Source organism: Wyeomyia smithii, chromosome 1 (genome assembly GCF_029784165.1).
Source record: "Wyeomyia smithii strain HCP4-BCI-WySm-NY-G18 chromosome 1, ASM2978416v1, whole genome shotgun sequence".
Taxonomy (NCBI): domain Eukaryota; kingdom Metazoa; phylum Arthropoda; class Insecta; order Diptera; family Culicidae; genus Wyeomyia; species Wyeomyia smithii.
The window spans coordinates 9999225-10071313 of NC_073694.1; the positions used below are offsets into that span (position 1 = coordinate 9999225).

A 72089-nucleotide genomic window follows, 5' to 3' on the forward strand; every position below is an offset into this window, starting at 1 on the left:
AAGACAGACAGGGAACACCCACTCTTGTGGTGAAAAAGGTAACTAAACTCATTGCACAGTGGTACAGTAAGGCAATTTAGGCGGACATAGGTTTTTCGTTGCGATTTTGGTTTGCGGTTTAAAGCCATAGTTTTTGTAAAAAGTTGTTTTTTATACATAGTCCTCTATTCATGTGCGAATGAAAATTAGGGTGGTCCTAAAATCAACGAAATAAAACATTCTTTGGCAAACTTGTAGACCAACTAATTCTAAGTAACTTTGTAAAAAAACTTTTTTGTAGACATGAAATTTGGTTTCCAAAAACAGTCTTTTCGCTCTATTTTTTCAATTCAAATTAAAAAACAAAGTTTTCTTCGGTAACTTTAATCAAAAATACGCCAATTTTGACGAAAAAACATTGTCGATATATTGTACAGATGAAGAGTTTTCACTATTTCTATTTTAAAAATAGGCCCTTTTGATGTATTGATGTCTCCGTTTAGGGCAAACATAAATAATATTTTTTGGTATCATTTGATAGAACAAATATTGTATAAATATTGTAAAGAAATACCGAAAGTTGCTTAAAATTAGTTGATCTACAACTGTGCCGATGAATGTATTCATTTATTTATGCAAATAAAAAGTTAGTTTTTTCATTTAGTCGATTTCAGGACCACCCTAATTTTCATTTGCACATAAAAAATAGACTAAATATAAGAAACAAGTTCTTAGAAAAAAATTTTACTCTAAAATCACAAAATCGCATCGAAAAACTCGTGTCCGCCTACATAGCCTTACTGTATCACTGTGCATTGTTGTTGAATTTCTGTGAGCGTGTGACATTCTCACACACGAAACTGAATTTACTCAATTTTAGATTTAGATGACTCAATTACATACTTTCACAGAAAAAAATATGTTGCAGATTTCGTGCGTATATTTTTTGTATGTGAAACTAACGCCATTCCGGGAGTTAAATATTGATAATATAATAGATGTAGCTTATCGAGGCACGAAGAAGAAATATTCAAATAATCAGGCCACGACGTGTAAATGGTAAACTAATCCCAAGTTGCTATATACGTGGTTCCCTGTGTAACTTCACTAGCTCAGATCCATCACGGGAAGCAACTACGAAATGTGCGGCCGTCGAGCTCAAGCTCAATAATCAGGCCACGAAGTGTACAATTAAATGAATATTTCAATTACCTCGTGAAAAAGATAAAACGAGAAACCGCACAATGGTTGTCAATAGTCGTATATGGTTGTTGTGCAACTTTTAGCTTAAATAACACTTGAATGTTCTATCAATTTAACAATTTAAGTATGGATACATATCATGTTGTAATTGGTTTAAAAGCTTTATTATATTATATATAAAAGATATTCAACAAAACAAACATAATTAGTGATAACAACTGTTATGCAAAAACTATTATTTAATGTTTAGTTTTCTTCGTTTTGAAAGTATTTTTTGTTTTTTTTTTATCCCTCCGAATTTTTTGCTCTCGAGTTCTAATCTTCGTATTCATCACTTGCAGCTTTGCTTTAACCAGCATATTTATGTATTTACTAGCTGACCCGGCAAACTTCGTCCCGCCTATTTTTGTGTTTAATTCAATAATTTTCAACATTCCAAATTCATTGATTTCTTGCGATTTGTTTATATCGTTTGAAATTATTGGTTTTATCGGAATGACAACATCCTTGACTTTTGCTTTTAGTACATCACCTCTATTCCGAAAACACTCATGTTAGGTGGTATTCAGTTATTTTCGTTGTTTTCCAGAAACTGAAAGTGGTCATCTTCGAATTCATTATGGTGTCCAGGGTCAATGCTTGGCTTCTATACATTATTTCGATTACGGAAATATTCATTTGCAGTAGTATTCGGCTGTTTCCCAGAAGTTGCCATCTTACAATTCAAAATGGTGTCTGAGGTTAATTTTTAGCTCCATGCATCATTCTGGTTAAAGAAAAACTCATATTGGGTGGTATTTGGTCCCTTTAGGCTATTTTTTTTGGAGACAATTTCTGGCCCCTGAGCGTCATTCTGGTTTAAGAAACACCAATAATAGGTGTTATTTAGTCATTTTTGGCTTTTCTACAGAAACTGGAAGTCACCATCTTAGAATTCAAAATGTTGTCTGTGGTCGATTCTAGCTCCTGTGTATCATTCTGGTATCGAAACATCTCATATTGGATGGAAATCGGCCGGTTGAAAAAATACCCATATTGGGTGTTATTTGGTTATTTCAGCAGTTTCCCATTTACCGAAAGTCGTCATTTTACAATTCATAATGTTATCTGAGGTCGATTTGTAGCTTCAGTGCATCATAACAATCCCGGAAATACCCATAATGAGTGTTATTTGGTCTTTTGCCACTGTTGTTTAGGAACCGGAAGTCGCCATATTGGATTTCAAAATGGCATTTGGAGACAATTTCTGGCCTCTGAGCATCATTCTGGTTAAAGAAACACCCATATTTGGTTGTTTTTGGGTCATTTTCGGCAGTTTTCCAGTCACCAAAAGTCGCCATTTTACTACTCAAAATGTTGTCTGAGGTCGATTTGTAGTTTCAGTGCATCATCACGATTTCGGAAATACCCATATTGGATGGTATTTGGTCATATCTCGCTGTTTCTCAGAAACCGGAAGTCGCCATCTTGGATTTCAAAATGGTATTCAGAGACAATTTCTGGCCTCTGAGCGTCATTCTAGTTAAAGAAACATCCATATTGGTGGTATTTGGTCATTTTCCTCTTTTTTCCAATCACTGGAAGTTGCCATCTTACAATTCAAAATTTTGTCTGATTTTTCAAAAACCGGAAGTCGCCATCTTGGATTTCAAACTGGCATTTCGAGACAATTTCTGGCCTCTGAGCGTCATTCTAGTTAAAAAAAAACATATTAGGTGGTATTTGGTCATTTTCGGCAGTTTCCCAGTCACCGGAAGTCGCCATTTTACAACTCAAAATATTGTCGGAGGTCGACAAACGTACAAACCGTGGAACACCACCCATGGACAGTGATGGAAACGAAACGAATATGATGCAATCATCGTTTAATCTCCACATGTACACATCATGAAGTGTTACAGTCCGCAACTAAACTTGAATCCTCTCAACACATAATGAAATGATGATATGGTGCGTAGGTTTCTGGGAGAAAATAAACACATGACTAGACTACATCTGCTCTGAGAAGCGATTCGCTCGTTGTGTTTGTCTCTCCATATGCCGGTCGTTAGGGGAACAAAGAATAGCAGCAGAAGAATATCATGTCGCCTGAGCAGCAGCAGAGGTGTGGTGCGGTGAGAAGGAAAGTGTGGGGGAAGGGACTACTTCGGCAGCGGTTGACTTGAGCGAGAGTAGGAGAGCATACATTGTCATTTTCTTTCTTTTTCTGACAAAAAATCTTATTCATGGGTAATAACATAACAAGATCTGATCGCTCTGTGTAACAGAGACGAATAACTTCATATACCGAGTTGTGCACATTGAGAACCATATGTTGTGGTGTACGCTAACGACAAGCAATATATCGTAAAAAGGAAAGCAAAGAGAGTGAACCAACACCGATACTTTGTTATTCGCATACTGACGACGATGTCAACGCATCTTAGGCTTCCTTTATATGTATTCAAAATCGCTAGAGGTGATTTTTTTCCATCGCTGCCCATGGATTGCCTTATGCATAGGCGAACTTTATTATTATAAAATATTCGGCCGAGTCCACTTCACAATAAAATGTGAATTTTTTTCAGTGTACCCATTAGGGTAATATTATTGTCAAAAGTTGCTCTATGTCGCATGTCGTGTAGAACAAAATCAGAAGTGGCGCACCTAGCGGTCGAAAAGGTGACTAACGCTTCTGTCATTTTCAATTTGTCTTCATAATTTCACGTAAGTGAACTATATTGGTATTTAATATATTTGCTTTGCTTTTACAGAGTACACGAAATAGTTTTTGTTAGAATTTTTTTTTCTGAGAGTTTGCAGTTTGTAGGATCTGAAATTCAGTTTTTTAAATATTTTTTTAAACAAAAGTTCAGATAATTTTCTACAAGTTATCCATTGACAACCATTCTCTATCTCTCGTCATTATTTAGATATGTTGATTTATAAGAAAGAGGTTTAAATACCTCAAACCTTTCTAAAATGTTAGTCCAGATAAATTAAAAAAAAATGTTTGCAAAGTTGCTTCTTTTACTAACTTTTACTAACACCCATAAAGTTTCATTGAGTTCTGCTAGGGTGTCCAAGGAAAATGGTACATAACAAAAGAAAATACAGCCAAAAACAACACCCATACTTAATCAATTCATATCTCGATGGTTCTTCGACAGATTTTTAACCTTTGGATACCAATGAACACGGAATGAATTCTAGTTTATTGGAAACATATAAACCTAAAAGAAACCAAATGTCAGAAGAAGTTCCAAGCGTTCCAAGAATGCACATTTTGACAAACACTTCTAAAATCCGGAATATTTCCGGTGTCCGTTGGTTCCGTCAAATTCCTTAATAGTTTTTGGAAACAAGAATAGTTTTCCAGTAAAATGAAATCGGTTTCATCAAAATTGTTTCATTTTTCGCGAAGTTCTGGCTATATAAAAATTGACAAAATTTTGCCTGTCCTAATCATTTTGTCTACCCCCTGTATGTCTATGTTCTCCAGATACTTTTTCACTGTTTTACCGCATGCACCAACCCCCCGGCCAAGTGCACGCAGCGATTTAGCCAATTTCCCCTCGGTCTTCCTCTTCAGCATTCTTTGAAGCTTCTTGTCGCTCAGGGTCGTCCGGAACCGGGCTGTCTTTCGATGCTCTGATCGTTGTCCAATAGTGTCAAGATGTTGTAGATGTCGGAACGGGCATACCCGGCGTCCACAAAGTGCCGCACGATGTCCGTTTTAGATGAGGCGGGGTACCGTTCTTCAAACGCGCACACTTCTGAACGGAGTAGCTTCATTTTTTTCGCCATCACAGTTAGAGTTTGACTGATAGAGCTGTCAATTTTTTTTGTTAACTCATGGGTTACTATGATTGATGATGCATGAGTAGTTTCGTCAGTGCGCGTAAAGATAAACCCATGAAATATCGGCTTATTTTGTCAATTTTTACTATCGCAAACATTAAATGAAAATGTCAGATAATTTTATTCAGTATTCTGAACAACTTTTCATAAGGCACCAAACGCCTAAAATGTAAGGAAAAGTGAGTAAAGACTTTTGAGAGCCTTTTTTTCAAAACGGCCCCACTGTGCTGGTGGACTGGTCTGGATTTTCCACGACTACGCCCAGAATTTATTGTCGAAGCACTTCTTGCTGAAAGATTGTAATGAAATTTTGCACTCTGAACTAGTTTTGCCCAACATTTCATCAATTTTCACTCATGCAATGAATAGTTATACGCAAGAGAAAACTTTGCATTTTTTATATAGAGTTACGTCTTATGTAGGCTGTCCCAAAAAAAAATCGATGTTGACAAAGTCAAGGTGCTCAACCGCAAATTGAAAGATATATAGTATTTTTGTTGAACATTTCGTCTTTCTAAAAACATGTTTTCAGGTTAACCAAACGTGATTTATGAACAAATGACTTTTTCAAGCTACAAAACAAAAATGCTACTAAAGCTTAATATCTTCATGGCACAGTGTTTTATTATGCCATTTATGTGCGATTGAATAAATAGTGATTCTATGATTTCTATGAGGAGGCACTGAAAATCACAATTTTCGGCGAGATGAGACTACCTAGGCGCGGAGCGAAGGCGAAAGCAGAGAAAAAAAAATCACAAATTTCGTTCCAACTTTTTTCCCAGATTTTTTCGAATTTTCAAATCTTCTATTAAGTTAACAGCCATTAAAAAATGCATTTGTTTTTGAACATTGTTATTTCTTAACTCCCAAAATAAAAAAGGTTTATGAGATATTTGTAAAAATGCTTAGTTTTCCATTACATACAAAAAGTCCAATATCTCAGCCCCCCGATAGGATATCAAGGATCTTTTTTTATCTAAATTTTCGTCATGAATACCGCTTTGCAAAAAAAAAATTAATTTCAGACCGGATTTTATATGTTTTCTGGAGGGTTTTATCTATAAATAATGGAAAAACTTAACTTTGTTGCGATGTTTAATGAGCTCTATGAGTCAAATAACTGAATGCGATATTGAACTAGACCATGTAAAATATTCACAAATAACCCTACAAAAATAGAAAAATATATGGAACAATGTGGGAATCGAACAGAACTGCAAAAAGTGCAAAAGGAGTGAAGCATAAAAAGTCATTTTTTTATAAATCACGTTGGGGCAACCTGAAAACATTTTTTTAGAAAGTCGAAATGCTCTACAAAATTGCTATAAATAACATTATCTTTCAATTTAGCGCTGAGCATCTTGACTTTTTCAACATCGAACTTTTTCGAGACACCCAGTCTTATGGTAACATTCTAGGGTAACTCAGTTTTTAGAGGTATTTTTTATTCTTGCAGTGATAGATTAGAAAATTAGCTAAGCGTTCACCAAAACGTGGAAAAGGGTGAATTTATGCTAACTATTTTATTTTGCTATATTTTGAACGCAAATTTCAACCGAACAGAGCTAGAAACCAGGCCAAACACCTACATTAAAACATTCCGGTTCAGAATACAATATAATTCAGATTCGGGATTCCGGTTTCTGTAAAACTACCAAAAACTACCAAATACCTCCCAATATGGTTATTTCCGTATAGAAGATGTTTCACAGAGGCCGTAAATCGACCACAGTTTCCATTTTGAATCTTCTTAGGTCACCACTTTTCAGGGTTATTTTATTAGTATTGGATAAAAGTTACTGATATAAACATACTAATTCAAGATAGTTTGTCGCAATCTTGGCGTTAGATAGATTCGAAGGAGAATTTTTACTAAAATTTACATTGATTAATTACAATCGAGTTTATTTCCTAGTCTATCGCAAGAAATACATGGACATGAGACAGGCTGTTGTAATCCTATGTTAACCTGGCGGTCGTGATATATACACAACCTCTTAACTTTTTCAAGTACAGTCTTTATTAGTACATAAATTTTCATGCTGATTGGTTCAGCGATTTCCGAGCCTATGAAAGTCAGATAGCCAGAACTCCATTTTAATATGTTTAGATTCACTTTGTTGGTGTTTATATTCGTTTTGATCCTTTGGATGTACAATTTCAACCGGCTTCTCAACGCGGAAAAAAACAACATGTATTGCTGACGTTTATCATACGCACACTATGACTAGCAAATTCGTGTGTTTTCGTTGTGGAAGTTTTGTCTCATAATTAAATTGGCTTCCTATCTTATTTAACTTTTCCTTAACTTTGTTTGTGTGTAAACTCGACCTAACCCAAGACGAACAAAACGAAAAAAGAATCATGTGAATCCGTCATCCCGTTTCCAAAGCATGCGGTCACAACAGTACTTTCATATTTATTTACTTTCTCTCTCATAAAAATTTAATGTTAAATAAGACCTAAAACACTAAACATTTTTGCAACAATCTAAAAATAGTTGGCTCAACCTACTCTTTGGAACATTCAAATTGGAAATATGCCACACATGATTGAATAAATCGTTGAAGACTTGTGATGGCAGCATAAGCGGCAATATTCTTTCCGTTATGGGCCTAAGTTCTTCGAAGCTTTGCTTATTGTAAATTTGATATGCTGCTTAAACGTTAGCTTAGGGTCAAGTATTATTCCAAGGTTCTTCAGGATAGGAACAACAACGCCAGAAACTTTGTATTCGAACTATATTGTATGCTTTCTACGGCAAAATGAAGTCATCGAACACTTCATTGGATTAAATGCCATTTACGCCATTCGTTAAAAGCATCGATTTGCTGCTGGAGATCTCTACGGAAAATCTTCAAGTCATCAGCGAACGATAATCTCGGTCCATCGAATGCATGACTGACGTCATTAAAATAGAGCAGAAAGATTAGCGGTCCAATGTGACTGCCCTGCGGTATGCCTGAAGTGGCCGTAAATGGAGCAGACTAACCTTTGGCGATGTTTACGCTGAGCTGACGATTGGTTTAAATGCGATTCAAACCATCTTTGAAGTGAAACGTCGAAACTCACGGGTTTTTGCCGCAAAAGCGATTAAAAAATAACAAAAAACTAATTGTTTTGGAGACTGTGATGCAATAGTTCCATATTGGTAAAATGTCCGATTTTCGGGACTGTATCGTCATAACCACATTGAGTTAGACTTTGAAATTTTTACACATTATCCTCTGATTGTAAGCCTAACGATTGCTGTGAATTAAGGAATTTTTGAGGCAGGCAGATGACTAGAGCTCCTTCAATTAAATTGGAATTAGATTGGTTCGCATTCGATTTGAATTGGATTCGGATAACACTAAATTTGGATTATATCTTGGCTTGATTAGATTCATTCTCGATATGGATTGGACATGGAGTAGATTTAGATTTGATTGTATTTGGCTTGAATATAGATTGCAAATGGATTGAATTGGGACTAGATTTCAGTTTGGATTGGATTGAATGTTGATAAGATTTGGATTGCACTTGGATTGGATTTGAACTAGATTTGAATTGGATTTGAACTAGATTTGGATTGAATTCGGATTATATTTGTCCCGGACTGGATTTAGATTGGGTTTCGGAATTGGTTCAGATTTGAGCAGCATCAGATTGATTGAATTAGTTTCGATAACATTACTGAACATTCGAGATTACAAAGCCTCTTTTCAATTTCCTTAGGGGAAGTTGGTGTTACTTTATCCTAACATCGAAAGCAATTTGCGCGATACTTTTAAATACGCACATGCCGGCTCTTGTGTTTGGAAATATGAAACCTAAAACAAGTGAAGACATTTCCGTCTCGGGAAAAACCTCATCGTAATGTTGCGAAATTTGCCTTTTGCGGTATCAGGTTCGGCTGCAGGTCCAGTAGGCCACGAGCATCCCCGAGCTGCGATACCCTGCTGGCATCACCACCGGCACCGTCCGCGTACGCGTGTGTCTCTGTGTGTAGATCGGCTGTGGCTGGTACCGAAAAAAAAAAACAAAACAACACCCGCGGGGAGAAAGCGCTCGGGTTTCGATCACTATGATTAAAACCTATCACCAGCGATGAAAAAAAATATAATAAAAATATAAATATTCACCGGTAAATGAACGACTCAGAGCCAACTGTTTGACTGTGTTTTTTTCACTTCTCTCTATCGAGATTTCGTTCGATTAGTGTTGTTTGTTTGTGCCACACTGTTTTCATTGGTCGCCCGCCATTCTGAGAATTGTTTACAAACCTCTGAACTCGTTTTTTAGGGCGCTGACCATAACACATATTTTCTGACAGTGTATGCTAGTATTGTTGTTGTTGTTTTTTGCTGATTGACACCCACTTTCTGGGTCCTGTTAGGCGATTCTCACGTAGGAGAAGCGAGGAAGAAACAGCAAGGGTTGGCCGCTGCCTGGCTAACGGACCTTTTTTGCTCTGTTTTCTCGTTTTCTAGTAGCCCAGAGGGTTTCTCCGTGTTACATAAACATGACTGTTTGGACACACGTTGGCTTGCTGCTGCTGCTGTTGCTGCCTAACGGGGCAACTACAAATAGTTTCAAACTATTCCGTGCGTCATTTTGGCGCCAATTCGAGAAAAAAATAGATACCGCAATAGGTTGACCTAGAACGCGATGGCGTGACGGAGAGTCAGTTTGTGCTAGTTTTACTGCTCTCCTGTTACAAGACCTGGTCCGATTCTTCAGACTCAATTGGAAAGAATCATCAGCGATCAAGGCGACACTGAATTCCGTCGGTATCGGAGATAAATTTAAACGACGATATTGATATTGAAAATTGGTGACCCAAATTCTGGTGTCTGCTCTTCTGCTCGAACGAATGGAGATGACCTTCGGTCATCAGGACTCGATTTGCGGCTCCGTTGCGTAATAAACGATTTCAATCGATTTGACCATCATTACCGTTTTATACTCGAGTTTGTACTTGAGACGTTCTGTTTTTACACACGTCTGGCTGTTTCTGCAGGATGCAAACGACGCAGATGCAAGAGAACAGTGTTAACCAATTTCGATGTTTTTTTGGCAATTGAATTGCCGATAATAAACCCAGTGGACTTTATTGGGCGACAATTGAGGAGTGCCCTAATTTTGACACTTTGTCTTCGAATTTGGGAAAACAAAGTCTATACCAATCGGCTTAGCGATGGTGAAATCGAGTTGACTAGCTTGGCACCAATTTCAGGTAAAATGTAGTTTACGCTGGAATTTCAATAAAATATCATTCGATAAGCACAGGAGCGCGCGCGGTCACTCTGGCGTACAAATCAACCTAAACACGCACACACTCACACGAGACGTGTGCGTCCACGATGAAACACTGAGTCACAGCGTCACTCCTAACGGTACCGTGCTTTGTTTTCGTCCCGTTTCGTTCCAAGAAAAGGAGGCAAACAACCGTAATGTTCAAGTTTCTCAGGCCTGTTGTGATATTTTTTTTTGTCCGCAAACCTCCCACCGCACTCTGCATATGATACTCGGGCTTTTAAGCTGCGCTTACTCAGATCGATACACGCTGATTTACATAATGTTGCATAATGATCGAAAACCAATCCAAGCAAGCAAGCAGGTAAGCAGGCGGCAAGCCGCTTGTTTGCTACCGCTTCGAACCGGCCCGGATCACAGGAAGTAGGCCAGAAGTTGGTGGCGATCATTGTCACGTGCTGATCACGTGCCTGACGTATGTGGGCAAGCCGTTGTGGAGCCTTTCCGCGTTGACTTTAGGTTGTCTCCAGCACGCCCTGGGTGTTGGAAGTTCTTAGAAGTTTCTGGAACGCGCGTGCAGCTGTTGATTTAAATGATGCATTGAAAAATATGCTGCAGTTTACCACTGGGCTTGAAATGTTTGTAATTTAGCAAAACTGGTTTATAAACACAGTCTAATCTGGTTAAAGGTCACCGATAGAAACCAGATCCGCAACGCTTTGTGTGCAACGCTCAACAGGGCTCACTCACGCAGCATGCCTTGCTTCGCGATCGAATGAAAGCTTCAAGAAGTACTCCCCCTTCCCCGAAGTATGTACGCATAGTTCGGTGCGTGAATGAATGGATGCCGGGCCTGCGTTGTTTTGAGAACTGACCTCAGCCAGTCGGTACCGGCAAACCAACAACAAAGAGACAAACAAAAACACAAAACATTGAACTTGAGGAAAGCCCAAGCCTGAACGGGTCTTGGGGTATTTGTTGTTGTGCCCTGCGTCGGAATGCGTAGCGTGCGTACGCACGCAAGTGCGTCTTTCTCCTTTCCTACCGACGGGGTTGGCAACTCGCTGAGATTTTTGGCTTGTTTGCTTGCCCAGCGAAAGTTCCACACGATTTCCGTGGAAGTTTCCATTCCGTTCGATTCCAAACGGACACTCGCACGAAGAAAGTTCTGAAAACAAACCGAACCCGCGATTGGTGACCGGTTTGCTCGATCTTCGTGGGAGGGGGGTGGGGGAAGAAACCACGGCACGGATGGTGGGTGCCCACGGACGAAAGTAAGAGGCAGTCGAAGTTGAAAAGAAAAGTACCGTAAGATTTGAATAATTCGCACGTTCTTCTGTTTGGCTTCGCTTTTCGAAGCACCGCATCCCCGTCGTCGTCGTCGTCGTCGTCCGTGAGAGGCGTTACACGTGAATGTGTGAGTGGGGAACAGCGAACCGAAAAGAAAACACATTCAGGCACAAGGAGATTGGCGTGCACGATCTTTTTTTTATGCGAAATTTGATGACCCACGGGCCGAATTGGAGCCGATCCGCGGCGGAGTGCTTTGTTGTGTGACCAAAACAGAGCAGAGAAAGGATAGAAGCTTAAGCGTGTTGGATTGATGCACGCACTTAATAATGTTTTTTTTTATCTTGTTGTTTCATTATGTGTAATGGTTTTAGACAGTTGTCATAATTCCAGTATTGTCATGAACATTTTTGGATTTGCAGAGAACCTCAAACAAGTATCTCATGTAAAATCACCCGCTGAGTCCGAATATGAAGCTTATCATTTCTAAGCAGAACAGCCGAAAATTTAAGACTATTTCCATCAGCAGACTGTGATACCCAAGAATTTTTCACAAGCAAAAATATTTTGACGTCGTTTGAGTCATGGACACTTGGAATTTAAAAAGAATGTAACTCCCTCGAATCTTTGCTGCTACTCATTCAGCTTCAATCTACTTCGAATCCTTTTTATGTGTGCCATTCATCCCAAATAATAAATTTACATATTTTACACAGTTCCTTCTGGAACATCGTGAAAATCGATGTCTCTATTCTTATTGATTACACAATGAATTTTTGTTTCATAGGTAAATTTTTGATCAATAGTCAAGAGCTTTTCATTATTATCAACAAAACTTTGGAGCTGATTAACATTCAAATACTTTTCTCTTATTATATTTCTATTAGATTGTTTTTTGACATACCGGTGCTGGTAAACCATATTGGGAAAGAAATGAGTGCTTGAATGTCAATCGTTGCTATACCGACGTGGTTGCATAAGTATATCCTCACTTAAACTTTCCTTATGGTTTTCCCAGATAGCTTTTGCGCGTGGAAGAAAGCAAGTGGTCAAAATCATTGTGAACGGAGTTCGTAACTGTTGTGGATGGCATGTTTCAGATGCTTTTAGTCAGTTTATTTCTTGATGTACTCCAAGTAAAATATGAGCATGAGCATGACCATGAGCATGATTGACCGCCCGCGGTTGCTACTCCGTTATTGCCAGATCAGCTGTAATTACACAAAGAACCAACAGATGATGTTTGGGACCAACATGCATCCTCAATGTGTAAAAACAGGTGACCTAAATCTTTAAAGTAGGCAATACCAGCGCCGGCCGCATCCGAATGCAGGTCAAAGAAGGAGTTTGTATAGGAATATGTTGACGTGATACTCGCTTTATTGGAAGCCGAGAACACCTCTGCACTTCCACGAGAAACCACTGGGATGTTGGATAAAGGGGAAGGTATACAGCAGGGTTCGTTTTGGTAAACGATGCGCTAATGTCGGGTTCTTCAGAACGCCGCGTCTACAAGTTTATTACATCCGCCACGATATTCATAATGTGATTCGAACTTATTTAGTTTGACAATGTTACACCGCAACAATAAAACGTACGCGAGGATACAGGATTTTTGACTAAACCGAGACAACTTAAAATTACCGTATATCTCCTCGTAAGGCGATGCTCTTTATACCTAAAACTATTGCGCGTTGTTGATCCATCTGTAGATAATACGACCTCATGGAAGGTACCGACGCGGGGGTTGAAATGATATTTATCGACTGAACGAAATCTTCTTCGATTTCCGATGTAATAATTTATATGCAACGCGCGAGCAGTCTCCGACTTAACGTTGATGAAGATGAGAAAGATATGATGAAATATCTGGGTTCACTTCGCGAAATCACCACACGCCGGAAGTCCATATATCAGCAAAACTCGCCCGGGCTGAATACGCGTTTACACCGAAGCGTTACGAACAACCGCTTTAATCCCCCCGGCCGACACATACGCGCAGGAACTCGGCGTTTACGTCGATTATCTCTTAACAATGTACGCCTAATACCCCTTATAAATATGAAAATTGGCAATGTTCCATGCATCCAAAGCCTTAACAATTTAATAAAAGCAAAAATACATATAAGCCAGAATATATTTTTAAATTTATTGACAAAGTGCCGAACTAGTCATAAATATAACAAATTATGTAAAACAACTGGTCAAAAGCTAGAACAATCAAAAAATCAAAGCATATGATTTCTGAGAAACACATACTCCAAACTCCACAAACCACACTAACACTTTGTGGACAAAAATAAAACTTGTTACTGAAACCCTGCGGAAAAAAATACCGCGCACACAATTTCAACGATAAAATCAAAATCTCTCTGTATCTGTTTTCTCACATCTTGATGTACTCCAAGTAAAATATCTATATAAAAACATTGGAAAATAGCAGCGTTTTTAGTGAATTCGTCATTCTCACACAAACGGAAAAAGGCAGTCATTGTCGTGTAATGTGAATGTGGCATTCGTTGAATTTGTATTTTTTGTAGTATTTCGTTGAATTTGTATATTTTAGTTTTCGCAGGTATGACGGACGGATATCCGTTACGTCCGTTCGTTTGAGTCTCTTGAAGCAATGCCCTGTGAAAATCTCTTAGTGCATTTCTCATCTTTCATACAAGGTGAACTTGGTCCAATTGCTTCACATATCCCATGAATCATGTTTTTCTCCACGATTTCGAACAATATGGGATCCCTGTGAAGATTTTGTATCTCAACAGATATTACATTATCGATTTGTGTTGCCACAATTTTCAAGGTTACATAGTATAAATTAACCAACCCATCCTTATTCACGCTTATATGATAGTACAAAACACACCTGTGTAAAGTATCAACCAGATCAAAAATAATTTGATTGAAATGCTTACCCTATGTTGCGTGGAATTGCACAGGTTTTTCAGTTGATCCACCAAGGAAATTGCAGCGACAAAAGTACCGGGCAAATCCGCCTGCATCAACTAGCTTGGAGTATTGGAAGATCGGTGAAGATAGTGCACCTGCCTACGTGTTGTCCTTGCTGTATCCCGCTAACGTAATACGCATACGAGTTCAAGCGCAAAACCGAAGCTTTCGTAATTTTTTACGAAGTTGCCAATTTTGTTGGAGAGGTGGAAGTTTGGTATCAACATTGCAGCAGTATGAGAGCAGACCGTAAGAACTTGGAAGAGCTGGATCTTAGAGACTTGCCAGTAGGAAGCCCGTTCTTTCTTTCCTGCGACTGAGAAAGCAATTAAAATTGCACTTGCTCTACCATGTGAAACATGCACGATCGAACGCTCGTTCAGCACATTACGTCGAGTGAAAACCTGGCTGAGGCCAACAATGGTTGAACAGCGGTTGAGTGCTCTCTGCTTGCTGAGTGTTGTTGAGAGTGAGTGTGAAATGAGACACTTGAAATGGTCCGGTGTTAGATTCTGGAACTGAAAATCTTCACAGGCTCGATTGACGTTGCCACCGTAGCTGATAATATCTTCAGATTCGCATTTCACTATCTACAGACACAAGAACCGCTTCAGGAACGTTGACGTTTGATGCCCGAAGATTTTATTGAGAATATTGACTGTTTCCTCAAACTTCACGTCCTTGGGAAGCTTTGGCAGGATGAAGTTGATATAGCGGCTGTGCGAACGGGTGTCCAGCTTTCGGAGAAGTAGACGTACCTTCGTCGCATCATTCAGCTGGCCTGCATCGTTCTCGAAGAGGTCCTGGTAGCGGTTAAACCAGCGTCCGAACGTTACTCCGTTTTCTTGGTCGAAGAAAACTCGGTGAGGGGGACTCCAAAATCCGCTGATACTAAGGTAGCTGCTGCTGGGCCACCATCTGCTGAAAAATTTGGGCCATCTTGAGAACCATATCTTGAATTCCCGGTTGCGGCTGCTGATTAACTCTATCTTCTGCCATGTTCGTGGATTCTTGAGATCCTCGTCGCCAAAATGTAATGTTCAAAGGTTTAAATGAACTTAAGAGTTTTTACTAAAGAACATCTATTTATATTCGAGGTTGGACAAAGAATAATCAGATTTTCCACTCTGATGTCAAGGACAACTTTTCACTGGTTGCCTTGATGTAACCACCACTGAACACTAGAATTTATTTCTATTTTTCAAAATACCATTTTTTACCTCTAAAATTTTTAAGAACTTGCCCCCCCCCCTGTTTTAAGTTCTGGCTACGCCTATGGTGTAGACGATAGATGGCTCCCCTAGTAGCGCCTGCAGTTCGTGGTTCTTCCGTCTTCTCCACGCTCCGTTCTCCATGTGCATTACCACCGTAGATGGTACGCAACACCTTTCGCTCAAAGACGGAAAGGGCAAGGTGGTCCTTCACGAACATAGTCCAAGTCTCATGGCCGTAGAAGACTACCGGTCTGATCCGTGTCCTATAGATGGTCAACTTAGTGCGGCTGCGACTTCTACGGAGCTTCCTCCGGAAACCAGAGTATACACGATTTCTGCTGCACCGATGAATTTCTCTGCTGGTATCGTTGTCGGCAATTACCAGTGAGCTCAAGTACACGAACTCGTCGACTACCTCGATTTCATCACCACCAACTTGAACTCGAGGTTGGAGTCTTCTCGTAAACCCCTTTCTTTCATGTACTTCGTCTTCGATGCACTGATGACTAGTCCAATCCGTTTGGCTCTGTCCTTTAGTTCAATGTACGTATCCGCTATCTTCACAAAGGCCACAATGTCGATATCGTCTTGGAATATAGTGCGACTCGTGTTAATTCCCGCTCTTCTTATGACACCTTCCAGAACAATATAAAACAGTAGGCACGAGAGACCGAGGCACGAGTTTCGAAGAGGCTCGAGAATACCCTCGATACTTGAACTACACAAATCACTCGATCCATCGTCGTTTTGACCAACCGAGTTAGTTTGTCTGGAAGCCCGTAGTCGTGCATATTTTGCCGAAGCTGATCTCGATCGATTGTGTCGCGTGCCGATTGGAAATCAATGAAAAGATGGTGTGTGGGTCCGTTGGATTCGCGGCACTGCTGCGAAACTTGCCGATTCGCGAATATCGGATCCGTGATGACGAGGACACCTATGAATCCCGCCTGGAAGCGCCCCACGTACTGCTTCGCAAATAATGATGCACATATCAGCTTGCGGAATGTTGCCTTTGCGGTTTAACGGTATATGTAACTTCCGAGTATCGTTAGCTAGACGCAGCTCTTCCATACCTACGCGATCTCGGTCCTCTTGCTGGCGCTTCTTTCTTCGAGGGACTGAGTTTTGACTGAGCCCGTCGGCATCATTCCAAGTTTGCTCTCGTACGATGTGACAGTATTCTCGCTCGGGCGGCGTTCTAAGTCTGGTAGCGGCGTTCGACTTCAGCGGGTGTTATACACCATCGAGAGCTTTAAGCACATGCACACAGCTACTAGGTAATGATCCAAACGTGGTCGATTTGATTCTCTGTCTGTAGGTAGTGTGATCTCCAGGTCCTTCTGTGCTACATGAAGAACGCTTCTTTCCCGTCGTTGGGTCTCCCTTCATGTGGACAGTGCACGTAGTTGAAGAACCGGCTCTCTTTTCTCGACTTGCAAATTCTCACGTTGATCGGCTACCGCCCTATCACGCGTTGACGTAGGGTATAACTGCCTTTAATGGACCACTTAGTAGCGTAGCTGCAAATTTTGCAAAAAAAAAGTGTAAATATCTAAACTGAATCAAGTATTTCATTATGTATAAACATGAAGTAACAGGTTTATCATCTTTTCTGCATGAAAAACAACTAGATAATACCTCTATTTTCTTATAATAGAAGAAATAAATCATCGTTTCAGTTTCATTTAATGGGCCACCGTTTCCTTATTTGGACCACAACAATTTCCTAATTTGGGCCAGGTCTGAATAATACATCTCTTTAACCGTAGCTACTGCTGATGAAACTAACTTTGGCTTACGCACTGAGAGTTCTGGATCTGGATCGTACCATCCGAGTTATCCAGCGAACAATTGAATCCTCTTCCGCGGCAGTCAATGCAGTTTGTTTACCTTTTCGTGGTTTTCCTGACCACTTGCTGCTTGCACTGAACATTGGAGCGCCTGCAAGCTTCTCTAGTCAAAACACCACTTTTTATTGCTTGAAAACACTCAGTAACAGCTGCTTCAGTATATTTTTTACCAATTTCCTGCGTTTTTCCCATTTTAGCAGCAATTGCATACAATAACACGATCATAACAAATTTATGGTAACTATGATAACTATGATTCGCGGCGTTATTTCGATGATAGCTCTTGTTCGAAATGAAGCATGTCGGAATAAGGAAAACAGTATTGTTTCCACCCTTAATTTACTCTCCAAATACTCAACCTCTAGTGGCGCTGCAAAATCTAACTTTTCAGTCTCACACTTTAGAGAAACAGTGTCTTCAGTAAAGTTATAGATAAAGTTCTAACAAAAATCTTTGCCGAAAACACTTTTCTTCTAACTCTTCTCGTTTTGGGTATATAACGTTTTATATTAGACACGTCTTTAAAATTAGTTTTTTTTTTCAAATATCCAAAAAACTGTAATATTTAGAAGGTAACAATGTTCGGGGTATATTTGTATATCATTAAAATACATAACTTTGTAGAAGACACAAATAAGATAGCTTCCACACAAACCGAGTTATTGCCAAAACATGTTGAAAAAACATCATTTTTTGTACATCCCAAGAATACAAAAAAGCAAAAACTAGCGGTCGAAACCTGCATAGGATGAAATATTATAATAATGACTTTACGAAATTACTTTGAACATTTGTACCTTTCAGTATCTTCATTGCTTAAGTTTTGTTTCGAAAACAGCCTTACTCAACTTTGTCGATGACAATACACATTAAAACGTTGGCCAGATTACTGATCACTGCACCTTTTCCTAATTAAAAATGTTATATCATCTATTGCATTGTTCTAATAACTAAATTATATTTTTATATTTTAATTTCACTTGAATAAATGTACAAAAATTATATAGTTTAAAAGTCATCTCAATAATATCTAGCATGTATTTTGCATCACCGCAGAGCTCATTAGGTGGCTTGTCTCGAGCAACTCGCAAACTGCTGATAACTGGATCTGATGATCCCAGAAGGCGGTGTAGTAAATCTTCATTTACGGCTGTTCTAGAAAACTTTCTAGTGTGGTATAATCGGTATCTATGAAGGTAATAATTATCTTTCGTTTTCAAATATTTCAGTGAGTTCATCATACCTCTTGATGTCTTTATTTCGGCTTTCCTGTGCCTCCTCGGATAGCTGGCCAATAGGGACAAGGAAATGTTCTATAACTCTAGAGCCGTGTATCAACACCTAATGCACGGTTATTGGTATATAGTACCATTGATATAGTGTTACAAGCAGTTTCGCCGTCTCTAAACAATACTTCTCAAACTTTTCTACATCCACTTGCATCCCCGATACCATTACCGAGAGTATCGCTGCGCATCGTTTTATTGCTACTTTGTCGAGGCCAGTAATTTTAGCAGCTTTTTTTGGATTTAGAAAAAATCGTCTGGCTGTATTACTATCATTGGAGTTTCCTGTTAAAAAAATGTGTGACATTGCTGAAACAAGTCGTAGATAATTCAGTGATTTACCTGCTCCACCAGGACGAGGTTAATCAATCAGGAGGCCCATTTCGACCTTAAACCGCTGCTGAATAAACAGTTTCCTTTGCTTCACTGTTTCAACTGCATCTCCTCGAACTTGCCATTGTTTGACTTCAAGCTTATATGACATGTGTAAGAAATATTCGAAAAATTGAATCCAGGCATGTAATGTACTTAATCCATACTGACAATGCTCGTTTTTTACTTCTCTCGTTCGTACAACATCGATTTGGTTCATTTGCTTGGGAGTTGCACCGCATAAGTAACATGTTTGGCATATTTGGTAGGATTTGGTTTCCGTTAGAACATTAGTAATTTTTCCATCGATCATCGTCAGTAGCATTTTGCAAGAAACTCTCAGCGTTTTACCATTTTTATTGAAAGCGATAGGTTCTAAACTTTCGATTTGATTTTCAATGTACTGTATTTCGAACAATGTGATTTTAGCCGTTTCTTTTACATACTGTTTCTGAAGTGGGCGATTGTTCCCATTCGATTCCATTTTCACGGGAACGATAGACGTAACAAGAACATTTGCGTCTGATTTTTCTCCATTATCATCGACAAAGGCTTGTTTATATTCGCTGAATCCAATAGTGCCATCAAAACCCCACTTCACAGTTAAAGTCATATTTTGCCGATCAGCAACACTGAAAATTTCCATCTGATACTCGTTGGCATCTACGATTCTAGTAGCCGTGTGTTCTAAAAGGTCTTTTAATTTCACTTCCGCAGACGTTTCCAAAATTACCTGTACTTGGATAGTAACATTTCTTAACTTGCAACACCTTGTAGTAGGATGGATACAAATTTACATTGCGATCAAGAGCACCCTTTCGCAGTTTATCATATTGGTCTTTGGATAAATTAAGATCCAATATGAGAGCGAGTGCTTCTGTGTCCGAATATGGAATAAGTTTGCCATGTGGAGATTGTGACAGAACTGATAGTGTTTTGTTTGAACATTTTTGGTCTTTTTGTATTGCCTGTTTTTCAATGGATGCTGCATTTCCCCTGCCCTCTTCCCGTAGTTTCATTTGGGTAGCAAAAACTAGTTCATCAGTATCGTACTTTGATCGAATTTCAGACATTTTGCGTCTTTTTCATTACCACTCCGCTGCTGTCTTCAAAACTCATCGTTTTTCTTCCACGGCGGGAAACCGCAGAAGAGTATTGACCACGAACAAAAATATTTCGCGGAAGTTTGAAGGGCTTATCAAAATACTCGTGATTGTTTTCAAACACAGCTGCCAGAATTCTGTGGTGCTTCTTCCACAGTTCAGTCGTGTATTTGCATGTCGACTTTACCAACATATTGACATTAGCAGCCACATCAATGCATCAATGCTGTGCGTCTTACCTTATTGAAAATGTAGCAACGAAAGAGGCGGAACCAACGAAGTCATTTCGCGGCTTACTATGATTTGTTCGGTTCTGTACTTTTGAATTGCTGTCATCATAGGATGTGTCGATATAGAATGCGCCCGTGTTTGCTAGGTTATCTGTTACGTCTCAGATATCTTATACCTGCTGCACATCCCCCTTTCACTTTATAAAAATTGTATAAATATGATGTTAGTCTAGCAATGAGAGCATGTCGAAATTGGAAGGGTATCCCTTTATCTGTATCAAACTAACCAACCAACAATGTGTAATATTACCGATATATTCTTTTCATGAAAATAAAGTTGTCTTGCCCCTAGAATGATTTCAATGCTAAAATAAAGACGTGTCACGGGCCTGTTCGATTATCGAAAAACCGTTCTTTTCTGCTACTCCCTCGTTTCTCGTTTATATGTCAAAATGATTATCGTTATGACATTGGCAACATTGTTATCGTTTGTTTTGCGTACCGTACACGTTATTGCGTACTCAAAAAAAAATCTCATCTAATGCGTTTATGCTAAATTTCTAAGCGAGAAAACGCAATGACAAACTTCTATTTTACATTTAACTGTTTTGAAAAAAAAAGGAGGCTGATGCGCTATTTTTTAAGGTAAGATATTTTCAGTCATTGAAATCATTGAAAATTATGTACAGTCGGCCATTTTCTCTTCAATAGTTACAGTATGTATGTCCAGGAATTCCAGGCAAAAGAATGAAGAATATTTACAAGAACCATGGGCGCAACTACGGGGGGGCTACAGCCCCCCCTAGCAAGTTTTAAGCCCCCCTTAGAATTTCCCAGAGAATAATTGTAGTCAATATAAATACATCCCATACTTCCTATCAGAGCATCAAAACCAACACAAATTGAGAAGTTAACATTTATTGGCTGAGAGCTAGTACTGTGCCCAGGATCGATTCTTAAACCTAGCTCTCTTACTTACCTTACTAATAAGACGAGTGCCGTGGTGGCTCGTGCTGTATCAAGGAGTTGTTGCCATGCTGCTCGGTTTGGGCTGTGTTTCGCCAGTTCCTCAGACGTCTCATCACCCGCAAGTCTCTTTCGATCTGGTCGAACCATCGCGCACGCTGCGCCCCCTAGTCCACAGGGTTGCTGAAGAGAAGTGATTTCACAGGATCATCGTCCGGCATCCTTACGACGCGACCGGCCCATCGCAACTTATTGACTTTCGCCAGGTGTGCAACGGGGTTCTCTCCAAGCAGCGCGAGCAGCTCATGGTTCATGCACTGTCGCCATTATCCGTCGTCTGTCTGTACTCCACAATAGATAGTCCGCAGCACCTTCTGTTCGAAAACTCCATGAGCGTTGAGGCCAGAAGCGTTGATGTATCGATTCCGTAGTGAAATACCGGTCGTATCAGCTACATCGTCAACTTTTTACTTCGTCGCACTAGACTCGATCGAAGTGGTCATGCCAATACCCCCACCAAAATTGGTGCGTACGTTTGTATGTCTGAGAAAAAGGAGCCGTCGATGAGAACATGGTCAGTTTGGTTTGTTGTGTGTTGGTCAGGTGATCTCCAGGTGGTTTCGTGGATGTCTTTTTGGGGAAAGCAGGTTCTTCGGACTGCCAGTCTGCGGAAAGCTGCGAAGTTGACGCATCCCTGGCCGTTGTCGTTCGTGACGGTGTGCAGACTGTGCGGGCTAATCACCGGCTTATAAATGTTTTCCCTACCGACCTGAGCGTTCATGTCCCCAATGACGATCTTGATGTCTCCACGCGAGCAGCTATTGTAGAGTTTCCCCAGCTGTGCGTAGAACGTTTCTTTCTCTATATCGGGACGTCCTTCGAGAGGGCAGTAGGCATTGAGGATGGTGTAGTTGTAGAACCGGCCTTTTATTCTCAACAAACACAACGTGTCGCTGAACGCCTGCCACTTGATTGCACGACTCAGCATCCTGCCCAGCACTATAAAACCGGTACCCAGCTCATTGTTTATGCCGCCGCTCTGGTAAAATTGTGCCCTGCGGCCACAAATTCGCCGTACCTTCTCTCCTTTTCGGTAAAGCTCCTGGAGCGCAACGATGCCGAACTGGTGAAGTTCTAGCTGATCCAGCAGGATCCGGTCGGCATCCGAGGCGTTAAGCGATCTACTGTTACATGTACCGTGCTTCTAATCGTCGGCCTCATTTCGTCACTAGATCATTGCGGGTAATTCCGGTTCGTTTTCAATTCTTGATTGTTCGTAGTATGTTTATTTTAGCATGCTGCTTTACTAGGGCTGCGATACCTAGTCTCGCGACGGGGCCGCCGTCTTGGGTGTAGAGGCGAGACACCGCATTTCATAGTTAACCGTCCACTTCGGATCAGTCGCTGTTCGGGCCGACCCCATCCTGGAAAACAGACGCTCAAACAAGCTGCTCTCCAAGGAGAACAACTATCGCTTCCCTGTCAGCATACGACCAAGTTCCCACCGGTTCCCCAATCTTCTCATGGTTGCTCGTATTCCAGTCGGTTCCATGTGGAGTTAAGAATATGGCATTATGCCTTGGAACACACTGGGATCTATTTTATGCCGACTAACACGGGTGTACTGCTGGTACGCACTGCCCAGCCGTTTGCCAAACCTAGTTCGCCTCAATATCGAATCAGTGTCAGCTGGAAGAGATGGTCAAGATATTCAATACATCTTTGGAGATTTATTCCCGATTGAAGTGATTTTGTCTTCTGTTACGACACTACTTCATGCGTTTTTAAATAGGCGCATTGTAACTCTTTTTCCTATTTTTTTTAAATGAAGTGAATGAAAACTAGCCCCCCCTAGGAATTTTCCTTAGTTGCGCCCATGACAAGAACATTTTGTAATATAAATGTAGCTAATAATAAGTCACAGGTAATAAAAGATGTGATTTCTTTTTAAAAGGTAAATATTTTGTACATTTATACATGTTTTATAATAATTTCTCCTTTGTATATACAAACTAGTCGGATATTGGCATAACATAGTCCGTTAAATAGGAAGGGCCTTGTTTTGTTCGAGATGATCGTCGAAGATTGTCATTTTCACCTTCCGAATCCTGAGTAGATTCAAGCCATGGTTCGACTTTCTTAGTTTGGGTAACATGGCGCTTCGTAATACGACCGTCCTCATCTGATAGAACTAAGCTACCGTTTCTCTCCTCGAGGACAGTATATCTTTTTGTGTCAAATCGTGTGTCACCTTCAGTTCTTGTATGTCGTTCAATGATTACAGTGTCCCCTGGTTTAATTCGACAAGCTCTAGCGCCTCTACGTTTATCCTCCCGAGTCTTAGCATTGATTTTTGCTGTTCGGTCTCTTTCGTTTAGGATCTCATCATCATGAGTCACTTTCCCAGTACACAGTAAAGGAAGTCCCCTTTTTGTTTTTCGTCCGTTGAAGATTTCATCTGTTGAAACCGGTGAAAATAACGTTTGGCTCTATTTTTTACATAGAAGCCGAACCGTGTTGGCATCTCTCAACAATTATTGAGGGCTTGATACAAACGTCTCGAGCAAACAAGTTACAAGTTTTTCTTCTTTTTATTATTATTATTATTATTATTCTTATTTAACACTGATTGTCGTCTCGTTTTATCACATTTTTTTGTAATCAACGATATACGTCTCGTGACACCGAATCGTAGATCCTCTAGTATCCGAGATACTACGGTGAAACGTCTCGTCCCATCGAATCGATTGGTAAGTTATCGGTTTATCAATGAACGTCTCGTAACACCGAATCATATGGTGAAACGTCTCGTATCATTGCGTTGATTTAAGCAATATTCACAGCTAAACTATTCGGCGAGATCGACATCGCGTATCACGTGGTAAATTTCGTTCACATTGAGAAAGGAAAAAATCACAGGAAGGTATTGTAATTTCTATTTGTTTGATATTTTGAATGAAGTTCATTGAATATTTTTAAATTTTGTGCAAATGAGAAGTTGAAGTGCTGCCGAATTGTAATATGCACATTTAATACGACATCATCAAACGGGAACGGAACAAAGGCAACGGTTATGCAGAACGCGAATGGCGGCGCGATGCGATTCGCCTTACCGTGGTGAAATGTACAGCTCTTTTTAAGGCGAAGTAGACCTATACACTTCAACACATTTCGTCTTGCCGAATCGCATCGCGCCGTTATTTGCGTTCTGCATAACCGTAGCCAAACACTAAGCGACGCACGTAACACGTAATAATAGTCAGAGCATGCATGTAGATGAAGATAATTAACTTTGGATTATAGCGCGAAACGAGAAAGTATTAACTCTTCAAATAATCATTTGTGTTCTTCAAATTTCAGTTGTTCAATTTAATATCCGATAAAATGTTTGTTTATTATCTGATGAAGCTCTTATAAAGGCCAAATGATGCATTCCCAATATACTAGGTCCATAACTCTGCCGACCGTGCTTGGGAAAGCAATCGTATAACGACCAATCAGAGGTCGAATTTTGTGTTTCGACAAGGCTTAACGATTTTAAAAAGTACAATAGTTCGAATGATAAAATTGCAATTAAATGCATCTGGAAGGAATCTTAGAAGATTTTCCAATCGATTGCTGCAAAAACGATGGAAATCCATCGAATACTAACCGATTTATTAGCATTTGAAATTGGACATATTTCTCACTTTTTTCAGTTTTAGATTTTCATTTCACATCCCTATGTAGCCGAACTTCCTGAGAGAAGTATTCTACTTCAAAAATATCGGTGCGTGCACTAGCGATGTGTATAAATAGAACCACTAACGGATAATTTAATACAATCTGACTGTCCTGACATTTATTTCTTTTCTTTTTTTGCAATTATTAACTGAACTTGCATAAAAAAAACCTGGCAGGATCGCCAAATGTGCGTCTTACCTTAATGAAAATGTAGCAACGAAAGAGGCGGAACCAACGAAGTCATTTCGCGGCTTACTATGATTTGTTCGGTTCTGTACTTTTGAATTGCTGTCATCATAGGATGTGTCGATATAGAATGCGCCCGTGTTTGCTAGGTTATCTGTTGCGTCTCAGATATCTTATACCTTATACCTCGGAATCCTTCCATAATTCGAAAAGCCTTCGCTTATCGATAACAACTGAAAATTTATATTTTGTCGTTGGTTTTATATTCATGAACTTAACACAAACACAGTGTTTTCTATTTCAAAAGTTCAAAATCTACAAAAATACTAGAATAACCAGATGTACTTACCATCATTGTTGAAAAACATAGTTTTCTAACCTGTTGAATTGCTGTACAACCTTCACTTCACTGTTCAATTGTTTTCAATATTATAATTTTTTAGACGCAAATAAGACGACCATGCTTTGTATATCACGTCTTACCTTATCGTAGCCTACTAGATTTACAATACCTAAAAAAAGATCGATACAGTGAGATCGATTCTTTGCGTGAATTTGTCCAATGCTATTACTAGTTAAAATTTGACATATTCGCCCTGCGATTGCACTATAAACTGTCTTTTTGAATTGCATATCAGGCAAAGAAGATACTAAGAGGAACAAAAATTCATTGTGATTTCGTATAGTGATTATGATAATATTTCATCCTATGCAGGTTTCGCCTGCTAGTTTTTGCTTTTGAAGTAGAATACTTCTCTCAGGAAGTTCGGCTACATAGGGATGTGAAATGAAAATCTAAAACCGAAAAAAGTGAAAAATATGTCCAATTTCAAATGCTAATAAATCGGTTAGTATTCGATGGATTTCTTTCGTTCTTGCAGCAACAGATTGGAAAATCTTCTAAGATTCTTCCCAAAGGAAGATAATTGTAATTTTATTATTCACACAATTGTACTATTGAAAATAGTCAAGCCTTATCAAAACGAAAAATTCGACCTCTGATTGGTCGTTATATGATTGCTTCCCAAGCACGGTCGACAGAATCATGTACCTTGCAACTTAAAACATGCTATTTGGCCTATATAAGAGCCTGTTTCAGCCGAAGCCGCTTATAATAGTTCTAGACAGCGACAACAGCAGTCGTCCTCCCTTAGCGGCACTAGCAGTGCAGTGGATACCAGCGATGGCGAAAGCGGCCACAGCTGTGGCGTAGCAATGGATAGCGCACTAGTTGCAGCGGATTCCAGCAACGATAGCAGCTGATGCAGGGACAGTGGATACGCATGGCAGCGTATAGCGGCCACAACTGTGGCATGGCTATGGATAGCGACCTAGTTGCAGCGGATCTCAGCATCGATAGCGGCTGATGCAGTGAGGCACTCTAGTGAAATGCAGGCTCCGTGCGATAGTGGGCACTAGTAAATGCATTCAATGAAAAGTTCATTCATTTTGACAACACGTGAGCCGCCTAGTTTTGAGTGTTAAATCAGTTGTTCACTGTTTATTTTATCACAGGGAATATTTCATTCAAACTGTCAGTGATAACGCAAAGATGTGATCAGCATCTTATCCGATACTAAAATGAACAACAAATTGTCCTTTCCAGGATGAAATAAAAACTTGATTGAAGAGTTAATTTTTCCTAGTGAGTTAATTCACATCTTTAAATTTGTAAAAGTTATAAATTTTACTTCATCTCCTTGTCTCAAAACGTACTGAATTATATTTTTCTTTAGTCATGAGCACGACATCCGAAAAAATTTCATCTCAAAATTTAAAAATTGTCAAGCCCCAACCATGACAAGCAACTTAGGAGCCATCCACATACCATGTGGCAGATTTTAAACAATTTCAACCCCCCCCCTCCCCCTTGGACTGCCGCTCATATTAATTCTGAAAATTTTGTATGGACCGTGGACATAACATACCCCCCCCCCCCAAAGCTGTCCACGTGGTATGTGGATGGCCCCTTACTATATTATTGAAAATGGTCAATCCTTGTTGAAGTGCCAAATTCGATTGATTCGATTAGTCAATGTTTATTTACTAGAAAAAATGGCTGACACGCAAGCAGCCGGCTTATCTTTCTTGTAAAAGTATTCTACTTCAACCTTGCGGTCGTGGCTTTGCACACAACCCTCCTGTTTTTTTTTTTGTATTCTTGGAATGTACAAAAAATGATGATTTAACATGTTTTGGCAATAATTCGGTTTGTGTGGAAGCTACCTTATTTGTGTCTTCTACAAAGTTGTGTGTTTTTATGATATACAAATATATCCCGAACATTGTTATCTTCTAAATGTTAAAGTTTTTTGGATGTTTGAAAAAAAAATTTAAAGACGTGTCTAATATAAAACGTTATATACCCAAAACGAGAAGAGTTACAAGGAAAGCGTCTTCGGCAAAGTTTTTTGTTAAAACTTTATCCATAACTTTGCTGAAGACACCGTTTCTCTAAAGTGTATCTCGAGATTGGCTCATATTACCACGGGGTGATAAGTGTTTCTTATGTAAAATTTTCCGAGAAACACGATGAAACCTTCAAATTTAAAATAAACTCAGCTACATTTGCCGAAAAATGCTAATTTAGTCTTAAAATAGAAAAGTAATCTATTTGGCAACACTTCCGGTCAAAAATAATATTTTTTCTGGATTCCTTGGTTTATTTTCATCAAAATTCACTCATCACAATTTTGCGGGTGTCTTACGGCTATAAACTATAAAATTAATTAATTACGAAAATTACAACTATTTTCGTAAAAATGTTATATCTCGAGATTGGCTCATATTACCTCAGGATGATAGTTGTTTCTTACGTGAAATTTTCCAAGGAACACGATGAAATTATCAAATTTAAAATAAAAATGGCTGCATTTGCCGAAAAATGTAAATTTAGTGTTCAAATACAAAAATAATCTATCTGGCAACACTTACAGTCAAAAATTATATTTTTTTTGGATTCCTTGCTTTATTTTCTTTAAAAATCATCTACCAGTATTTTGCGAACGTCCTACGAAATTTTGAACAAAAATTGCCTGACTTTGTCACAAAGAGGGGGGTCCCACAGAACGGGGGGTATTCCAATCGACACCAAAATTGGGATTTATTCATAGTGAACCTAGATGAATAATTCCCCCAGCTTTGAGCCAAATCCGTGATGGTCGTGTCCAAGTAGCATGTACACTTCGTATGGAATGACCCATATACTAAATACCTTCGGTAGATAGTATGTCAATAAAACCATTATTTGGAGAGTTAATGAATTAGGTTCACGTTTTTGAGCTCTCGTACCACTGTGTACTAGTTCCGAAACAGTACAAAAGATGCTCTAGAAAGACGCAATATTGATGTGGTTACGCACAGTCCAACTTTTGCGTGTACTCTGGCCGGTATTCCATTATCTTAGGGAGCATACATAAATGACGTAGCTTTTTTGAGGTTTTTTTATTGTGCAGTTCATAGCTTGCTCCTTGTTTGGATGCCATTTTGAATTGAACTGAGCATGCATGAACAAAACAAAGAATACTGGTATGAAGAGGAGAGATAAATTTGTCATATACATATTCTCATTTCTCTCTGAGCGTGTTTGTTGTGGAGTATACTAGCCCCAAAAAAACTTCAGATTTTTAATTGTCACCCGTTAAATAAACGTTAAAGGTTGAGTTCCGAATCGCAATGTAGCACCAAGACTTTGCTTATATTTTTTTATGGTCACAATAATAGATGTGTGTTTGATTCTAGCTGGTTTTTTGTTGATCTCCTGTTACTGTTAATTTAAAGCAGGTACAAACGTACCTTAGCATTTTATAAAACTCTGAATTGTATCACTCTCTTCTCGAGTCGAGCTGTAGGACTCACAATTCGTTTTACTATGATACCTGTAGGTTTCATTCCGTGAGCCGTTTGCTGCGTAATCAAATAAAATATGGTTTTGATCATATAGAGGAATTTCTTCGGCCAATTTTTAATACTTTCAGAAATTGTAAAACTGCACAGACCTTTGCATGCTATGGGTTATTTTGTATGATTTTATTACTATTTAAATCCATTTAGGAGAACTTCTTCTTTTTATTGCTTTATTGAGGTGGCTTCAGCCACATGCCGGAAAGATTCGGTTTGCTTAGGGGTATTGAATCACACCACCACTGGCTGGGAACAAACTGTCAATTTTTAGCATTAAGTAAGAGAGGCATTGGATGATAACTATTCTAGTTCCAATCTCCTAGATCTTAGTTATTTTTTACTTTAAAGACCTCAAGTTGAACTCAAGTAAGTGGAGTCAGTCTGAGTCTTATAGTAAAAAGCTAATTCGCATAAATAATTGTGGAAATGAAATGCTTACCAAAAAACCTTATCTGAAATTCTAATGTTCGTAGACTGATAACTAAACGTCGGAAGCCCACATAATCTTAAAAGAATCTATACATTGAACTTGCGATACGATTCATGCTTTCAAAATCTGTTTTGGAGCGGCAGAAGTATACAAAGCACTTCATCTAGGGTAATAAAGAATGACAAGTTTTACCTTTTACCAATGGCACCACTTATAACTACTTTCAGTATCAATCAACCTTCCTACTGCCGCATACTCAGGCTCATAGCATCTGTAAAAAGCACAAAACTATTATCATTATTTTTGTACTAAACAACAATAGAGATTCGGAAATTACCTCTCCTCTCGTAAAGGATATCTTTTCATCATTTGCATAACAATTCTGATTGAAACACTCGCTCCACTATAAAAAATTGCTTGACTCGTTGTTTTATGCTGGGTTCACAACCTGTTGTAATTAAACAGCTTATTAGGCACTAGCCTTAGTTCAATAATGAATGCATTGAGTGTATACAAATGGTATTATATTGACGATAATGCCACCAATGAACAGTAACAATAGAAATATGTTAAATCAACGCAAAATAAGCAACACTTTGAAGTAGCAAAATTTAAATTTGACGCATGCTAAGTTACATTTCACACATTTGAAATATTTCAATACGAAAAAGCGAGAACCTGATGCGCCCAACATTTATGCAACCTTGCTACGGCAAATGGAAACATTTCATTTCATACCGCACTAGCTGCGTTCGTTCCTTGATTAGTTCACGTGTACTTATAATTCAAAAATTTTCGCGTCTTTTTCCTCATCGGGATGCATTTATCTAGAAATACAAATGGCAATACTAAAAGCTTTCTAGAGAGCTGCCCAAATAACTCCACCAGCCGCGCCATTAACGTGATTGTTATCGGTCTAAAACTTAAACAGATAAACAGACAAATGCGGATATAAACTCCTTCGCGTTCCGATAGCGGATTGGAGAATACTTTTCATTAGAATCCATTTATAGGACGAACTTTCGACGGTGAAAGACTGCTTAGTCACCTTGTGTCTTTCTTGCGTAATCTCCACCTGTCTTATCGGGGTGGGACTTTGTGAATCGCGAATTTTAGCTGGACACTTGCTGTATGATGATTATTAGTTTGGATGGCATTTTTTTTGTTATCTGTGACGTTTCAAGTGGCAACGGCGAAGTGAGACGCTTGATTGACATTGTATTCTTCGGTGGGAACTGAATCCCCCCACTTCACGTGGTTACAGATACAGCTAAGTCATCTTTGTGTGCCGAATGAATAACTCGAAGAATAGATATGATTCAAATGATGTTACATTTTTATCATTATGTAATTTCCATTTCTTACTAAACCAAGCCTTCCAATTTCCCCTCAAACATCGAATTCTGGCATTAGTCATCCGTGAACTTTATGCTTAAAATCACCCTTCAAAACATCAACAGGTGTCATATAAGGCGGCCGCAATTAATCACAAGTAGGAAATCACACGCGACTAATAGTTTAGTAACTTTATCATAACTGCTATCAGCAGCGACTTCGCGGGCGTCGTCGATAGCTGACTACGCGCACAGTAAACGTCCCACCCTAGCTTGACTACGCCACCGACTAGTCTCCTGCTGGCCTTATCTCGCTCCCATCGAACAGTAAGTACGTCATTCGTCATTCGTATGCTAAAAATTCAGGGACAGCCAAACCTTTCACAGTGTTCGATCAGAGTTCAAGTCGACCCCAGCCGGAGCATCCGGAGAGCACCCGCAGTCAGCAGCAAAGGTCACCAATCGAACCGGTGTCCATTCCCGTGCTATCCGTATTCGGAAAATTTCAATTCCAAGGTACATCCCTCATTCATAGTGATCAAAAGTTTGTGATTCGGAATGGTAGAAAATACAAAAAAAAAGTCCAATCGCCCGAACCCACAGAAGAAAAAAAAACTAGTTAGATATGTGCATTCATCCGTGGGCCAAAAGCGCGCAGTCCTAGGCGCGCGGTGTAATAGATTCAAGTGATTTGAATTCACCACCTATCGACAACATCGAAGCGAAGAAGCAATCACAAGTAGACAAGATCAGATCCTCTGGCCTTCCTTCTGCACTCATCGATCAGCGGCAACGTAGAGCGAGAGAGACAGAGGAAGAACTTTCAAACCCAATTCAAATTAGCATTTCATTTTTTTCACGTTTTTTTTTTGTTTCGATTTTCACAGCTCACCAGCGCCAAACGGCAGGATCATAGGCGGTCCAGAAACCGGTGGTCCATCAGTCGAGCCGGAACAGTCACTTGGTGTGGTGCCTCAGTGCTCGTGTACTTGTGCTCTAGTTGCAAGTTGTAAAGCTTCGATTCGAGCTTTCGCTCTAAGTTTGTTATTATCTTTCGTGCTCTCTCTTTGGAATCACGATGGGAGGAGAAGAGTGTTGCTGCGATGATTATTACGCAGGCGGACAGTTAGTGCAGGCGCCCTCAAGCCTACGCTGGCTTCAGCTGCTAGCTTCGAACGCGACGAATGGATTTTTGGAGCAATCACTTCGGGATTTCCTCCCTGACGGCGTGGGAGGCCGCGTTGGGAGTTTCTTGGCTCGGTTTCCGCTGTATCTGCTGGCGCTGGCCGTTTTCAGTTGGTTGTGCTGGAAGTTCTACTACGGTCGTGTAATCTGGAAAAGGGTAAGTCCAAATACTTTTTAACATGTTAAGGCTTCTTTACAATGCTACAAATGCTTGTTGGCTTCTGTTCTTGAACCGTCGGGCACTTCAAGACTTACTTATTTTCGCGTGAATAAGCTGTTCATCTATTTATTACAACCGCCAAAGATATCCTACAAGGTTCAGTTTCAAAGATTGGACTCGAAATAAATGAGACACACAAAAATGATCACCTAAAATTCAGTAAGCTATGTTTTGGTATAATTCATTTATTGAATTTCCTCCACCAAGCTGAATGCTTGTACATTTCTTTTACATTTCTCATGGGATCTTGGGCTTCACCCATCTTCCTTAAACAATTTCTCCTTTTTTTTCAAAGCTTCATCGCTTCTGAATGTTTTTCCACTTTTCTCCAGCTCCTTTTCTTCATTATCGCCCAAAACTTTTCCATTGGGCGAGGTTCTGGTGAATTTGGCGGGTTTGCCTCCTTCGGGGCGACATTAACGCCCTTCGCTCCATTACAGGCTTGGTGTAATGGTACGAAGTTAGATCCGGCTAGAACAGCGTGAGACCACGGTGAGAGCGGAGGAAGGGAGGCAAGCACTTCTGCAAGCATTCCTCTCGATGAATCTGCCCGTTTATGGTGCCGGTTGTAACGAATAACTTGCTGTACCGTCCGCACTCGCAGATCGCCCGCCATAACAGGTACCTTTTATTACTGTAGTCCCTGGTTCCTGGTCGTTCCTCTAGGGATAAGCGGGGTGGGCTCTCACGACCTCTTTTGCCAAAGCTAGCTCGATCTCGAGGGAAAAACTCTCCTGGAGGGCGGCTTTCTGACACCGATCAGGGATGCAGACGGCTCTATTGAAAACTCTCTCTAAATCAGGTTAAGTTTTTATTCACTAACTTACAATTTGGGTGGGTGAGGGCCGGCGTAGGGGGCCGGCCGACTGATGAATCTGCCTCGGGTGATGACTCGGGGTGCTGGTTCTGACGGGTGATCTGCTTCGGGTGTCACTCTCGCTGCCGTGCTGCTGCGTTGATGGCGGGATTCTCGCGGAGATGGAGCCGCCACTGTTTTCGGGAAGGTAACGGTAGACGTTCCTTTTACCCGTGCACTACTGTGGGTCCTTCGTCCTTCGATGATTCTGCCCACGTGTAGGTGGTTGCTTTTTCCCGTGGAAATTCTGGACAGTTGTCGTAAGACTGCTGTTCTTTTTCTGGCACCGCGTGCTATCCGCTTCTGTCGAACCAATACTAAACGGGTCTAGGTGAGCGGAGGGAAATGGCTGGGCTCAGAATACTTTCGGAAGACTCGATCTGATAGTTTCCTAATTGAAAGCAAGATTTACCTGACTACCCCTAACAAGCGTAAGATGCGCTGTACTTTCCCACTAATTCACGGGTTATATTCACAGGTGGTAATAATTTCAACATTTCTATACTCGTCCGCTTGCTGGATTAAAATGGAGTGATCCAGCCCTTCTCTCAAGCCAACTTCCCTTATTCCTCTTTCCATTTTGTCATCCGCATTTCGTTATGAGCAATTCTCGCTGAAACCGTCCCACTGGTGACATGAGGTCTTTCAAAAAGGATATTTTTATGTCTAAATGATTGAAAGTAGCGAAGAAATGAGAAAACCACTTAGGTTAGTTCATATTGAGTGACCCCTCGAATTTTTGAGCAATTCTTGACCTTTTTATTGATTTATTTCTCTTGAATTTGTCATTGAACCCCCTGCAACCAACACATCGTTGCAACATAGAGGAATGATAGAGCTTTCATTTAAAGTAGAAAAAAATTGGCCGTCATCTTGGATCTCGCCGCCATCTTGGATTTCATCAGAAAAACGTGCTTTTGAGCAAGTTCGCAACCACCGATTTTGAATTTGACATCCCCATTGGAAAGCTGAGAAAAAATGCTTTAAGATACATTCAAAATATTAGGTGAGCATTGAGGTTATCTTGTCATTCTAGTTACTTTTTAAAATCGAGCTTCAAACAGTTCAACGCATGACTCGCGTCCAATATCAAATCAACGCAATATACTGAGCCTGTGGTGTGCGTATGATGTGAACAGTCAGTATTTCTAGTTCACAGGTAGTGAGTGCACCCACGAACCGTAATTTTTGAATAGCCTTTGATCAATTGGCTGAATTTCGTTACCCTTTTTGACGTAGGACTACGTCTAACCGCACTATATCGAGATACATTCCGCGAAAACTAAAACCAAAATGTAACGTCGGAATGAAAGATTTCAAACGGTTATACTGATGCAACCACATGATGGATCACAATAGTCAATATGTCGTTGGATTGATAAAATGATGGACAATTTTGTGATTTTTCAATTTTCATTATCACTTCATTGCTAAACAGTGCAAAATGAATAAAAGTTTCAAGGTCGAATTTTCACCAACAATGTACCAATCATATGCGAGCACGCCTGGTACAGACTTCATGAATAGACACCAACTGCCTGCTGTGATATCCTGTATAGCAGTGTCAAAAAAAAAATTTGACAGAATCTCACGGCCCAATAGGTCAACTAATGTTAGCTTCCATAAACCTAGACTATTTTGATGTCTTGCAGGTGAAGCTTTTTCGGAAAGTTCGTAACCACCTCCACTATCAGACAGTAGTACGTTCTGCTGTCAATATATATGTTAATGTTAATAAAACTGATGTCTTGAAGGAGAATATGATGGCACAGGCAACAGTACTGCACCGAGTAATGAACAGAGCGCTGGTTACTCGTCGCTATCAGTGCAGAAAAACTCGAAATTCATCTTTGTGCAGTCAAGCCAAGTGAAAACTAAATTGCCGCTGTTGACGCACAGTGGGGCGTGCAACACAATCGAATTGCCGTTTGAATTGTCTTCTTCTTCTTCTTCTTGTTTCGTATAGCAGCAAATATCGGAATTTAGTATGATTTTTCGGGTGCCGCAAAATACGCTATACCGCCGGGGACAACAGAATGCGTTGTTTATTTTGAACTCTACACTCTGCTTTTTTCAGATTTATTGAAATAACTGAATATAGGGTATTAAAAAGACAATAGAAAACCGAAATGCTCCGTACAGATCTTTGAATAGGTAGTTAAACGAGCTGTACTGATGACTATATTTTACTAGCTAAATGAATTTAGTCCAATATGACAATACTAGTTGCACTCCGCGGTGGCGGTATAGAGGAAAACCAAATTCATTTCATCTTGATATTAGAGTTCCGACATTAGTATTTGTATTTTTCAATTGAATTTTTTTTTTGAATTAGCATTGCAAGAAAATATTACTTTCCATAACCTTACTTGTAACTGAACAACGCTATGAAAACATTAATTGCTGAGGCTGATGTTGTGCATCACTCTCGCGCAGTTTATTTTCGAAGATAACGGACATACAACTTTCAAATATGGTATCTTCATTGTTCTTTGGTATCTTGAAACTGATCAATTTTTTTCTGATTGATTCTGTATACTAATAAAGCAAAGCCTTGGTGCTACATTCCGATTCGGAACTCGACCTTCTGTTTATTTATATACAGACTTCGCAGCCAACCGTTAAGTGTACAGGACAATTGCGGGGCTAGCGCTACGATCCTACTGACACTAACAGTTTTTTCCGAGCCGAGACTCGAACTCACGACGACTGGCTTGTTAGGCCAGCGTCGTACCTCGAGACCGTCTGGGAGATATTATACTGTATACTGATAAAATGTTTAAATTGGCCTGAATTGAATGTTAACATGTTCATAAAATTCTATGTCAATTCAAATTTTCTATGAATATTCATTCTCTACTAAAACTGTACTTCACAAAATATCAAAAAATTGGTCGCTGTGACGATAATACCCAACACGGAAAAAAAAAATCTAACTTTTTTATTTTTGTAGATAGAAAACCTTGTTCTACAATTTTATAGCTCCAATTATTTTCAGTAACTTTGTAAACAAAAAATTTTTTCTCTAAAACATTGCTATAGAGCTCTAGACCCAAATTTTCCCCTAAATTTGGTTTCTGGACCATTGTGAATGTTAAAGAGAATATTTTTTCTTCTAAGATAGAGTGCTGCAAAGAAATAATCAAAATACAGACCTCGTTCGATTTTGGCAACACGCCAGAATTTTTTCTGTTGCCAAAATCGAACCATGCCACGGCTCTTTTTTCTTGACTTTTTTTACTTTTTAAATGATCAAAGACGACCTTAACAGTAGAAATGGCCACCAATGAACTAGTTTTAGTTCTAAGTCGTTTAAAGTGTCGCTTGATGAATTTGGGCTGACGACCTAGATACTTGATATTACCACCTGTACCAAAATATTGTCCTTTGTAACAAAATCTTTAAAAATCTGTCCACGTGGAACATGGATGGCCCTAATATACACTACACTACAGACACACACCACAGGCTCAGCATGATTTGATATTGGCCGCACGTCATGCGTTGTACTGTTTGGAGGTCGATTTTGAAAAGTGACCAGAATGACAAGGTAAACTCAATGCTCAATGCCTAATGTTTTGGATGTATCTTAAAGCATTTTTTCTCAGCTTTCCAATGGTGATTTCAAATTCAAAATAAGTGGTTGCAAACTTGCTCAAAAACACGTTTTTCTGATGTAATCTTAGATGGCGGCGAGATCCAAGATGACGGCCAATTTTTTTCTACTTTAAATGAAAGCTCTATCATTCCTCTATGTTGCAACGATGTGTTGGTTGCAGGGGGTTCAATGACAAATTCAAGAGAAATAAATCAATAAAAAGGTCAAGAATTGCTCAAAAATCAATTTTTGCAAAAACCGTTTAACCGATTTGTACCCGAGGGGTCACTCAATATGAATAAACCAAAGTGGTTTTCTCATTTTTCCGCTACTTTCAATCATTTAGACATAAAAATATCCTTTTTGAAAGACCTCATGTCACCAGTGGGACGGTTTCAGCGAGAATTGCTCTTATCCTTTTTCCGGCAGATGTACTAAGTGTCAGTGCTTTGTGTTTCGTTCATCCGCCTCCGCCATGATCCATCTTCCATCAGCACTCCACAACAGATGGTACGCAGCACCTTCCGTTCGAAAACCCCAAGGGCGCGTTGGTCCTCCACTGGAGTGGTCCAGGTTTTAGAGGACTACCAGTCTTATCAGTGTTTAGTATATGGTTAATTTCGTGCGACGGCGGATTTTATCCGAGCGGAGCGTCCTCCGGAGTCCAAAGTAGGCACGATTTCCTGCCATAAGGCGTTGACGAATTTCTCTGCTGGTGTTATTGTCAGCAGTCAGCAGTGAGCCCAGGTACACGAACTCGTCTACCACCTCGATTTCATCACCGCTACAATGAATCCGTGGCAGGAGGTTTATACTGTCTTCTCTGGAACCTCTTCCTCTCATGTACTTAGTTTTCAATGCGTTTATAGCCAGTCCAATTCGTCCGGTTTCAGCTTTCAGTCTGATGTACGTATCCGTCATCTTTTCAAGGGTTCATGCTACAATATCAATGTCACCGGCGAAGCCAAAGAGCTGAACAGAGCTTCTAAATATCATGCCACTAATGTCGATACCAGCCCTACGTATCACACTTTCCAAAGCGATGTTGAGTAGCAAGCACGATAATCCATCACCTTGCTGTAACCCTCTTCGAGATTCGATGGAACTCAAGTGTCCCCCAAACTCGAACTACGCACATCACCCGATCCATCGTCGACTTGTCAGTTAAACCGGAAAACCGTAATCGTGCATAATCTGCCATAGCTGATCTCGATTGATTGTGTCGTATGCCGATTTAAAATCGATGAACAAATGATGTGTGGGCACGTTATACTCATGGCACTTCTGTAGGACCTGCCGTACCGCGAATATTTGGACCGTGGTGGCGCGGGCACAAATAAATTCCGCTTGGTAGTGCTCCACGAATTCCCTCACAAAAGGTGATAGTCGACGGCACATAACTTGAGAGAATATTGTTGCCTTTTTCGTGGATGGGGCACACTGTACTCCTCCCAAATCTTGGCAATAACCCAGTGTGGTGCCTTAGCCAGTGATTCACCACCGTGTTTCAACAACTCGCTGGGGAGTTGATCAGCTCTAGCGGCTCTGTGGTTTTTCAGCCGGCCGATCTCCTCTTAAACCTCCTGGAGGTCAGGGGCTGGAAGTCTGTCGTCCTTTGGGCGTACATCGAGATCTACTACCACTCCGTCGTCATCCTTTGCTACATCGTCATTAACCCTCTAGTGCCCAAATTAATTTTTAGACGGACTTGGAAAAAATCACTCTGAAGATTTATAAACATTTTTTAAGTTTTTATTGAAGCTTTTTAGAGCTTCAACTGAAGACCGTCTAGAAGCGGCACTGGGCACTAGAGGGTTAAGGTGCTCATCGTAGTACTGTTTCCACCTTTCAATCACCTCACCCTTGTTTGTAAGAAGGTTGCCGTCCAGGTTCCTGCACATGTCGGCTTGTGCATTCGCACGGTACAGCACCTCCATCGCCTCACGATCTCGATATTCCTGCTGAAGCTTCATGTTTCGTAAGACCCAGTTTTGCCTGTTCTGTGCGCGCCGGTAGCGTTCGACAGCCATTTTCAATCGTTTTGCATCTTGGATTCAAAAATAGTGTCTGTAGTTGATATTTGGCTGCTGTCTTTCATCTCGATCATTTGAAGCTGTTTGTAGGAAAATTGGTAGAAATATCTGTTCCATTTACATGGGAGATGCCCTTTCTCCTTCTTAACTATGGAGGGGTGTCAAACTATCATAGAAACATTTATTGTCCCCAAAACTCACACAAATTTGGTTTCCTTTATTTGGTTAGTTCCCGAGTTGTGCAGAAAAATTAGTGTTTGATTTGTGTAAGAGCCCTCTCTTCCAGAGAAGGAAGTGGCCTCAAACCAGCATAAATAGAGTTGCCTTCTCTCCGGGTTTCACCCGAAGCCTCCGGGTTTGGGAGGTGATCTTCGGGTCCCCGGGTGAACGAGACTTCTCTTCACGCCTGGAGGTAATTTCCGGGTCTCCGAGTAAGAGCGAAATTTCTCCGAGCCAACAAAGTTATTTTCAACTCACTCTGGAAACTGTATAAGTCATAAATTTGGACAATTTGTTTTTAAGTCCTAGGCACCTAATTGCCTAAGTGTTTTAAGCGTTAAAGAAGTTTTCAGCATTGTTTTGAAAATTTTACCAAAGGAAATTTTAAGGCTAAAGTATACGGCGTATCTTTATCAATTACTTAATTCCTTTGCTCTCTACTTTGAAAATCTCCGGGCAAGATATCCATGTCAGGTGACAACCCTTATCATAGCAACCTTTCCCGGTCCCGAAAACCCGTACATACGGGTTTGCCAAAAGACCACGAAGTGCGACCGCTCATAACTTTACAACTGAGCGTCTGATTTCAGCTGACTTTGTTTTGTTGTGTTCGTCTTTGTCCAAGGCAAATTGTTACGGCGAGAAAACTAGGAAATTTTAAAGGAAAATGGTAAAATTCTTACCTTACGTTACCAGTCAGCTCCAGGCCGAAGTGTCCTTTGCTGTTCGAAGAAGTCGTCTCCGTTCAACTCGGTCCAGGGCTGCAGCTCGCCAGCCATGTCGTCTGCGGAGGCCCCGCAGGTCGTCTTCCACTTGATCGAGCCACCTTGCTCGCTGCGCGCCCCGTCGCCTTGTTCCAGTCGGGTTGTTATCAAGAACCAGTTTCACCGGGTTGTCGTCCGACATCCTAACGACATGCCCAGCCCACCGTAGTCTCCCGATTTTCGCCGTTTGAACGATGAGTGGTTCTCCCAGCAGCTGATGCAACTCGTTGTTCATCCGCCTCCGCCATGATCCATCTTCTATCTGCACTCCACCACAGATGGTACGCAACATCTTTCGTTCGAAAACCCCAAGGGCGCGTTGGTCCTCCACGAGCATAGTCCAGGTTTAGTGGCCGTAGAGGACTACCGGTCTGATCAGTGTTTTGTAGATGGTTAACTTCGTGCGGCGGCGGATTTTATTCGAGCGAAGCGTCCTCCGGAGTCCAAAGTAGGCACGATTTCCTGCCATAAGGCGTCGACGAATTTCTCTGCTGGTGTCGTTGTCAGCAGTCAGCAGTGAGCCCAGGTACACGAACTCGTCTACCACCTCGATTTCATCACCGCTAAAATGAATTCGTGGCGGGAGGTTGACACTGTCTTCTCTGGAACCTCTTCCTCTCATGTACTTGGTCTTCGATGCGTTTATGGCCAGTCCAATTCGTCCGGCTTTAGCCTTCAGTCTGATGTACGTCTCCGTCATCTTTTGAAGGGTTCGTGCTACAATATCAATGTCATCGGCGAAGCCAAAAAGCTGAACAGACCTTCTAAAAATCGTGCCACTAATGTCGATACCAGCCCTACGTATCACACCTTCCAGAGCGATGTTGAATAGCAAGCACGATAAACTATCACCTTGCCGTAACCCTCTTCGAGATTCGAAGGGACTCGAGAGTGTCCCCAAAACTCGAACTACGCACATCACCCGATCCATCGTCGACTTGACCAATCGTGTCAGTTTATCCGGAGAGCCGTAATCGTGCATAATCTGCCATAGCTGGTCTCGAACGATTGTGTCGTATGCCGATTTAAAATCGATGAACAAGTGATGTGTGGGCACGTTATACTCACGGCACTTCTGTAGGACCTGCCGTACCGCGAATATTTGGTCCGTGGTGGCGCGGACACCCATAAATCCCGCTTGGTATTGCCCCATGAATTCCCTTGCAAACGGTGACAGTCGACGGCACAGAATTTGAGAGAGCACCTTGTAGGCGGCGTTCAGCAACGTGATTGCGCGGTAGTTGCAGCAATCCAACTTGTCGCCTTTTTTGTAGATGGGGCACACTGTACCCTACATCCACTCCTCCAGTACTACCTCCTCCTCCCAAATCTTGGCAATAACCCAGTGTAGCGCCTCAGAAATGGTAAAATTCGCGAAAAAAGAATTTCTATTCAACAAAGAAGTGAGATAGAAGAAGGCGTGATGAACAGAAACAACATGACAGTAATTTAAAACAGTTGACTCTCGACAGTTATTTTGAAATCATCCTTTAAAAACTACCACCGAAAATTAACTGGTGGCTACCGTCACGGTGATCGGTTGAACTATCTGAACATATAAAAATGCAGCTTTGTCTGTCTATCTGATCAATATAGGGTTGGAAACTACTGAACCGATCGGCGTGAAATTTTGTATATAGGGGTTTTAGGGGCCGAGAAAGGTGACTAACCATTTTGACCATTTTGAATCCTAAGATGGCGACTTCCGGTGTCTGGAAAACAGCCGAAAATGACCAAATAACACCCAATAAGGGTGTTTCTTAAACCAGAATGACGCTCAGGGGCCAGAAATTGCCTCCAAATGCCATTTTGATATCCAAGATGGCGACTTCCGGGTTTGGAAAAACCGCCGAAAAAAAACGAATATCACTTAATATGGATATTTGCGTAATAGAGATGATGCATAAAGGCCAAGCATTGACCCTGGACACTGTTTTGAATTCAAAGATGACCACTTTCAGTTTCTGGAGAACAACAAAATTACTGAATATCATCCAATATGGGTATTTCGGAAATCAGATTGATGCCAGAAACACAGCGGAAAATAACCGAATACCACCCAATGTGGATGTTTTGAGAATAGAGGTGATGTACAGAAGCCACAAGTCAAGGGTGTTGTCATTCCGATAAAACCAATCATTTCAAATGGTTTGCCTTTTGACTTTGATCATATCCTATGGCCGATTAGTCGTGCATTCACAGACTATAAACAAATCGCAAGGAATTAATGCATTTGGAATGTTTAAAATCATTACATTAAACACAAAAATGGGAGAAAAGAAGTTTGCCGGGTCAGCTAGTTTTATATGAAGTTTGTGCAATAACTGATTACCAGTTTTCTTACACCTTAAATTTTTTGTGAAATTTTTCATACATTATTGCACGTTTATTTGCCGAATTGGGTTGTTGATTGGGTTGTCCGCACAAATGACATGTTGGTGACCTTTAAGAGAAGATTCATATTCGCATGAAGAATATGTTCTGTAAATGGTCAGGAATGCTGAAAAAGCGTCGAAAAGGCGGGGCTTAGAACCTTATACAAACTTTTAGTAATTGTCACGAGGTGGTTTGTTAGAAATTTTCTACATTTACATATTTTGAACTTGGTGATATTTATAGGAAAAACCAGAAACATTTCTATTTTTTTTAAATTGTCACCGCGAGACATATTTCTATCCACACATTCATGAATATTTTTCGTGACAAAGCTCTAAAATAAAACATAATATTCGTGACCATGTCACGAACATTGCTATTTTAGTGTTTATATATATATATATATATATATATATATATATATATATATATATATATATATATATATATATATATATATATATATATATATATATATATATATATATATATATATATATATATATATATATATATATATATATATATATATATATATATATATATATATATATATATATATATATATATATATATATATATCATAGAAAAAGTGGAAATTTCGATAAATGCCAAGAGCAATTTACAAATGCAATCCCCTTTTTCGTGGAGAAAGTATATCGCCTACCGCTTAAAATTTTCACGCGCCTTCAAACAAATTAGGTTTTAGATAGTATTCGTAAAATTTTTCATATTTTAGAAACACGAAAAAATGATTTTGTTGATCTTTTAAGGCAAATGTCTGTTTATAAGTGACCCCTGTTGTATTCTTGCTACAAAATACATGAAAATTTTCAAGGAAAACGTCCAAATCATATCACATACTTAGACATACGTAACACTGGCGATTTTTTTTGTACTCTTTGCCCCACATCACCCGGTACCAACACGAGTATGAACTGCTCGACGAAAATGAACGAAATGAATTTTCTTCATCGCGGCTCCACTCGAGCCCATGACAAAATCCCTTAAAAAACTGTCAAAAAGTTGTTTACAAAATCAATGCTGCATTTTTCGAGTGGGAACGAGACAAATGCAGGGCTGCGCAGGTACACAACCTCCATAAACTACTCAAACAGAGGTTTTTTTTTACAGAGGTTGGTACTTTCGTGTAGTTCATTTTGTACCAACTTATTTGGAAGATTTCTTCCTGAGTGTTACGTATGTCTTATGTATGTGATCATATTGTGGTTTAATTTTATAATGGACTACTTTCACTGCTTTTAGCAAGTATTTTCCCCATTTTAGTTAGCCAACAAACTTCAGGTGTTCGTCACCAATTATTCTCGGTGACTTTTGTAAACAAGATGCATTCCTCCGGTTATAGATCATTTCTTGATTCTTCAATAAAGATCAACTGTTACGGGGACTCATTTGAGACAATACCAATTGAACGTTAGTTTCAGGGAATATGTAACCTTATTAAATTGAACTATTTTTTTTTGTTACTTGTTTAAAAAAGGATAGTGACTAATTTTTTTCTGATTTTTTATTTAAACCAAAAGAGATGATTACCAAAATCACTGTGACAATGTTAAAACTTTTAAGTTTTTTCAAAAGGTCACGAACTCTATTAAACAAAACTTTTGTCAAATGTTTTCTTGCAAAAGTCACAGTGGCTAACTGGGGAAACTATTTCTATGAAAAGTCACTGCATTTGTCAGAAAAATTTAAATGTACCTCTTAATTTCTTGGTGACTATTCTAAGACAAAAAGCCATTTGTACTTCAAATTATCACCGTGACTACATATTGGAAAAAATACTTCCATTTCACAAGTGAAATGATTTCGTCTGTGACTCTTCAGAGAAAAATAAATAAATGGTAGTTTAATGATCACGGAAACAAAATAAAAGAAATATTTGTTTTTTGATCATAGCTTTAGTGTCTTTTGTAAGAAAATAAACACAAGTTTTTCTATAAAAAGCAATGGTTACTCGATTACAAAAACTATTTCCATATTATTTTTAAAACGTTCGGGGGCCAATTGTAAGAAAAAAGACCTATTTTATTTGTGACTCTCGTGCGGATTGGGATCAGTTTTTTATATCATCTGAAAGATCTACATTTTCTAAATAAACGAGATTTAAATTTTTCTCTCTATCGTATTCCTTCGCTTTTTAAATCACGATTTAAAACTGCTCGAAATCGCTACAATGACAGTTCGCCCATATACCAACTGTCATTGTAGCGATTCAGAGGGAATTTTTATTCTTCATTAAAAATCGAAGGATAATGATATAACGTTTTAAAAAATCACGTTTTACTTAGAAAATTACACTCTTTCAGATGATATATAAAAATCGGAAATTCTTGAGTAACTAAACAACCTAATTAGATCATAAATCAATTCTTTTATGAAAATCAAAAAGAGTAACATGTTGCTCTTCAACAATTTAATTTTTTTGTGTGCATTTTCTTTTACTTTATTTGTTTTTATTTGTTCTGCAGGCCTGTTTTCTACAATCGATATTGAAATACATACATTAGATTAAAAAAACAACAAAACTTGAAAAATATTTAATTACGACAGTAAAGTAGTGCATTTTTCAACGGCCCATTTGACATACATTTTAGGCAAAACATTATCAACTCTTTCCGATATCTATTGCAAACAGGAATACAATCTGATTGTTTTTTTTTTTCAAAGTTTCCACCAAACATGTATCTATAATGTTTAATCAGAAATTATTCTAAACAAATTTTTGGCACATGACATATTAAAACAACACGTGGTAAAGTCGGTGGGAGGACGGGGGTGGAGGGTTAACCAAAAGACCACAGAGCATTACATGAGGCATAAGAAGTGATCGAAATATGACAACGTGGTTTAGGAACAGTCCCATGTCAATTTAAGATCAGACAGACAGACAGATAGGAATAGGACATTTTTATATGTTAACATGGGCAAGTCGAGTCGACTCGTCTTCCACAAAAGCGCCTATTGTTGAAGAAGAGAAATCAATATCAATATGTATTAGAGGAAAAATAACAGGAGGGTTGTTACAAAGCCACGACCGCAAGGTTGAAGTAGAATACTTTTACAAGAAAGATAACCCGGCTGCTTGCGTGACAGTCATTTTTTCTAGTAAATAAACGTTGACTAATCAGATCAATCGAATTTTGCGCTTCAACAAGGATTGACCAATTTCAATAATATATACTAAATAGTATATAATAAAAAAGTTACTTGTCATGATTGGGGCTTGTTTTTATATTTTGATTATGTGAAAAATTGATTTTCATGCAGATAATGAAAGTTTCGACTGTCGTGTTCATGACTGAATGAAAAGATAATTCAGTACGTTCTGAGACACGGAGATAAAGTAAAATTTATAACTTTTACAAATTTAAAAATGTTAATTAACTCATTAGAAAATATTAACTCTTAAATCAAGTTTTTATTTCATCCTGAAAAGGACAATTTGTTGTTCATTTTAGTTTCGGATAAGATGCCGATCGATCTTTGCGTTATCACTGACAGTGCGAATAAAGTATTCCTTGTGATAAAATACGTGTTGTCAAAATAAGTCAACTTATCATTGAATGCATTTACTAGTGCCCACTATCGCACAGAAACTGCATTTCACTAAAGTGCCTCACTGCATCAGCCGCTATCGATGCTGAGATCCGCTGCAGCTAGTGCGCTATCCATAGCCATATCACAGTTGTGGCCGCTATACGCTGCCATTGGTATCCATTGTCCCTGCATCAACTGGCCCAGCTGCTATCGTTGCTGGAATCCGCTGCAACTAGAGCGCTATCCATTGCTACGCCACAGCTGTGACCGCTTTCCGCCATCGCTGGTATCCACTGCACTGATAGTGCTGCTGCTGAGGGAGGACGACTGCTTTTGTCGCTGTCTAGTACTATTATGAGCGGCTTCGTGAATGTGTGTGTGAAAATTATCTGTATTTTTATGCTTTTGTAGGGTATGATACATGTTTTTACAAGTTTAAGTGATTTACATTACTGTTTTCATCTTTGGTGTGCGAGTTTTGGTTTCTGTTTTACTAAGCTTTCTGATTTCTAGAAATTTTGGATTGTCCACTTTGGTGGCGCTTGATTGAAAGAAAATAAAGGGAAACTACTTAAAACTACTATTTACAGCTTAGAACTAACTTAACCTACTATGTACAAACCGCTTACTAAAGCGTATTCTGATTGCCGGCATTTTCGGACAAATTTAGATTTACTTTCTGTGATTTTGGCATCTACTTTTAGAGTGGCTGCCTCTTGGTGGAGGTCTAAGATTCTGGTGTCATAGGGACAATCGAGGATCATCCGTAAGATTCGGTTTTGCGCAATCTGTATTTTGTTCCTGTGAGTTTGTGCACATGACTCCCACACCGGAGCCGCGTAAAAGACTGCGGGGGCAATTATTTATTTGTAGACTGCCAGTTTGTTTGTTCTTGAGAGGCGAGATCTGCGACAAATTAGCGGGTATAGTGACCGAACCAAAGCTGAGCACTTAACCAGTGTCCTCTCCACATGCGATCGGAAAAGAAGTTTCTCGTCGAATAGCAGTCCAAGATAGGTAACTTCGGAAGACCACTCAACCCCGGTACCGTTCATGACCACAACGCATGATGGAGGGGGCTTCAGTTTAGGGGATTGTCGATGAAGGAACATTATTGTTTGGGTTTTGGAAGTGTTGATCTTAATTTTCCAGGTGTTAGCATACTCGACAAAGGCGTCTAAGCATCGCTGAAGTTTGTTGGTGATCTCACGAGGCATTCTTCCCTTGACGGCAATTGCAGTGTCATCTGCGAACAGAAAGAGCACGCAGCCATCTCCCAGGGAAGGAATGTCGGAGGTGTAAATGTTGTATAGCAAAGGGCCCAGCAGACTGCCCTGCGGGACCCCTGCTGGGATGGAAAAAGTATTTGATAAACAACCATTCAGCGATACCCTGAACGACCTCTGCCGAAGGTAGCTACAGATGATTTTCGTCAAATATGATGGAAAGTTGAAGGTACAGAGCTTGTATACCAGACCGTCATGCCAGACATTGTCAAACGCCTTTTCGACGTCCAACAATGCCATGGCTGTGGACTTGGATACAGCCCTGTCCCTTCTGATGTTGTTCATCACCCGCACCAGCTGGTGCGTGGTGGAGTGAGCCTTCCTAAACCCAAACTGTTCCGGGAGTAAGATGTTGTTATCCTCAGCCACCTTCATCATGCGGCTGAGGATCAGTTTTTCAAACAGTTCGCCCAGCGATGAGAGTAGGCTGATCGGACGGTAGCTTGATGCTAACGTCGGATCTTTCCCGGGTTTGCGGATCGGTATGATCTTGGCTATCTTCCAAATGCTTGGATAGTAGTGCAATTCCAAGCATCTGTTGAAGATAGAGCTCAACAACAGGTGAACCCTGTTGCTGAGCTTTTTTAAGACCATATTGAAGACCCCGTCAAACCCAGGAGCCTTCATGTTCTTAGTACTCATCAGCGCTGAGCAAACCTGTTTTGCTGTGATTTTATGTTCTTGAGGAACGGTTCAGGGGGAGTTTTCGAGGTCGCGGACGCACTGCTCGACCTGGTCTTCCATTGGACTAGCCATGGTCGAGCCATGCAAATGCGATGAGGCAATGTGATCGCCTACCGCATTTGCTCTCTCGACCGGTGCAACAAGAAGCCTCTCTCCGACCCTGAGGGGAGGAACTGGTTTGGGGTGCGATTTCAGCACTTTGGCTACTTTCCAGAATGGCCTGGAGCGGTCGTCCAAATTTTGGACTAAGCATCCGAAATTTTCATTCCGGAGTGAGACCATCCTGGAAGCAATTTGCCTATTCAGATCGGTCACCTCGAGCCTAATGTCTAGATCCCTGGTCCTCTGGAACTGGCGTCTACGCACATTCCGCAGTCTAATTAGCAGCCGGGTATGGGAATCAATAGCAAGGAACTTACCCCTCACAGGAACACGTCGCACATACGCCTCGTCGGCCACGTTTATGGCTCGTTGGAGACCCTCCAACGCCTGGTCGATGTTTTCCACGCTGTCGAGCGACGGCGCCTCATCGATGTTGTTGTCCACCATTCGTGCAAAGCGCTCCCAGTCGACATGATGGTAATCTTTCCGCAGACAGCTGGCAGGAGCAACACCGATCCCCACCTCAGCAACGACAGGTTGGTGGTCTGAGCTCAGATCGTTGTGGGCCACTGGTTTGGAGAGCTCGATGTTGGCCAGGAAGAGGTCCAGGGTTGAAGGGTTCCCCACTGGGGAGATGAAAGTCGGCTCATCCGGAAACTGCACCGTATAAAACCCATGCTGCGAGTGTTCGAAGAGTTGACGACCGTTCTGATTCTGCCGATAATTTCGCCAAGCCTCGTGCCGAGCATTTAGGTCTCCCCCAACGACGAAGCGGGAGTTGGTCCTGGTGATGGTGGCCAGGTCGTTCTTGAACTGCATTGCTGTACCGTTGCTGATACTACACTGGCGAGGACAGTAGACGACGATGAACCGGATGAACCCGGTAGCTGATTTGACCTCCACACTAAGGGCTTCGATGATGGCGGTGTGGATGTGCGGCAAGATGTTGTATTTCATCCCTTTTCTAACGATGATCGCTATACCACCCCCCCTGGAGTTGGTGCGATCGAGACGGATGATGTTGTGATCCGGCAGCCAAAAACTGTCGTCGGACTTCAGGTGGGTCTCTGTGAGTAGACCCACGTCGATGTTGTACTTGCGGAGAAAGTCAGCAAGCTCAATGTTTTTTGCTCTAACAGAGCAAGCGTTCCAGGTGACGATGGAGATGGGTTTAGGATCCATATTGGATAATAAATTTACCGAGCACATGGATTTGCTCGGCCTTGTTGCGACACGCACGAAGGGCATTGGTCATGCTGCTAAAAATTTCTAGCAGCTCATCCGCAGAGTACTTCTCGGACTCAGCGCTCGGTGGTGTTGTTGTGGGTGGACGCCAGTAGCCAGGGGGGGGGGAGGCGACCGTTGACCGGCTGACCCGCCGGATGGTGAGTGTGGAAGGTCAAGTTGCGTACGCGTACTTGGTTGCCCTGCTTGCTGGGATGAACGCAGAGGAGGAAAATCTTCCGCCCTGAAGACCGGTGGTTTGTCTTTCTTCCTGCTCGGCTGGTTGGTTGACGACGCCTGCTTGCGGATATGTTTGAAGCTCTCCCTTTTCGGGCACTGTCGATCAGAGCTCTGGTGATCACCGCCACAGTTAGCACACTTAAACTGTACCGCACCAGCATCGTCCACAGGGCAATCAGACGTAGAGTGGTCCTTGGCGCAGATGTTGCAACGCGGTTTGATGTTGCAGTTCCGGGTACCGTGACCGAAGTTGAGGCACCTCTGACAGTGCGTCACGTCTCGACGGCCTCCTCGATAGGGCTCCCAACGGATGATAATGGAGAACAAAGAGCGGATGGCTCGCAAAGCGCTCAGTGTAACTGTCCCTTTTGGGAAATGAACCAGAAAGAGGCAGTCCGGGTATTTCCTTTCATTTTCATTCCTGCGTTTGATCGGATAGACAGCAATTGGGGTCAATTTGTACCGATCCTTGATTTCGGCACTGATCAGCTTGGGGTCGAAACCTGGCAAGCCTCTGATGACCACCTTGAATGGCTTTTCCCCAGGAATGTCGTGGGTGAAGAACTCAGATTTAGAATTTTTCAAAAACTTCGTGGTCTTCTCAAAATCCACCTTCGTGTGGAGCATAACCTTCGTACCGATGCCGCATAACTTATATTCAGCTGCTACGCCCAGCGATGCAAAGTCGCTAATGAGCTTGTTGAGAGGGACGTTTTTCACTACCAGCGGGGGAAGCTTCACTTTCACCGTAATGGGGCTGGCAGAATCCGGAACATCAGTCGGCCCGCCAAAATCTCCAACGTCGCTAACGTTTGTCACCGTGTCGCAGTCAGCCACACTTTTCGAAGTGCAACTGCTTCCGCCTGGTTTCTTCTTTTTACTGCCTCCTTCAGCAGCAGAGTTTTGTTTCGCAGGACTCGAGCCTGCTCTTCTTTTTTTCTTTGACATCACACAGCGATGCAAGCGACGAACTGTCGCACAAAACGGAATAAAATTTTTAACTAACCCGGCTTTTCAGAAATAGAACTGTACTACTCAACAGTCTGAGAGCGAATGATGAGCGGCTTCGGCTAAAACAGGCTCTTATATAGGCCTAATAGAATGCTTAAAATTGCAAGGTATATGATTCTGTCGACCGTGCTTAGGAAACAATCATATAACGACCAATCAGAGGTCGAATTTTTCGTTTTGACAAGTTATGACTATTTTCAATAATACAATAGTGTGAATAATAAATTTACAATTATCTTCTTTTGGGAAGAATCTTAGAAGATTTTCCAATCTATTGCTGCAAGAACGAAGGAGATCCATCGAATACTAACCGATTTATTAGCATTTGAAATTGGACATATTTTTCACTTTTATCGGTTTTAGATTTTCATTTCACATCCCTATGTAGCCGAACTTCCTGAGAGAAGTATTCTACTTCAAATGATTCAAAAATTCTACTCAAACGAAAATTCTGCGTAAACAGCTGTGTACCGGTTTACAATTTCTACCGACCAATTATTTATCCATAGTAATTTTTTTCTAGAAAAAACATTTTAGCGAAAAATATCTAGGTAGGTACTTCCCTCATGTGTGTTTAGTAATCTTCAATCACTAGCAGGAACTTCACTTCAAACGCAGAATGAATCACACTTTACCTTCACTGTCTATTCTACCGGTTAAAAAGAATATTGAAATACTAAATTTTGCACAAAAACCTTAAAGCACTTTGACTGAAATCCGTTTTTTGGTTGAAAAAATATGAAACGTTTGCTCTCCTAAAACAATTACGATTTGCATTTGACACATGCTCGCCAATAATCGATGGTTGCTGCGATTGATAGTATTTTCGCTAGAATGGCACTTCCCATGCTGTTTTTCTACTAACGCATATCAACTCTTTGCAGGACCTCACCGACATTGGCTTCAACCACATGCTGGACAACGAGCAGATTGGCAAGAATGACCGGAGGCGTGCGCACACCGTCAACCGGTTGCGCCGCCTGCGGCGTGTAGGCCAACGTATTCCACCACCCTTCCCGAACGGGTGGTTCGGCATACTGGAATCGGAAGTACTGGCCGTAGGCCAGGCTCGTAGTGTCGATTGTTTGGGTATACTGTATGTCGATTGTTTGAGTAATTGGCATTATTGAGTTCGCTTTTTTAGGTCAAAACTTTGTCGTTTTCCGTTCGGCCTCCGGGGAGGCCTGCGTGCTGGATGCCTACTGTCCCCATTTGGGTGCTAATCTCGGCGTGGGTGGAACGGTACGTGGCGATTGTATCGAGTGTCCCTTCCATCACTGGACGTTCAGCGGAAAGGATGGACAGTGTACGAATATACCGTACAGCAAGTCGGGTGCGGTACCGAAGGTTGCGAAAGTCAAAAAGTGGCGTTCGCTAGAAGCGAACGGTTTTATCTTTGTCTGGCATCACGTCGATGAAGAGGTGGAACCGTGGCAGTTGCCGATTGTACCGGAAATCGAGGATGGTCGATGGGTTTACTATGGGAAGAATGAGTTTTTGGTGAATGCACACATTCAGGATATACCGGAGAATGGGGCGGACGTGGCGCATCTGTCCGCGGTTCATGGTCCGAATATGCTTTCTGGTAGTGATATCCGGTATTACCGGCCAGCTTGGGCGGAATTCGGTATGCACGCATGGCAGGCGAGGTGAGAACGGCAATTGTGTTGAAATTTAATTAGAAATTGACGAGTTTTTCCTCGACTCGTAGTTGGAACGCACCGGAGGAAAGCGAACCGTCGCACATCGCTCGCATGGATTTGAAACACACCTTCCGGTTCTTCAACAAGATGGAAGTTTGCACCGTGAATGTTAAGGCGTTCCAGGTTGGGCCAGGCTATGTACAGCTGATGATGCAGACCAGCATCGGACCGATGGTGGCACTGCAAACGGTCACCCCGGTCGAGCCACTGGTGCAGAAGGTTATCCATCGGTTTTACGCTCCGCGTAATTTAGGGAACGCATTCTTTCAGAAGTTTGCCATCTGGGCGGAGAGTGTTATGGTGCGTATAGACTCCAAATTATTATCAAAAGGATTTATTATTTGATGTTGTTTCTACAGTTTGAGCGAGACATGATGATCTGGAATCACAAACAATTCATCGAGAGTCCTTTGCTGATTAAGGAGGATCGATTGATCCGGGCGTACCGAAAGTGGTACGGTCAGTTCTACTCGGAGAACAGCACCAGCTACACGATGGCAAAGGAGAACCTGGATTGGTGATTGAAAATTTTTTGCTTTTCTTCGACTAGGGTAGGAATCTAGTTGTCTGTGATTATCGAATAAGAACAAATATTTTATTGAAATAAATTAGACGATTTTGGCTCCATGCCAAACCTACCTTTTTGTTTCACTTCTCCTGATTCTCCTCCAAGAACTGATCCAACAAACCAGCCTCAATGGGAATCAATAAATTCTCAGCCCCGTCAACGGTGCGCTTCACCTTGACCAGTTTGTGATCGATAAATTCGGTTAGCTGCGCTCGCAGCGCCAAATCAGTACTGACCAGAAACGCTTCCCGGCAGCTGCTGTAAAGATCCTTAAACAGCATACCCGGATAGTGTGGGTTACCCTTGTTCGCCAGCTGGTGCCGCACAATGGCCAAAAAGATCCCCCGCGAGTTGGTGGTGAGTGAATTGAAAACATTCTTCATTGACGATAATGCCAGAGCGCCGGAGTTTTGCACCAGCAGCGAGTTCTCGAACGCCGTTTCGTCCGAATAGGGTAGCATCGTAGTCACATCCCACCAGGAGAAGTTAAAGTAACTCAACTTGGACGAATCCCAAACTAGAATCGAAATAAATTGAACAAACTATAAAAAGTTAAAATTAAACCACTTACTCAAAGGCGTGTTGATATGATCGATCGACGCCAGTAGGTGAATGTTATCGATCTTGGCCAACCTTGCCAGCACGTTTTGTGTCTTGCTGTTGCGCAGCATGGTCCCATCCAGATTGTGCACAATCAGAAACAGATGCGTCCTGGGAAGGAAACTAAATTCCTCCTCGATTATATCCACCAGCTCGTGAAAGTTACCACTGGTAACGTTCAGATCCAACACATCCCCGGTGATGGCATCTAAAATGTCCTTGATGGTTAGCGTCGGAAAGAACCCGTTGATCACGATAACCGGTTGGTTGGGGAGAATCTTTCGGTGGAAAGTTTGCAGCAGATTGCGCTTCGATCCCAACCCGTACAGCAGAATGTTGAAGCCCTCGTTCATCAGGTAGAGCCACTTAGCGAAATAGTTCTCATACTCCTCGTGCAGCTCGTGGATGGCTTTCTCGTGCTCACTGGAACCGCGCAGCTCCCGAAGGAGCCGGAAGAGTTGATCATGAGGCAGACGGGGCGTATTCAGGCGATCTAGTGTGTGATCCGATGTGACTACCTTCGAGCTGCTGTGGGTGGAAAAGTAATCGTCACTTTGTAGCACGTACTGCAATTCGGTGGCCTTCTTTCGGCCGCGGGTTCGAGTGCTAACGCGTGCTTGTGGTAGCGCCGATGCTATGCTAATTTGTGCCGGTTGCTGCTTGATGACGGGACGTTTTGGCTTAGCGATTTCTTCCTCTTCTGAGGAGGAATCCTCTCCAGAACTACCTTCATTATCACCGTCGTCGTCGTCATCATCCTCGTCTCCCGAGGTTGGAACGAAATCGCTTTCACTAGCCGAAAAATCCGAGGCGGAATCGTTTCGTACAATTTTTGAGATATCTAAAATTTAAACATTATTTTAAAATTGAAAATTCTAAGAAGATAAGACTCACTCTTCTTCAGCTTGCTTCGGTCTCTGTGAGGCGTCTTCGCCGCAGCCAAACTCTTGCGTCTGCCCGGTGTCGTCGAAGGAGTACCACGCGCGGGCGTTTTCGGTGTTCTTGTCGGCTGTTTGCTGCTACTGCCGACTCTGGACGCCGTAGTCGGCGTCCGATGTTGAACGCTGGAAACTAAAACACTCATCGAGCCTCGCTTTTTCGGAGTTTTAAACCCATAAATCCGCTGCCCTTCGACATCTTCTCGTTCCTCGAATAGTGTGGTCGCTTTCACTTTGACCGCTAGCTCATCCAGTTGATGACCGTCCTCGACACACTCATCGTCATCCTCACTCGGCTCAGGTTCAGAAGGGGCTCGCGAGCGGCGACTGCGTCGAGTGTCAGCAACAAAGTCCTCGGTGTATCGTTTGTTCGGCGAGCGGTGACGCAGAGAACGTCTTCTATCTACCGGTTCATCGTCCGCATCGGACGATTGCGCGTATCGAGCCGTACTTTTACGGGCAAATTTGCGAACTGGCGTTTGTGATCGAACGCTGCTAGGCTCCTCGCCGGAACTTACCCCAATAGGGTCCGGTTCGTGTAGTCGAGTACTTCTGCGGCTCATTACTATTTATTTGAAACTATTTTTCACCTTAAAAATTTAGAAAACAACCGATATAACATGAAACAGATTTAATTTACAAACGCCAAATAATAAACAAGCGTTGACAGTCAGATTGGCGCTCGTTTGCGGAGCTATAATTTTTTGCTATAAATAATGTTAAGGAAGTTTAGCGGAGGCATACACCGCAACAGGCTTTCTTGCTTTGTTATGGTTGAACACGGAAAAGAAAAATGATCAAATTATGTTGAAATGTGACATTATGAAATCATAACAATTTATCATTTTCCTAACAACACATCCCATATGTTTGCTGTTTTTTTCTTATTAAGTCTCTCAGAAATACTTTATTCTGATTTCTATGTTTGGTTTTATTGAATGTTGTTCAACTTTTTGATTAAATTTTTTATTTGAAACACGTTATATTTGGCATTAATGAATTGTTGGTTTCTCTTACTAGATATATTTCCAGATTCATTTTTAGTTTTGTAAATCTACTTTTCAGTTTTTGCATATTTTTATTGTATATTTTCATGCTTGAGTTCTCTAATGTCCGGCATGTCGAATCGCTTGCGTAACTTCAGCTCGATTTCCGTCACAAGATCAAGATGTCTGGAGACCAGGATAATATCGTCAACTTAGAGCAAATACAGAGACCCAAAAAACCCTTCTAAAGACCAAAAAAGGCCAAATAGAAAATGATCCCAAATTAAGCTCAGAATGGCCGAAAACCCCTTCTAAAGGCCAGAAAAGGCCAAAATAGAAAATGATCCCAACTTAAGCTCAGAATCGTCGAAAAACCCTTCTAAAGGCTAGAAAAGGCCAAAATAGAAAATGATCCCAAATTAAGCTCAGAATGGCTGAAAACCTCTTCCATAGGCCAGAAAAGGCCAAAATAGAAAATGATCCCAAATTAAGCTCAGAATGGCTGAAAACCTCTTCCATAGGCCAGAAAAGGCCAAAATAGAAAATGATCCCAAATCGAGCGCAGAATCGTCGAAAAACCCTTCTAAAGGCCAGAAAAGGCCAAAATAGAATATGATCCCAAATTGAGCTCAGAATGGCTGAAAACCTCTTCTAAAGGCCAGAAAAGTCCAAAATAGAAAATGATCCCAAATTGAGCTCAGAATGGCCAAAAACCCATTTTAAAGGCCAGAAAAAGCCAAAATAGAAAATGATCCCAAATTAAGCTCAGAATGGCTGAAAACCTCTTCCATAGGCCAGAAAAGGCCAAAATAGAAAATGATCCCAAATTAAGCTCAGAATGGCTGAAAACCTCTTCCATAGGCCAGAAAAGGCCAAAATAGAAAATGATCCCAAATCGAGCGCAGAATCGTCGAAAAACCCTTCTAAAGGCCAGAAAAGGCCAAAATAGAAAATGATCCCAAATTGAGCTTAGAATGGCCGAAAACCCCTTCTAAAGGCCAGAAAAGGCCAAAATAGAAAATGATCCTAAATTAAGCTCAGAATGGCTGAAAACCCCTTCTAAAGGCCAGAAAAGGCCAAAATAGAAAATGATCCTAAATTGAGCTCAGAATGGCCAAAAACCCTCTCTAAAGGCCAGAAAAAGCCAAAATAGAAAATGATCCCAAATTAAGCTCAGAATGGCCGAAAACCCCTTCTAAAGGCCAGAAAAGGCCAAAATAGAAAATGATCCTAAATTGAGCTCAGAATCATCGAAAACCCCTTCTAAAGGCCAGAAAAGGCCAAAATAGAAAATGATCCCAAATTAAGCTCAGAATGGCCGAAAACCCCTTCTAAAGGCCAAATAAGGCCAAAATGGAAAATGACCCTAAATTGAGCTTAGAATCGTCGAAAACCCCTTCTAAAGGCCAGAAAAAGCCAAAATAGAAAATGATCCTAAATTGAGCTCAGAATCGTCGAAAACCCCTTCTAAAGGCCAGAGAAGGCCAAAATAGAAAATGATCCCAAATTAAGCTCAGAATGGCCGAAACCCCCTTCTAAAGGCCAGAAAAGGCCAAAATAGAAAATGATCCTAAATTGAGCTTAGAATCGTCGAAAACCCCTTCTAAAGGCCAGAAAAGGCCAAAATGGAAAATGATCCCAAATTGAGCTCAGAATCGTCGAAAACCCCTTCTAAAGGCCAGAAATGACCAAAATAGAAAATGATCCCAAATTAAGCTCAGAATGGCCTAAACCCCATCTAAAGGCAAGAAAAGGCCAAAATAGAAAATGACCCTAAATTGAGCTTAGAATCGTCGAAAACCCCTTCTAAAGGCCAGAAAAGGCCAAAATGAAAAATGATCCCAAATTGAGCTCAGAACGTCGAAAACCCCTTCTAAAGGCCAGAAAAGGCCAAAATAGAAAATGATCCCAAATTAAGCTCAGAATGGCCGAAACCCCCTTCTAAAGGCCAGAAAAAGCCAAAATAGAAAATGACCCTAAATTGAGCTTAGAATCGTCGAAAACCCCTTCTAAAGGCCAGAAAAGGCCAAAATGGAAAATGATCCCAAATTAAGCTCAGAATGGCCGAAAACCCCTTCTAAAGGCCAGAAACGGCCAAAATAGAAAATGATCCTAAATTGAGCTCAGAATCGTCAAAAACCCCTTCTAAAGGCCAGAGAAGGCCAAAATAGAAAATGATCCCAAATTAAGCTCAGAATGGCCGAAACCCCCTTCTAAAGGCCAGAAAAGGCCAAAATAGAAAATGATCCTAAATTGAGCTTAGAATCGTCGAAAACCCCTTCTAAAGGCCAGAAAAGGCCAAAATGGAAAATGATCCCAAATTGAGCTCAGAATCGTCGAAAACCCCTTCTAAAGGCCAGAAATGACCATAATAGAAAATGATCCCAAATTAAGCTCAGAATGGCCGAAACCCCCTTCTAAAGGCCAGAAAAGGCCAAAATAGAAAATGACCTTAAATTGAGCTTAGAATCGTCGAAAACCCCTTCTAAAGGCCAGAAAAGGCCAAAATGAAAAATGATCCCAAATTGAGCTCAGAACGTCGAAAACCCGTTCTAAAGGCCAGAAAAGGCCAAAATAGAAAATGATCCCAAATTAAGCTAAGAATGGCCAAAACCCCCTTCTAAAGGCCAGAAAAGGCCAAAATAGAAAATGATCCTAAATTGAGCTCAGAATCGTCGAAAACCCCTTCTAAAGGCCAGAAAAGGCCAAAATGGAAAATGATCCCAAATTAAGCTCAGAATGGCCGAAAACCCCTTCTAAAGGCCAGAAACGGCCAAAATAGAAAATGATCCTAAATTGAGCTCAGAATCGTCAAAAACCCCTTCTAAAGGCCAGAGAAGGCCAAAATAGAAAATGATCCCAAATTAAGCTCAGAATGGACGAAACCCCCTTCTAAAGGCCAGAAAAGGCCAAAATAGAAAATGATCCTAAATTGAGCTTAGAATCGTCGAAAACCCCTTCTAAAGGCCAGAAAAGGCCAAAATGGAAAATGATCCCAAATTGTGCTCAGAATCGTCGAAAACCCCTTCTAAAGGCCAGAAATGACCAAAATAGAAAATGATCCCAAATTAAGCTCAGAATGGCCGAAAAACCCTTCTAAAGGCAAGAAAAGGCCAAAAAAGAAAATGATCCCAAATTAAGCTCAGAATGGCCGAAAACCCCTTCTAAAGGCCAGAAAAGGCCAAAATAGAAAATGATCCCAAATTAAGCTCAGAATGGCCGAAACCCCCTTCTAAAGGCCAGAAAAGGCCAAAATGGAAAATGATCCCAAATTAAGCTCAGAATGGCCGAAAACCCCTTCTAAAGGCCAGAAAAGGCCAAAATAGAAAATGATCCTAAATTGAGCTCAGAATCGTCGAAAACCCCTTCTAAAGGCCAGAGAAGGCCAAAATAGAAAATGATCCCAAATTAAGCTCAGAATCGTCGAAAACCCCTTCTAAAGGTCAGAAAAGGCCAAAATAGAAAATGATCCTAAATTAAGCCCAGACTGGCCGAAAACCCCCTCTAAAGGCCAGAAAAAGCCAAAATAGAAAATGATCCTAAATTGAGCTCAGAATCGTCGAAAACCCCTTCTAAAGGCCAGAAAAGGCCAAAATGGAAAATGATCCCAATATAAGCTCAGAATCGTCGAAAACCCCTTCTAAAGGCCAGAAAAGCCCTAAATAGAAAATGATCCTAAATTAAGCCCAGACTGGCCGAAAACCCCCTTTAAAGGCCAGAAAAGGCCAAAATAGAAAATGATCCCAAATTGAGCTCAGAATCGTCGAAAACCCCTTCTAAAGGCCAGAAAAGGCCAAAATGAAAAATGATCCCAAATTGAGCTCAGAATCGTCGAAAACCCCTTCTAAAGGCCAGAAAAGGCCAAAATAGAAAATGATCCCAAATTAAGCTCAGAATGGCCGAAACCCCCTTCTAAAGGCCAGAAAAGGCCAAAATAGAAAATGATCCTAAATTGAGCTCAGAATCGTCGAAAACCCCTTCTAAAGGCCAGAAAAGGCCAAAATGGAAAATGATCCCAAATTAAGCTCAGAATGGCCGAAACCCCCTTCTAAAGGCCAGAAAAGGCCAAAATAGAAAATGATCCTAAATTGAGCTCAGAATCGTCGAAAACCCCTTCTAAAGGCCAGAGAAGGCCAAAATAGAAAATGATCCCAAATTAAGCTCAGAATCGTCGAAAACCCCTTCTAAAGGTCAGAAAAGGCCAAAATAGAAAATGATCCTAAATTAAGCCCAGACTGGCCGAAAACCCCCTCTAAAGGCCAGAAAAAGCCAAAATAGAAAATGATCCTAAATTGAGCTCAGAATCGTCGAAAACCCCTTCTAAAGGCCAGAAAAGGCCAAAATGGAAAATGATCCCAATATAAGCTCAGAATCGTCGAAAACCCCTTCTAAAGGCCAGAAAAGCCCTAAATAGAAAATGATCCTAAATTAAGCCCAGACTGGCCGAAAACCCCCTTTAAAGGCCAGAAAAGGCCAAAATAGAAAATGATCCCAAATTGAGCTCAGAATCGTCGAAAACCCCTTCTAAAGGCCAGAAAAGGCCAAAATGAAAAATGATCCCAAATTGAGCTCAGAATCGTCGAAAACCCCTTCTAAAGGCCAGAAAAGGCCAAAATAGAAAATGATCCCAAATTAAGCTCAGAATGGCCGAAACCCCCTTCTAAAGGCCAGAAAAGGCCAAAATAGAAAATGATCCTAAATTGAGCTCAGAATCGTCGAAAACCCCTTCTAAAGGCCAGAAAAGGCCAAAATGGAAAATGATCCCAAATTAAGCTCAGAATGGCCGAAAACCCCTTCTAAAGGCCAGAAAAGGCCAAAATAGAAAACGATCCTAAATTGAGCTCAGAATCGTCGAAAACCCCTTCTAAAGGCCAGAGAAGGCCAAAATAGAAAATGATCCCAAATTAAGCTCAGAATCGTCGAAAACCCCTTCTAAAGGCCAGAAAAGGCCAAAATAGAAAATGATCCTAAATTGAGCTCAGAATGGCCGAAAAACCCTTCTAAAGGCCAGAAAGGCCAAAATAGAAAATGATCCCAAATTAAGCTCAGAATGGCCGAAAACCCCTTCTAAAGGCCAGAAAAGGCCAAAATAGAAAATTATCCCAAATTAAGCTCAGAATGGCCGAAAACCCCTTCTAAAGGCCAGAAAAGGCCAAAATAGAAAATGATCCCAAATTGAGCTCAGAATGGCCGAAAACCCCTTCTAAAGGCCAGAAAAGGCCAAATTAAAAAATTATCCTAAATTGAGCTAAGGATCGTCGAAAACCCCTTCTAAAAGCCAGAAAAGGCCAAAACAGAAAATGATCCCAAATTAAGCCCAGACTGGCCGAAAACCCCCTTTAAAGGCCAGAAAAGGCCAAATTAGAAAATGATCCTAAATTGAGCTCAGAATGGTCGAAAACCCCTTCTAAAGGCCAGAAATGACCCAAATAGAATTTGATCCCAAATTGAGCTCAGAATGGCCGAAAAACCCTTCTAAAGGCCAGAAAGGCCAAAATAGAAAATGATCCCAAATTGAGCTCAGAATCGTCGAAAACCCCTTCTAAAGGCAAGAAAAGGCCAAAATAGAAAATGATCCCAAATTAAGCTCAGAATGGCCGAAAACCCCCTTTAAAGGCCACAAAAGGCCAAAATAGAAAATGATCCTAAATTGAGCTCAGAATCGTCGAAAACCCCTTCTAAAGGTCAGAAATGACCAAAATAGAAAATGATCCCAAATTGAGCTCAGAATGGCCGAAAACCCCTTCTAAAGGCCAGAAATGACCAAAATAGAAAATGATCCCAAATTAAGCTCAGAATGGCCGAAAACCCCTTCTAAAGGCCAGAAAAGGCCAAAATAGAAAATGATTCCAAATTGAGCTCAGAATGGCCGAAAACCCCTTCTAAAGGCCAGAAAAGGCCAAAATAGAAAATGATCCCAAATTAAGCTCAGAATGGCCGAAAACCCCTTCTAAAGGCCAGAAAAGGCCAAAATAGAAAATGATCCCAAATTAAGCTCAGAATGGCCGAAACCCTCTTCTAAAGGCCAGAAATGACCAAAGTAGAAAATGATCTCAAATTGAGCTCAGAATGGCCGAAAACCCCTTCTAAAGGCCAGAAAAGGCCAAAATAGAAAATGATCCTAAATTGAGCTCAGAATCGTCGAAAACCCCTTCTAAAGGCCAGAAATGACCAAAATAGAAAATGATCTCAAATTGAGCTCAGAATGGCCGAAAACCCCTTCTAAAGGCCAGAAATGACCAAAATAGAAAATGATCCCAAATTAAGCTCAGAATGGCCGAAAACCCCTTCTAAAGGCCAGAAAAGGCCAAAATAGAAAATGATTCCAAATTGAGCTCAGAATGGCCGAAAACCCCTTCTAAAGGCCAGAAAAGGCCAAAATAGAAAATGATCCCAAATTAAGCTCAGAATGGCCGAAAACCCCTTCTAAAGGCCAGAAAAGGCCAAAATAGAAAATGATCCCAAATTAAGCTCAGAATGGCCGAAACCCCCTTCTAAAGGCCAGAAAGGCCAAAATAGAAAATGATCCCAAATTGAGCTCAGAATCGTCGAAAACCCCTCCTAAAGGCCAGAAATGACCAAAATAGAAAATGATCTCAAATTGAGCTCAGAATGGCCGAAAACCCCTTCTAAAGGCCAGAAATGACCAAAATAGAAAATGATCCCAAATTAAGCTCAGAATGGCCGAAAACCCCTTCTAAAGGCCAGAAAAGGCCAAAATAGAAAATGATCCCAAATTAAGCTCAGAATGGCCGAAAACCCCTTCTAAAGGCCAGAAAAGGCCAAAATAGAAAATGATCCTAAATTGAGCTCAGAATCGTCGAAAACCCCTTCTAAAGGCCAGAAAAGGCCAAAATAGAAAATGATCCCAAATTAAGCTCAGAATGGCCGAAAACCCCCTTTAAAGGCCACAAAAGGCCAGAATAGAAAATGATCCTAAATTGAGCTCAGAATCGTCGAAAACCCCTTCTAAAAGCCAGAAAAGGCCAAAACAGAAAATGATCCCAAATTAAGCCCAGACTGGCCGAAAACCCCCTTTAAAGGCCAGAAAAGGCCAAATTAGAAAATGATCCTAAATTGAGCTCAGAATGGTCGAAAACCCCTTCTAAAGGCCAGAAATGACCAAAATAGAATATGATCCCAAATTGAGCTCAGAATGGCCGAAAAACCCTTCTAAAGGCCAGAAAGGCCAAAATAGAAAATGATCCCAAATTGAGCTCAGAATCGTCGAAAACCCCTCCTAAAGGCCAGAAATGACCAAAATAGAAAATGATCCCAAATTAAGCTCAGAATTTCCGAAAACCCCTTCTAAAGGCCAGAAAAAGCCAAAATAGAAAATGATCCCAAATTAAGCTCAGAATGGCCGAAAACCCCTTCTAAAGGCCAGAAAAGGCCAAAATAGAAAATGATCCTAAATTGAGCTCAGAATCGTCGAAAACCCCTCCTAAAGGCCAGAAATGACCAAAATAGAAAATGATCCCAAATTAAGCTCAGAATTTCCGAAAACCCCTTCTAAAGGCCAGAAATGACCAAAATAGAAAATGATCCCAAATTAAGCTCAGAATGGCCGAAAACCCCTTCTAAAGGCCAGAAAAGGCCAAAATAGAAAATGATCCCAAATTAAGCTCAGAATGGCCGAAAACCCCTTCTAAAGGCCAGAAAAGGCCAAAATAGAAAATGATCCCAAATTAAGCTCAGAATGGCCGAAAACCCCTTCTAAAGGCCAGAAAAGGCCAAAATAGAAAATGATCCTAAATTGAGCTCAGAATCGTCGAAAACCCCTCCTAAAGGCCAGAAATGACCAAAATAGAAAATGATCCCAAATTAAGCTCAGAATTTCCGAAAACCCCTTCTAAAGGCCAGAAAAGGCCAAAATAGAAAATGATCCCAAATTAAGCTCAGAATGGCCGAAAACCCCTTCTAAAGGCCAGAGAAGGCCAAAATAGAAAATGATCCCAAATTAAGCTCAGAATCGTCGAAAACCCCTTCTAAAGGTCAGAAAAGGCCAAAATAGAAAATGATCCTAAATTAAGCCCAGACTGGCCGAAAACCCCCTCTAAAGGCCAGAAAAAGCCAAAATAGAAAATGATCCTAAATTGAGCTCAGAATCGTCGAAAACCCCTTCTAAAGGCCAGAAAAGGCCAAAATGGAAAATGATCCCAATATAAGCTCAGAATCGTCGAAAACCCCTTCTAAAGGCCAGAAAAGCCCTAAATAGAAAATGATCCTAAATTAAGCCCAGACTGGCCGAAAACCCCCTTTAAAGGCCAGAAAAGGCCAAAATAGAAAATGATCCCAAATTGAGCTCAGAATCGTCGAAAACCCCTTCTAAAGGCCAGAAAAGGCCAAAATGAAAAATGATCCCAAATTGAGCTCAGAATCGTCGAAAACCCCTTCTAAAGGCCAGAAAAGGCCAAAATAGAAAATGATCCCAAATTAAGCTCAGAATGGCCGAAACCCCCTTCTAAAGGCCAGAAAAGGCCAAAATAGAAAATGATCCTAAATTGAGCTCAGAATCGTCGAAAACCCCTTCTAAAGGCCAGAAAAGGCCAAATGGAAAATGATCCCAAATTAAGCTCAGAATGGCCGAACCCCCTTCTAAAGGCCAGAAAAGGCCAAAATAGAAAATGATCCTAAATTGAGCTCAGAATCGTCGAAAACCCCTTCTAAAGGCCAGAGAAGGCCAAAATAGAAAATGATCCCAAATTAAGCTCAGAATCGTCGAAAACCCCTTCTAAAGGTCAGAAAAGGCCAAAATAGAAAATGATCCTAAATTAAGCCCAGACTGGCCGAAAACCCCCTCTAAAGGCCAGAAAAAGCCAAAATAGAAAATGATCCTAAATTGAGCTCAGAATCGTCGAAAACCCCTTCTAAAGGCCAGAAAAGGCCAAAATGGAAAATGATCCCAATATAAGCTCAGAATCGTCGAAAACCCCTTCTAAAGGCCAGAAAAGCCCTAAATAGAAAATGATCCTAAATTAAGCCCAGACTGGCCGAAAACCCCCTTTAAAGGCCAGAAAAGGCCAAAATAGAAAATGATCCCAAATTGAGCTCAGAATCGTCGAAAACCCCTTCTAAAGGCCAGAAAAGGCCAAAATGAAAAATGATCCCAAATTGAGCTCAGAATCGTCGAAAACCCCTTCTAAAGGCCAGAAAAGGCCAAAATAGAAAATGATCCCAAATTAAGCTCAGAATGGCCGAAACCCCCTTCTAAAGGCCAGAAAAGGCCAAAATAGAAAATGATCCTAAATTGAGCTCAGAATCGTCGAAAACCCCTTCTAAAGGCCAGAAAAGGCCAAAATGGAAAATGATCCCAAATTAAGCTCAGAATGGCCGAAAACCCCTTCTAAAGGCCAGAAAAGGCCAAAATAGAAAACGATCCTAAATTGAGCTCAGAATCGTCGAAAACCCCTTCTAAAGGCCAGAGAAGGCCAAAATAGAAAATGATCCCAAATTAAGCTCAGAATCGTCGAAAACCCCTTCTAAAGGCCAGAAAAGGCCAAAATAGAAAATGATCCTAAATTGAGCTCAGAATGGCCGAAAAACCCTTCTAAAGGCCAGAAAGGCCAAAATAGAAAATGATCCCAAATTAAGCTCAGAATGGCCGAAAACCCCTTCTAAAGGCCAGAAAAGGCCAAAATAGAAAATTATCCCAAATTAAGCTCAGAATGGCCGAAAACCCCTTCTAAAGGCCAGAAAAGGCCAAAATAGAAAATGATCCCAAATTGAGCTCAGAATGGCCGAAAACCCCTTCTAAAGGCCAGAAAAGGCCAAATTAAAAAATTATCCTAAATTGAGCTAAGGATCGTCGAAAACCCCTTCTAAAAGCCAGAAAAGGCCAAAACAGAAAATGATCCCAAATTAAGCCCAGACTGGCCGAAAACCCCCTTTAAAGGCCAGAAAAGGCCAAATTAGAAAATGATCCTAAATTGAGCTCAGAATGGTCGAAAACCCCTTCTAAAGGCCAGAAATGACCCAAATAGAATTTGATCCCAAATTGAGCTCAGAATGGCCGAAAAACCCTTCTAAAGGCCAGAAAGGCCAAAATAGAAAATGATCCCAAATTGAGCTCAGAATCGTCGAAAACCCCTTCTAAAGGCAAGAAAAGGCCAAAATAGAAAATGATCCCAAATTAAGCTCAGAATGGCCGAAAACCCCCTTTAAAGGCCACAAAAGGCCAAAATAGAAAATGATCCTAAATTGAGCTCAGAATCGTCGAAAACCCCTTCTAAAGGTCAGAAATGACCAAAATAGAAAATGATCCCAAATTGAGCTCAGAATGGCCGAAAACCCCTTCTAAAGGCCAGAAATGACCAAAATAGAAAATGATCCCAAATTAAGCTCAGAATGGCCGAAAACCCCTTCTAAAGGCCAGAAAAGGCCAAAATAGAAAATGATTCCAAATTGAGCTCAGAATGGCCGAAAACCCCTTCTAAAGGCCAGAAAAGGCCAAAATAGAAAATGATCCCAAATTAAGCTCAGAATGGCCGAAAACCCCTTCTAAAGGCCAGAAAAGGCCAAAATAGAAAATGATCCCAAATTAAGCTCAGAATGGCCGAAACCCTCTTCTAAAGGCCAGAAATGACCAAAGTAGAAAATGATCTCAAATTGAGCTCAGAATGGCCGAAAACCCCTTCTAAAGGCCAGAAAAGGCCAAAATAGAAAATGATCCTAAATTGAGCTCAGAATCGTCGAAAACCCCTTCTAAAGGCCAGAAATGACCAAAATAGAAAATGATCTCAAATTGAGCTCAGAATGGCCGAAAACCCCTTCTAAAGGCCAGAAATGACCAAAATAGAAAATGATCCCAAATTAAGCTCAGAATGGCCGAAAACCCCTTCTAAAGGCCAGAAAAGGCCAAAATAGAAAATGATTCCAAATTGAGCTCAGAATGGCCGAAAACCCCTTCTAAAGGCCAGAAAAGGCCAAAATAGAAAATGATCCCAAATTAAGCTCAGAATGGCCGAAAACCCCTTCTAAAGGCCAGAAAAGGCCAAAATAGAAAATGATCCCAAATTAAGCTCAGAATGGCCGAAACCCCCTTCTAAAGGCCAGAAAGGCCAAAATAGAAAATGATCCCAAATTGAGCTCAGAATCGTCGAAAACCCCTCCTAAAGGCCAGAAATGACCAAAATAGAAAATGATCTCAAATTGAGCTCAGAATGGCCGAAAACCCCTTCTAAAGGCCAGAAATGACCAAAATAGAAAATGATCCCAAATTAAGCTCAGAATGGCCGAAAACCCCTTCTAAAGGCCAGAAAAGGCCAAAATAGAAAATGATCCCAAATTAAGCTCAGAATGGCCGAAAACCCCTTCTAAAGGCCAGAAAAGGCCAAAATAGAAAATGATCCTAAATTGAGCTCAGAATCGTCGAAAACCCCTTCTAAAGGCCAGAAAAGGCCAAAATAGAAAATGATCCCAAATTAAGCTCAGAATGGCCGAAAACCCCCTTTAAAGGCCACAAAAGGCCAGAATAGAAAATGATCCTAAATTGAGCTCAGAATCGTCGAAAACCCCTTCTAAAAGCCAGAAAAGGCCAAAACAGAAAATGATCCCAAATTAAGCCCAGACTGGCCGAAAACCCCCTTTAAAGGCCAAATTAGAAAATGATCCTAAATTGAGCTCAGAATGGTCGAAAACCCCTTCTAAAGGCCAGAAATGACCAAAATAGAATATGATCCCAAATTGAGCTCAGAATGGCCGAAAAACCCTTCTAAAGGCCAGAAGGCCAAAATAGAAAATGATCCCAAATTGAGCTCAGAATCGTCGAAAACCCCTCCTAAAGGCCAGAAATGACCAAAATAGAAAATGATCCCAAATTAAGCTCAGAATTTCCGAAAACCCCTTCTAAAGGCCAGAAAAGGCCAAAATAGAAAATGATCCCAAATTAAGCTCAGAATGGCCGAAAAACCCTTTTAAAGGCCAGAAAGGCCAAAATAGAAAATGATCCCAAATTGAGCTCAGAATCGTCGAAAACCCCTCCTAAAGGCCAGAAATGACCAAAATAGAAAATGATCCCAAATTAAGCTCAGAATTTCCGAAAACCCCTTCTAAAGGCCAGAAAAGGCCAAAATAGAAAATGATCCCAAATTAAGCTCAGAATGGCCGAAAACCCCTTCTAAAGGCCAGAAAAGGCCAAAATAGAAAATGATCCCAAATTAAGCTCAGAATGGCCGAAAACCCCCTTTAAAGGCCACAAAAGGCCAGAATAGAAAATGATCCTAAATTGAGCTCAGAATCGTCGAAAACCCCTTCTAAAAGCCAGAAAAGGCCAAAACAGAAAATGATCCCAAATTAAGCTCAGAATGGCCGAAAACCCCTTCTAAAGGCCAGAAAAGGCCAAAATAGAAAATGATCCCAAATTAAGCTCAGAATGGCCGAAAACCCCCTTTAAAGGCCACAAAAGGCCAGAATAGAAAATGATCCTAAATTGAGCTCAGAATCGTCGAAAACCCCTTCTAAAGGTCAGAAATGACCAAAATAGAAAATGATCCCAAATTAAGCTCAGAATGGCCGAAAACCCCTTCTAAAGGCCAGAAATGACCAAAATAGAAAATGATCCCAAATTAAGCTCAGAATTTCCGAAAACCCCTTCTAAAGGCCAGAAAAGGCCAAAATAGAAAATGATCCCAAATTAAGCTCAGAATGGCCGAAAAACCCTTCTAAAGGCCAGAAAGGCCAAAATAGAAAATGATCCCAAATTGAGCTCAGAATCGTCGAAAACCCCTTCTAAAAGCCAGAAAAGGCCAAAACAGAAAATGATCCCAAATTAAGCCCAGACTGGCCGAAAACCCCCTTTAAAGGCCAAATTAGAAAATGATCCTAAATTGAGCTCAGAATGGTCGAAAACCCCTTCTAAAGGCCAGAAATGACCAAAATAGAATATGATCCCAAATTGAGCTCAGAATGGCCGAAAAACCCTTCTAAAGGCCAGAAGGCCAAAATAGAAAATGATCCCAAATTGAGCTCAGAATCGTCGAAAACCCCTCCTAAAGGCCAGAAATGACCAAAATAGAAAATGATCCCAAATTAAGCTCAGAATTTCCGAAAACCCCTTCTAAAGGCCAGAAAAGGCCAAAATAGAAAATGATCCCAAATTAAGCTCAGAATGGCCGAAAAACCCTTCTAAAGGCCAGAAAGGCCAAAATAGAAAATGATCCCAAATTGAGCTCAGAATCGTCGAAAACCCCTCCTAAAGGCCAGAAATGACCAAAATAGAAAATGATCCCAAATTAAGCTCAGAATTTCCGAAAACCCCTTCTAAAGGCCAGAAAAGGCCAAAATAGAAAATGATCCCAAATTAAGCTCAGAATGGCCGAAAACCCCTTCTAAAGGCCAGAAAAGGCCAAAATAGAAAATGATCCCAAATTAAGCTCAGAATGGCCGAAAACCCCCTTTAAAGGCCACAAAAGGCCAGAATAGAAAATGATCCTAAATTGAGCTCAGAATCGTCGAAAACCCCTTCTAAAAGCCAGAAAAGGCCAAAACAGAAAATGATCCCAAATTAAGCTCAGAATGGCCGAAAACCCCTTCTAAAGGCCAGAAAAGGCCAAAATAGAAAATGATCCCAAATTAAGCTCAGAATGGCCGAAAACCCCCTTTAAAGGCCACAAAAGGCCAGAATAGAAAATGATCCTAAATTGAGCTCAGAATCGTCGAAAACCCCTTCTAAAGGTCAGAAATGACCAAAATAGAAAATGATCCCAAATTAAGCTCAGAATGGCCGAAAACCCCTTCTAAAGGCCAGAAATGACCAAAATAGAAAATGATCCCAAATTAAGCTCAGAATTTCCGAAAACCCCTTCTAAAGGCCAGAAAAGGCCAAAATAGAAAATGATCCCAAATTAAGCTCAGAATGGCCGAAAAACCCTTCTAAAGGCCAGAAAGGCCAAAATAGAAAATGATCCCAAATTGAGCTCAGAATCGTCGAAAACCCCTCCTAAAGGCCAGAAATGACCAAAATAGAAAATGATCCCAAATTAAGCTCAGAATTTCCGAAAACCCCTTCTAAAGGCCAGAAAAGGCCAAAATAGAAAATGATCCCAAATTAAGCTCAGAATGGCCGAAAACCCCTTCTAAAGGCCAGAAAAGGCCAAAATAGAAAATGATCCCAAATTAAGCTCAGAATGGCCGAAAACCCCCTTTAAAGGCCACAAAAGGCCAGAATAGAAAATGATCCTAAATTAAGCTCAGAATCGTCGAAAACCCCTTCTAAAGGTCAGAAATGACCAAAATAGAAAATTATCCCAAATTGAGCTCAGAATGGCCGAAAACCCCTTCTAAAGGCCAGAAATGACCATAATAGAAAATGATCCCAAATTAAGCTCAGAATGGCCGAAAACCCCTTATAAAGGCCAGAAAAGGCCAAAATAGAAAATGATTCCAAATTGAGCTCAGAATGGCCGAAAACCCCTTCTAAAGGCCAGAAAAGGCCAAAATAGAAAATGATCCCAAATTAAGCTCAGAATGGCCGAAAACCCCTTCTAAAGGCCAGAAAAGGCCAAAATAGAAAATGATCCCAAATTAAGCTCAGAATGGCCGAAACCCTCTTTTAAAGGCCAGAAATGACCAAAATAGAAAATGATCTCAAATTGAGCTCAGAATGGCCGAAAACCCCTTCTAAAGGCCAGAAAAGGCCAAAATAGAAAATGATCCTAAATTGAGCTCAGAATCGTCGAAAACCCCTCTAAAGGCCAGAAATGACCAAAATAGAAAATGATCTCAAATTGAGCTCAGAATGGCCGTAAACCCCTTCTAAAGGCCAGAAATGACCAAAATAGAAAATGATCCCAAATTAAGCTCAGAATGGCCGAAAACCCCTTCTAAAGGCCAGAAAAGGCCAAAATAGAAAATGATTCCAAATTGAGCTCAGAATGGCCGAAAACCCCTTCTAAAGGCCAGAAAAGGCCAAAATAGAAAATGATCCCAAATTAAGCTCAGAATGGCCGAAAACCCCTTCTAAAGGCCAGAAAAGGCCAAAATAGAAAATGATCCCAAATTAAGCTCAGAATGGCCGAAACCCCCTTCTAAAGGCCAGAAAGGCCAAAATAGAAAATGATCCCAAATTGAGCTCAGAATCGTCGAAAACCCCTTCTAAAGGCCAGAAATGACCAAAATAGAAAATGATCTCAAATTGAGCTCAGAATGGCCGAAAACCCCTTCTAAAGGCCAGAAATGACCAAAATAGAAAATGATCCCAAATTAAGCTCAGAATGGCCGAAAACCCCTTCTAAAGGCCAGAAAAGGCCAAAATAGAAAATGATCCCAAATTAAGCTCAGAATGGCCGAAAACCCCTTCTAAAGGCCAGAAAAGGCCAAAATAGAAAATGATCCTAAATTGAGCTCAGAATCTTCGAAAACCCCTTCTAAAGGCCAGAAAAGGCCAAAATAGAAAATGATCCTAAATTGAGCTCAGAATCGTCGAAAACCCCTTCTAAAGGTCAGAAATGACCAAAATAGAAAATGATTCCAAATTGAGCTCAGAATGGCCGAAAACCCCTTCTAAAGGCCAGAAAAGGCCAAAATAGAAAATGATCCCAAATTAAGCTCAGAATGGCCGAAAACCCCTTCTAAAGGCCAGAAAAGGCCAAAATAGAAAATGATCCCAAATTAAGCTCAGAATGGCCGAAACCCCCTTCTAAAGGCCAGAAAAGGCCAAAATAGAAAATGATCCCAAATTAAGCTCAGAATGGCCGAAACCCCCTCCTAAAGGCCAGAAAAGGCCAAAATAGAAAATGATCCCAAATTAAGCTCAGAATGGCCGAAAACCCCTTCTAAAGGCCAGAAAAGGCCAAAATAGAAAATGATCCTAAATTGAGCTCAGAATCGTCGAAAACCCCTTCTAAAGGCCAGAAATGACCAAAATAGAAAATGATCTCAAATTGAGCTCAGAATGGCCGAAAACCCCTTCTAAAGGCCAGAAATGACCAAAATAGAAAATGATCCCAAATTAAGCTCAGAATGGCCGAAAACCCCTTCTAAAGGCCAGAAAAGGCCAAAATAGAAAATGGTCCCAAATTAAGCTCAGAATGGCCGAAAACCCCCTTTAAAGGCCACAAAAGGCCAGAATAGAAAATGATCCTAAATTGAGCTCAGAATCGTCGAAAACCCCTTCTAAAGGTCAGAAATGACCAAAATAGAAAATGATCCCAAATTGAGCTCAGAATGGCCGAAAACCCCTTCTAAAGGCCAGAAATGACCAAAATAGAAAATGATCCCAAATTAAGCTCAGAATGGCCGAAAACCCCTTCTAAAGGCCAGAAAAGGCCAAAATAGAAAATGATTCTAAATTGAGCTCAGAATGGCCGAAAACCCCTTCTAAAGGCCAGAAAAGGCCAAAATAGAAAATGATCCCAAATTAAGCTCAGAATGGCCGAAAACCCCTTCTAAAGGCCAGAAAAGGCCAAAATAGAAAATGATCCCAAATTAAGCTCAGAACGGCCGAAACCCCCTTCTAAAGGCCAGAAAAGGCCAAAATAGAAAATGATCCCAAATTAAGCTCAGAATGGCCGGAACCCCCTTCTAAAGGCCAGAAAAGGCCAAAATAGAAAATGATCCCAAATTAAGCTCAGAATGGCCGAAAACCCCTTCTAAAGGCCAGAAAAGGCCAAAATAGAAAATGATCCTAAATTGAGCTCAGAATCGTCGAAAACCCCTTCTAAAGGCCAGAAATGACCAAAATAGAAAATGATCTCAAATTGAGCTCAGAATGGCCGAAAACCCCTTCTAAAGGCCAGAAATGACCAAAATAGAAAATGATCCCAAATTAAGCTCAGAATGGCCGAAAACCCCTTCTAAAGGCCAGAAAAGGCCAAAATAGAAAATGATCCTAAA

The 72089-nt window shown here is 40.8% G+C and overlaps 2 protein-coding genes across 3 annotated transcripts; one reads left to right on the forward strand and one right to left on the reverse strand.

Moving 5' to 3' along the window:
• Positions 1-30199: 30199 nt before the first annotated feature.
• On the reverse strand, positions 30200-54960 carry LOC129718093 (origin recognition complex subunit 2). Of its 2 annotated transcripts, none has more exons than XM_055668513.1 (4): positions 54227-54960; positions 53304-54173; positions 52804-53249; positions 30200-30219 (listed from the first exon to the last, which is right to left on the reverse strand). In XM_055668513.1, exons 1-3 carry the CDS (start codon positions 54831-54833, stop codon positions 52813-52815), a joined length of 1914 nt encoding a protein of 637 aa, XP_055524488.1. In that variant the 5' UTR covers positions 54834-54960; the 3' UTR covers positions 30200-30219; positions 52804-52812. The 2 variants fall into 2 exon arrangements, with proteins under 2 accessions (XP_055524488.1, XP_055524487.1); XM_055668512.1 differs by lacking the exon at positions 30200-30219 and adding an exon at positions 52483-52731.
• LOC129718094 (cholesterol 7-desaturase nvd) lies at positions 31483-52770 on the forward strand. The gene is made up of 6 exons (XM_055668514.1): positions 31483-31621; positions 31993-32447; positions 51346-51550; positions 51606-52110; positions 52173-52464; positions 52524-52770. The coding sequence occupies exons 2-6, from the start codon at positions 32184-32186 to the stop codon at positions 52683-52685; spliced, it is 1428 nt and encodes a 475-aa protein (XP_055524489.1). The 5' UTR covers positions 31483-31621; positions 31993-32183; the 3' UTR covers positions 52686-52770.
• Positions 54961-72089: the final 17129 nt, after the last annotated feature.

Coding starts and splice junctions, on each gene's coding strand:
- LOC129718094 (XM_055668514.1), top strand. CDS start 32,184: ATGGGAGGAGAAGAGTGTTGCTGCGATGATTATTACGCAGGCGGACAG. Junction 32,448..51,345: donor GTCGTGTAATCTGGAAAAGG/GTAAGTCCAAAT, acceptor AACTCTTTGCAG/GACCTCACCGACATTGGCTT. Junction 51,551..51,605: donor TCGTAGTGTCGATTGTTTGG/GTATACTGTATG, acceptor TCGCTTTTTTAG/GTCAAAACTTTGTCGTTTTC.
- LOC129718093 (XM_055668513.1), bottom strand. CDS start 54,833: ATGAGCCGCAGAAGTACTCGACTACACGAACCGGACCCTATTGGGGTA. Junction 54,174..54,226: donor CCGAAGCAAGCTGAAGAAGA/GTGAGTCTTATC, acceptor TTTAAATTTTAG/ATATCTCAAAAATTGTACGA. Junction 53,250..53,303: donor TCATATCAACACGCCTTTGA/GTAAGTGGTTTA, acceptor TTTCGATTCTAG/TTTGGGATTCGTCCAAGTTG.